Source organism: Pyrus communis, chromosome 10 (assembly GCF_963583255.1).
Source record: "Pyrus communis chromosome 10, drPyrComm1.1, whole genome shotgun sequence".
Lineage (NCBI taxonomy): Eukaryota > Viridiplantae > Streptophyta > Magnoliopsida > Rosales > Rosaceae > Pyrus > Pyrus communis.
Genome location: NC_084812.1, coordinates 11071021 through 11131939, shown reverse-complemented (window position 1 = coordinate 11131939; position 60919 = coordinate 11071021). Strand labels below are relative to the sequence as shown.

Below are 60919 nucleotides of genomic sequence, written 5' to 3'. Positions count from 1 at the left end.
CTCGGTTGGAGATGGTTTTTTATCACACGGCTATGCTTGGCCTATGGTCCTTTAGCCCATTTAGTTAGAGATGGTATGAAATATGACATGTCATTATTTATTAAAATATAATTTCTTATATAAGGCTAAAAAGAGCCATATGGTCCTCATTCGGTTGGAGATGGCTTAAATCTTTCATCTCTGCACCTGCCATTTGTCTCTGGGTATAAGTTGCTACATGGAAAGCTTGGATAGACGTGTACGAGAGGTAGACAGTGGAGGCTCTACTAGGAATACCACTCTTTATTTTTGTCTTCTCTCCTTCGCACCTCACAACTTTTTGGATCCAATTGTAGGTACATGAGGACCACAAAGATAAAATGAGGTTGTGTAATACTATTGGATCCAGATTTGAAACGTAACTTACCATTAATGCCCGATGTCATGGTAACTGAGTAGTTCGCCATTACATCATACGCCATGAGTGGTTGAAGGTATGTCTTTCTCTTTCATTTGCCATTGTTTGGCTGGCGGTCTTTATGTCTATTTCTTTGGAAAATGATCCTCTCTGGATCCCTTCTGTAGGAATTCAAGGGATTAATCAATCACGGCTATTCATCGTACATCGTGCAATCAGAAATCATTTTAAATTTAAAATTTAAAATTTAATATAAATAGTATCTAACGAAAACTGACTGCATGATATATGATGAACGACAGTGATTGATGGATTCTCCAAATCCCCACAAAGAAAATCCGGAGATGATCCTTTTCCTATTTCTTTTGCCATAAATTCCATATCTGCTAGCATCTCTAGGCTTTCCTTTGCATTTATCTCTGATGGGTGGACCACTAAGGCCATCTCCAACCGATCCGGCTAGAGGGTCATAGGGCTAAAAATAGCCTGAAATGACACAAAAACTGTCTCCAATTGAGGGCTAGGTCAAAGGACTTGTGGGCCCCATAAGGCCAAAACTAGCCAATCAAGTCAACCGGCTGGCCATCTCCAACCAGCTCGATTAGCCCAGCCCACTTTTTTTTTTTGGTGAATTTTTTTTCCTACACCATTTCTCACATACTTGTCACCATTTTATACTATCTTACCTCATTTTATTTCAATTCTTCACATTTTATTCTCTTCCAATAATCTTTCCTTTAATTTTTTCAATAATTTTCAAATGACCACTTCTTTCAATAATATTCCAATATGTCCGAAAAGCTTATTCTAATATGATAGTTTCATTTAATTAACTTTATTAATTCAATTAAAATAATCAATTATGTTTGGCATGTGGCCTTTCGGCTCCTTCGGTTGGAGACGATTTTATGTCACAGGGCTATACTTGGTCTATGGCCCTTTGGCCCATTCGGTTGGAGATGGAATGAAATATGGCATGTCACTGCTCATTAAAATATTTTTTTTTTTAGAGGGCTATAGGGCTAAAGAGAGTTATTTGGCCTTCATTTGGTTGAATATGGTCTAAATCCTCCATCTCTACACCTATCATTTGTCTCTGGGTATGATTTGCTACATGGACAGCTTGTGCAGACGTGTACGATAAGTAGATAGTGTAACGACCCGTCCCCAAAAATAACGGTTTTTATAATTTAAAATATGAAATTACGAAAATGCCCTTTTGAGGCAAATACGTTGGCTTTTGTTGACCGCCTTGTCGTGTCACATAAGATCTGTTCCCTTAGCATATTCTTGTTGTACTCATTGCTACGAACACGTGGGCGCAAACGGAACGTAATTTGGAATTGTAACGAATGAGTTATTAACGATCGAAGTTGAGGGCAAAATGGTCATTTAACCATAAATCTGGAAGGCTCCAGATTTTACTGGAGCAGTGAGATGATGCCATGTGTGTGGCTGGGATGGAAAAGAAAAAAGAGAAATAAAAGAGATGGACGGATGAGATGAAAATAATATGAAGGAAATGAGGGGGACGCCGAATCAGGAAACAGAGAAATGAGAGAAATGGGGAACAAACCAATTAGAAAAGAAAGAAAGGAGAGGAAATGAGGGAGAGGAGAAGCACCGGATCCCCTTGACTTGATTTCTCTCACGACTTGACTTGCTTTCTTCCATCTTCTCTGATGGTTTTTCGTCGGTTTTTCCGACGAATCACAGCAAACCAGCACTTGGGAACCATTTCATGACCTTCCCTATCCCATTTACACCCAAAAATCGATGGAAATTAGCCTTAAGTGTGGGTAGAAATGCATCGTACGCGTTCATGGGTGCACGACGGCAAATCCGTTGTTCCTGCAATGATTTCCTTTGATTGCCACCACCAATATTCTCCCCCTAAACTTAAGAACAAAGCCCAAGCAGTGGTTGAGGCGTCGGAGATCATTTTAAGGTTGAATCGAAAACACCCATTTCTAGGGATTCCGGCGGTTCTTGGCATTTTTAGATCACTTCTCGGCCGAATTGGACTTTAGCCCAGGTATGAAAGTTGTTCCTCATTGAGATATTCATTCTTGTAAACTTTGGGAATTTTTGGAGTTGTTCGATTTTTTGGCGAGTCGGGGTGTGCAGCAGTGCATGCGGCGGCTCATAGGGGAAAACCTGAGGTCCCTCCTTAGGTTTTTCTACGTGCCGAATCCGAATCCGCCGTCCATTTTCCCAAATTCTAACGTTGTAGTAGAGTTTTACTAAAAGGTTCCTGATTGTGTTTAGGCACGTTTGCGGCAAGCAACGTCATCCTCCTAGTTTGAGCGGTCCTTGGACAATAAAATATGTGAGTGGACCCCTTCTAAACTTATATATTTTTCATAAAATATTAGCCCCGCATGCATTGCATATTTTATGAATGGAGCATGATTTATATTACGTTTTACGGATTTTCATACTTATGATTTATTTAAATTGCTTTTACGGAATAATTTACGATTTATCAGATTTATATATTACTAAGGGTTATGAATCATTGGATTTTCGTTTATGAAAATCTATGGATTCACATATATGTTTATTATGGAATCATGAATATGATTTGCCATGGATTTATGAGACGAGGTTTGAGCTTTTAAGCTCTGATGTTTGATACGAGTTTTGAGATATGTTTTGGTACTTATCTAGTGGGTTATCATATGGCACATTCGCACATCATGGGTATAGATGTCTATAGCCATAGGACACAGATGATGAGGAAGAGTGAGATATGATATATTATATAGCCCAGCTTCACTAGCCACGGCTAGTGTCTATGTAGATGTATGCTATTTTATACAACTTCACCTTCGGGTGATAGACATGTTATTCAGCTTCACCTTCAGGTGATGGACAAGTACTGCCTTCGGACGATTATGATACCCCTAGTTAAGTACATCACGGATACGATTTACAGATGTTTTACATGGAATGATAGGGTTTTTATAAAACCTATATGTAGTATTATACATGTGTTTTCAAAACAGGGGGTTATAATGTTCCAAAATAAAATGTTTTCCTACTACTATTATTATTATTATTATTATAAACTTGGTCCATTCACCTTTCGGTTTTTGTGCCTCCTCAGGAGTTAGGATCGAGGCACATGATTCCGGCGTCAGGGCACTTCGGCTTAGTTATCCTCGAGTATTCTCTGTGTAGGTATCATTTCCTTCTTCGTACCTTTTCCTAATAATTCTTTCACATCGTTCTTTCTTAGTTGTATACTCTGAACACGTTCCTACTTTGGTATAATCGTTCTAATTGCATATATTTTAATTATATGCGTGTTTTAAATGGCTTTGTCACCCTCGGGTGTCGGTCAGCACGTGCATACCCTGGTATGTGGGGATATCGGGGTTAGGGCGTGTCAGATAGTGGAGGCTCTACCAGGAATACCGCTCTGTATTTTTGTCTTCTCTCCTTCGCACCTCACGGCTTTTTGGATGTAGTTGTAGGTACAAAAGGACCACAAAGATAAAATGAGGTTGTGTAATACTATTGGATCCAGATCTAAAACATAACTTACCATTAATGCCCGATCCCATGGTAGCTGAGTAGTTCGCCATTACATCAGATGCCATGAGTGGTTGGAGGTATTTATTTCTCATCCATTTGCCATTGTTTGGTTGGAGGTATTTATGTCTATTTCTTTGGAAAATGATCCTCTTTGGATCCTCTATGTGGGAATTTGGGGGATCAATTAACCACGATCGTTCATTGTACATCGTACGGTCATAAATTATTTTAAATTTTAAATTTAAAATTGAATATAAATTATATATAACAAAAATTGATCGCACGATATACAATGAACGATAATAATTGATAGATTTTTTGAATCCCCATAAAAAAGATCCGATGATCATTTTCCTATTTCTTTTGCCATAGATTCCAAATCTGCTAGTATCTCTAGGCTTTCCTTCACATTTATCTCTGATAGTTGGGTTTTGGACCCGTTTTCTACCTGTCATCCCTGTAGACAAGACCCTTCAGGCCCAAGATTTGAGAGAGGTCAGAGGTTTAGGAATTTTGGAAAAGGGAATCTGAAATTATGAGAGGAAAATTCTGGATGTATGAACTTGAAAACACTATCTTAAATGGAGTGACTTGAAAAGTGTAAGGGATTGGAGTAACTGTGCACACGGAGGGATCAGAGGTTTAAGACTTTTGAAAAAGGGGATCTGAAATTATGAGAGGAAAAGTCTAGTTGGATGGACTTGAGAGCGCAATCTTAAAAGCTCCTATAGATTTTGGTGACATGGGCTCCTCCCTGGCTCTCACAGAGAGATTTTTTTTCAATTTAATTGAGTTTGGTTGACAGAGGATGAGGACAAGACGAGGACGAGGAGAGATTTTTCAGTGTGACTGTTACACGAGATGGTACATCACATGTTATTATACAAATTGTGGAATATATGTGCTAAAAAGTTAATAACTTAAAAAAAAAATTATCACCACTACTATTAAAACATGTGGTGTACTACTTGTATTTCCATCACAATTAAAAATTTCTCGAAAACAAGAGGATCAGAAATTGCTTTGTGGTGGGGTTGAGTTTTGTCGAGATTTGGGTTAGGACACGTGGGATATTTGGAATCAAAATTAAACTTTTGATTTTTTTTTTATTGTCATGGCTAACCCGTGGTATTGCTATATGCAACGTACATTTTTTCCCACCAAAAAAAATTGAGTGGGGCATCCATCTCCTGGGTCTAAGATGGTTCTATCCTTCTGTTCATATTTTAGCTTAAAAATTCGTCACATGTAATGGATTATGTGAGAATGTAAATGACAAAGTTCTACATAGGTGATGCAACAAACCTTATCAGATATTATAATGAGTAAAGTTATTTTCAATATTACCAATTAATTTTATAATTAAACCTCAACTTCAAAATCCAGCCTCCCAGCAAAGCCTAGTATATAAATATATGCCTACCTCTCGAACCTGAGGATTGAGCCTGTCCCAAAAAACAAAAAGATAACGAGTTTGCAAGACATTAGGAAAAGCCATGGGAGGCGCCAAGGTCATCTCAACATGTACAGTGCAAGCCGCGAGCCATAATGTTAATGAGTATTGCTCAACTCAAAGAGTTGAGTTAACTCCATGGGACCTTCAATTCCTTCTTGTTGATCCCATCCAAAAGGGACTCCTCTTTCACAACCCGAAAACTTTATCACAACATATTCAACATCTGAAAGCCGCCCTTTCTCGAACACTTGACTTCTTTCCTCCACTTTCCGGTCGCCTTGCCACTATTCACCACGACAATAACACCACCTCCTTTTTCATCAATTGTAATAATGCAGGGGCCCTGTTTGTCCATGCCAAAGCCGACGGTGTTACCCTCTCCGACATAAATGAATCTGTCTATGTTCCTCGTGCTGTTGTCCACTCTTTTTTTCCTCTAAATGGTGCTAAAAACTACGAGGGAACCTCTAAGCCGTTGCTTGCAGTGCAAGTAACTGAGCTTATGGATGGTATTTTCATAGGCTGCACCGTCAACCACACAGTTGTTGATGGCACTTCCTTTTGGCACTTCTTTAACTCTTGGTCCGAAATTTCTCGGGGTTTTGATTTTGTCTCAAAGCCACCTGTTCTCAAGCGTTGGCTTCTCGATGGTAATATTAGTCCCATTCGAATTCCATTCTCAAAAATTGAGGTTCAAGTCTCCGATAAACACATCGGAAATATCCGAGTACCATTACTAAAAGAAAGAGTCTTTCACTTCTCAAAGGAAAAAATTGCTCAGCTGAAAGCAAAAGCCAATGCTGAGATTCAACTTGAAAATACTAAAACAAAAATCTCCTCTTTACAAGCAGTGTTAGCTCATCTTTGGCGGTCTATAATCCGTGGTAGTAATGGAGATCTTGATCCTGATAAAGAAAGTAGTTATCGATTTCTCATAGGTGCTAGGTCAAGAATGAACCCACCATTGTCACAACAATACTTTGGCAATGCAGTTCAAGCGGGAACTGTGACCGTCAAAGCAAGGGAAGTTATCGAACGCGGGCTTGGTTTTGTGGCTTGGGAAATGAACAAGATGGTGGCTTTGCACACAGAAGAGAAACTGAGAAAATTCTTGGAGTTTTGGGTACAAGAGCCTAAGTTGCTGAAAGAAGGAAACATGGCTGTTCACGCTTTGGTCACAAGCAGTTCACCACGGTTCGACGTGTATGGAAATGACTTTGGTTGGGGAAGGCCAGTTGGGGTGAGAAGTGGTGCTGGGAATAAGTCACATGGGAAAATTACAGTGTTTTCGGGGGTTGAAGAAGGTAGCATTGATATTGAAGCTTGTCTTTTGGCTGAGACTTTGGAGGCTATGGGAAATGATTCAGAATTCATGGATGCGGTCACAGTCTAGTTGTAGGACCGTTCACCTTCGGGTTTGTGGATGAACGCTCTGTATCCTCCACCCTTATACTCCAAGGAGCTAATATCGCCTAATGTTTTATTAAAATAAATGTTTTGATGCGTAATCAAATTATCATTCTCTATTGATATGTCCAATTTGCTGGTGTAATCATTTCTTCTCAATTAATATTCAATATAGAAAATGCATGTCATGCATTTCTAATTTCTAGAGTGGAATAGTAGGATAACATATGAATGCTTTTCCAAGCGATCACGCTTTGGCCGCGGGAAGCTCGCCATGTGCATGGTAACGATTTTGGTTGAGGAAGGCCTCTGGCAGTTAGAAGTGGCGCTGGGAACAAGTTCGATGTGAAGCTGACGGTGTTTGCCGCAGCTGAAGATTGAAGCATTGATTTTGAGGCTTGTCTTTCGCTGCAGACGCCGCAAGCTAACTTTCTTCATGGCGGAGGACGAAGAGTTCATGGCTAGTGTGGCATGATGAACTTTATTTTACTTTATTTTATGTTTATGTTTTTCAAAAACTTCGGCGTAGGGAGAAATTTTATCACTAGGGATCTTGACGTTGATTTCTTTGGTTTATTATTGTGCCCATGTTTTATTTTTGGGTAATTTATTCTTAAGAAAATCCACCGTCCCACTTAATTAAGGCCTGATTTGGTATTGAGGTGACTTTGAAAAAAGTTGGTATAAAAAAAAGTTAGGAGTTGTTTTTGTGTTTGGTAAACATTCAGCTTTAGCTTTTTTTTCACTGTTTTGGGTGAAAAAAAGCCAAAAACAAGAAGCTGCAAAACCAAGCTTTGAAAAACCAACTTTTTTTCATATCTACTTTACATAAAAATTTACCAAACACTATAATAGTATTTTTTTTTTTTTCAAAAGCACTTTTACAAAAAAGTTTACCAAACACTCTGCTGCTTTATTTCATAGCTGCTTATTTTCACAGTACAACAGAAACAGTTTTTTTTTAAAGTACAGCAATACCAAACCAACAAAATCCTCCAATCAATACTTGAAAAATTGGTTGGTTTTATTACTGTTATGGACAATTAAAAATGGTCGTAGACTCGTAGGCCTTCCCCTTCACCATGTCATCATGAGTCAGCTTACAGTCAGCACCGTAAATAATGGGTCAGAATTATTATAGGATAGTGTCGTTGTTGTGTTTTGTTTTGTTTTTTTTTATTTTTATAGAATAGTGTTATTATTAACATCCCCGCCCCCACCCCCCAAATTTTATTAATTTTTATTCATTAATTTTTTTCAAATAATTTGATATTAAGAAAAATGTGTGAAAAAAAAAAAAAATGTGCGGATAGAGACACCCTCATTGTATCGCATCATAATCGATGCTAGCCTTAGGCTCCAGCCGGTCAACAGCAGTTCTAATATTTTTATTTTGTTGTAATTGTTTATGGTCCAGTGCCACACAATATTGTAGCCTTAGCCTCTGTGTTTTCCAATTAAATTTTGAAACGAAAAAAATGAGTCGGATTCGGCATATCTCCACGACGATTGTCCGGCCAACAAGCTGTGATCATCTCTTAACTCGAAGATTAATCGAGTTAACTCCGTGGGATTCGAGACTAATCCAGCTTGATTACATCCAAAAGGGACTTCTCTTTCAAAAACCAGCAGAGAGCAGCTTGATACGACACCTAAAAGACGCCCTTTCCCGAACTTTGGATATCTTTTATCCACTCGCTGTGACGGAAAATAAGGATAAAACCCTTTCTTGTTTTTCTATCAACTGCAATGGCGACGGAGCACAGTTTGTCCATGCAGCTGCTGATGGTGTTGGAGTGGCTGATATTCTCGACCCTGTTTATGTTCCGGAGGATATTGTCTCCAACTTCTTCTCCATGAATGAGATTTTGAACTACGAAGGCGTGTCCAAACCCTTGCTTGCCGTGCAAGTAACCGAGCTGGTTGATGGCATTTTCATAGGTTGCACAATGAATCACTCTGTTGTTGATGGGTCATCATTCTGGCATTTCTTTAACACTTGGTCGGAAATCTCTCGTTCGGGGCAAAAATTCTCAACCCCCTCCCATTTTTGATCGCCAACTTCTTGATGGCTTGTTTCATCTCTCAATTCCAATACCCTTCTCACACAGCGGAATCTCAGATAAGGTCGCTCGACCGATCTCATTGAATTCTTTACAAAGGGTATTTCATTTTTCCAAAGAAAAGATTGCACATCTCAAATCCAAGGCCAATGCCGAGACGGGCACCAACAACATTTCATCCCTTCAAGCACTCATGGCCCATCACTGGCGAGCGATAACTCGTTGTGGACATCTCAACCCTGATCAGGTGATCAGTTATCGTGTTGCAGTAGGATTGAGGCAAAAATTGAAGGCACCATTGCCAAAGGAGTACCTCGGAAATGCACTTCAGGGAGTTTCTGTGAAGTCCACCGCATGTGAGCTTTTACAACACGGACTAGGCTGGGCGGCTTTGCATATAAACAAGACGATTGCTTCCCTGACAGCTGAGGAAGTGAAGAAGATATTGAAGGATTGGGAAAAAGCCCCAAGTGCTAGTACTGTTCCAAATATGAGGAATGCTATTCCAACAAGTACTAGTACTGTTTCATTGCTCAAAGGAAGCTCGCCGCGATTCAATGTGTATGGTAACGATTTTGGGTGGGGGAGACCTGTTGCTGTGCGAAGCGGAGCTGCTAACAAAATGAATGGGAAAATAGCAGTTTTTCCGGGGGCCGAAGATGGATTGATTTTGAAGTTTGCCTTTTGCCTGAGACTCTACATGCTATGGCAGAGGATGCAGAGTTCATGGAGGCTGTGGCCACATGAAGTAAACCCTGCATGTCTGGAAGCTGTCTTGCAGATTAAATTACCAATTTGGTTAAATATCCAAAGGTTAAGGTTGGTATTATTAGCTTTCCAGATGAATAAAGAATCTGTAATAAATAGACGGTTTGATAACCATTTTGTTTTTAAATTTTGTTTTCAAATTGAAGAATTCAAAGGGAAATCAAATAAAGGTGTGTAAGAGGAGAAAAAAGTATGAGAAAATCATTTTCCTTACTTTTTCCATCTTCTAAATTTATCCTTGTCATATTTTAATTCATAATTTCATGCTTCCTTGTACCGGCATCTCCAATTTTTCTTCTTACATCGTTTATTGGTGTAAGTTGACTCGATACAATTAAAAAAATGAGAAGTAAGTTTATTCGGTTCGAAACCACCCAGAGTATTAAGCCTAAACTGTTAAGAGGATTTCTATTTAAAATCGCTAAAATAAATCCCGGCCTAGTGCTCCATCTCATATTAAAACCCTTAAACAAGTAACGTCATTATGTTTTCTTTCCGTGTTTACTTTGTTAATTCATCTTAAAAATCAAGCTATGTACTCGGACTTTGTGTTTTGTTTTTTTTGGTTGAACTACTCAGAATCTGTGGTTTTGTACCATATTTCGTAATGACAACTTCAAATCACGGAAGACACCTGCTTGAACATTGGCAAACCCTAGATTTGAGCGAATTAATTGAGTTTTTTTAAATTGTTACCGAGTTGGGAGTTTAACACCAAATAATCATTACTTGTTGAAATAACATAAAGACATGCCAAACAATAGGTACGTCTCAAACGCACATTGTATAATGTTTCATCAGAATGATACATTTCAAAAATAAAAACTTTATGTACCAAACGTCTGGTACGTTCTAAATTCATATTATTTTTGAACTCAACAATCAATATGTCAACATAAGATTCACTTAAGTACCAAACTCCCGGTACATTACAAATTTGTTATGAAAAGAGGGCATTTAAAACTTACAGTACATTGAGTTTAGAAAAACAATTCATTCATGATTTGTAGTTTATCGTAGGGGTGTTGAGTTCAGAAGTTTATCGTTGTCGACCATCTTAATAGCCTAGGTGAACAATAGTGAATTCTAATTTTGGAAAATTGTTTTCCAAATTGACAAATTAAATGCGTAACTAGTGTACTATTGTAATTCAAATCTTTAAATTTACAAGATTAATATCTTTAAATTCAATTTCTTGTTAACTTGAACAATCAATATTATTCTTAAATTAAAACTCTGAGGCATCAATTAGCAAGAATTCAGGAACCTCCTCTCTTTTGGCGTAAAGAAACTGGATACCGAAATCAGATTTGTTAAAAGCTATGGCAGATCATGTAATTTAGTACATCAAAATGGGTGAATTAAGGTACACATGGCACAAAATTGTAAAAGAATGGTTAACCAAATTGTTAAAACAAACAAATGTTTAGTCTAAGAAGCCTAAAAATTTAAAAACGAGGGGCTATATCAAAACATCCCCTTTTGGAAATATGCATTTTTGATATAGTTGAATTATTGGGTATGTTTTAATTCGAAGTTGGTACGTTTTTATTTGATGTTGGCATGACGGATCTGGGAAATATTATTCAGAAGGTCACATGTAAAAATTCACAAACATTTCTTAGACATATAATAACCTTAAAAAAACTGTAGTTCCATCATTCATAATTTTATAAAAAAAATAACAATACAAATTACAATTGTTCACGATGTAGCGGTTTCATATTTTGAAAACACCGCATTATATCTCCATTATCAATGAAGGAAAAAACAATGATATATGTATAAACTATTATGCTATCACTCAATCATTGATATTCCCTTCGGTTACTCAGAACTTTTCACAACATTCATAGAGGAAAAGGCTCTCCACTGAAGTAGTAGCAACCGATAGAATTAAAGTTAATATAATTAGCAAATACACATAGAATTAAAGTTAATATAATTAGCAAATACACATGATTACTACGTTCCTTCCCTCTTCACCATTTTTTGGGAAGACTACCAATTTCAATTAAGAAAATTCACTACTCGAACGCAAATCAAGAATATAATGCCCAAATTGATATATTTTTTTTAAAATATCTAAGCTACCTATTAATAGAAGTCTATTTATCAACCAAAACTTTATAAAATTACTAAATAAACCCTCTCATCAAAGCTAAACAAAATTAAAAGATATGGCAATTTAGTAATTACATATCACTTAAATTTTCAATTTTTACCCGAACCTCACAGCTAGGTAAACATGACACATCCTATTTAAAAAATAAAAAATGAAGGAGGTTTTTTCTTTAAACCCACGTCTCCCACTTTAAAACCACCCCCAACCTCTTCTTCAAAGTTCCACGCCCAAAATTTTTTTTTTTTGAAATTTTTTTTTTTTTTTTTTTTTCAAGAAGAAGAAGTGATATAAATATTTTTATAACAAAAAATAACCAAATTTAATTACACACATATAACGTGTACACACATGACTAGTTGCTTATTAACTTAACCGTTGCACAGTCTTTGACCGATGTTCCACCGGCCCAAGGTTAATCGTGGGTGTTTTCGCTTTGCAAAAAAGTCAGATTTCTTCCATCAATAGCAGTGCGCAAATTTGGTTTCAACAAATAAATTGATTTCAGACAACTAATTATAACAATTGAATGAAAACAAAAATTAATTACCTTGAAAAAATACAATTTTTTATTTTAAAAATAAAAAAAGCTGAGATAAAAACCTATTAATAATAATAGATTAAGGGCACAAACTCAAGACTCAAGGGGACTTTGATAGAAAGTTGAAAAACTAGTAAACTTTCAATCAAAGAATATTAATGATTAGAGACGCATTCAAAATAGACGATGATCATTCCCCGCCGCAATTTATTACATTTTTTCCACTTTCTCACTGACCCAAAAAAACACAATTTCCTACCAATAAAAAAAAATATTTAAAAGAGCACACTCATTCATGTTTTTTTTATTTTGAGATATTTTAATACAAACGCCCGAGTTTTGAACTCATTCCACTAAACATCTATATGCCTTACAAGTTTTTTATTGAAAGTTTCTTTTACTAATCAACGTCCAATACCTTTTTTGTTGATTCAAAATTATGTAATCTATAGTTATTGGATTTATCTCCAATTAAATTAAAAGTTGTTTCAGACTTATCTACCAGAGCATTTCTTTGAATCAAACATATTTTTAAACTATTCCAAAATGATGAAATATGCATTTTTGATATAGTTTAATCATTGGGTATGTTTTAATTCGGAGTTGGTATGTTTTTATTTGATGTTGGCAATGGCAGATATAAGATAAATATTATTTAGAGGATCACATGTAAAAATTCACAAACGTTTCTTAGACATTGTAAACACAAATATTCCTGCGATGAATGAAATAAGAATACGTGTACAAAATAATATTTTGTATTAATTTTAGGGTTACAATCTCTTTTACAATTTGATCCTCTGATTTTATCTTCATAAGGTGTATATTTGTGAATGAGTTGTTGATCCAAGGGGCCGTCGGGGCTTGGTCTAGGGATGAATAATGGTACAGATTTGTTGATGTTGTTGATCCAAAGGGTCGTCGATGCTTGATCTTAGGATGAACGATGATGAACAGATCTTCAAGGGCCTTCGGGGCTTGGTCTTGATGAACAATTGTATGGATTTCTTCAAGGATTTGATAAAAAACAAAGACAACTTTCTTGATTCTTCAGGATTCTTGGGAATTTGGGAACTTGGATGCTTTAAAGCTTTTAGAGTTTCAAAGCTTCAAGGATTTGGGGAATTCTCTTCCAATTTGGGAGTAGAGAAATGTATATGTCAATTCCTCCCTTGATCCCTTGATGGAGAAACCTGTTTATAGACTTTGATAATGAACCACCACCATCCTTTTTTTTTTTTAGGTGAAGTAAGTGGATGATGTAGGTGAAATGAGTGGAGGTTGTAGGTGAAGTAAGTGTATGATGTAGGTGAAATGAGTGAAGGTCGTAGGTGAAGTGATTGTATGATGTAGGTGAAATGAATGAATGTTGTAATTTAAATGCATTGATCAACATTTATTTCCCCGAAATTTAGATGTCTATAGACATATAATAACCTTAAAAAAAAAAAAAAATCATAGTTCCATCATTCATAATTTTATAAAACAAATAACAATATAAGTTACAATTGTCCACGACGTAACATTTTCATATTTTGAAAACGCTTGCATTATATCTCCATTATCAATGAAAGAGAAAACATTGCTCTATGCATAGACTATTATGCTATTACTCAACCATTGATCTTCCTTTCGGTTATGCAATGAACTTTTCACAATATTGATAGCGGAAAAGACTCTCCACTGAAGTAGTAACAATTGATAGAATTACGGTTAATGTAATTATCAAATACAAGTGATTATATACTATGTTCCTTCCCTCTCCACCATTTTTTTGGAAGACTACCAATTCTTTTCAATAGAGAAAATTCACTACTTGAATGCATATCAAGAAAATAATGCCCAAGTTGATTTTTTTTTAAAATATAATAAGAACAGTAACTCCTTTTTGAGGCGTTTTATCAAACAGTTGAAGAGCACATATAAATGATAAATCTAAGTATGTGGGGTGTATTCAAAGTTCAAACAGTTGAAAAGTATGTGAGATGTATTAAAAAAAATTTTATTTGAAAAAACAAATGTGGGGTTTATTAATTATGTGAGGTGTATTCAATAATGTGTGAGATGTTAATATAATAAGCCATAAAATATTGAAATTGAAATGTAATTAAACTCAATTAAACTGAAAATGGCTCGAGTTAGAGCATCTTAATCAAAAAACTTAGAGCTCTTTTGGATGTGCTTTTAAAATGATTAAAAGCACTTTAGAGAAAATGTTTTTTTGTTCCAAAAACACTTAAAGTCCTTTCAGCAAGAAGCATCGGTTTTGTGCTTCTTTCAGGAAGCACTTTAAGTGATTTTTCAGAATTTACTTGCATTTTTACTAATGATTGGTTCCAAAAACATTTTCACTAAGAGTGCTTTCAGTCATTTTAAAAGCACATTCAAACGAGCTCTTAAAAGTTTAATAAAAAGGGAACTTTAACGAAAAGCTTCCGGTGCTGTTCATTTTAACAAAGAACTCTTTTGGACGTGCTTTTAAAATGATTGAAAGCACTTTAGAGAAAATGTTTTTTGATTCCAAAAACACTTAAAATACTTTCTGCAAGAAACATCAGTTATGTGCTTCTTCTAGGAAACACTTTAAGTGCTTTTCCAGAATTTACTTGTATTTTTACTAATGATTAGTTCCAAAAACATTTTCACTAAAAGTACATTCCGTCAATTTAAAAACACATCAAAATGAGCTCTTAAAAGCTTAATAAAAAGGAAACTTTAACGAAAAGCTTCCGGTATTGTTCACTTTAACGAAAAACCACATTTTTATACTAAAAAATCAATCTTAATACTATTCACTTTATCCTTTATTTTATTTTTATCGTTAAAACTCAGGTTTCAATCTTTTTCTTTAATTTTCTTTAATAAAAAACTAAAAAAGCATAAATGTTCTGTTAAAAACGTCTGGACACGATGGCATCTAATTCTAATTTCCACTTTTTGTTTTTATAAAATAAATAAATGAAATTACGTCTCCGTTAAAACGGCCAAAAATCCTCCGCCGGTCCCTCCCACATTGAGACCTGATTAGCGTTTCAAGCCCGACCCGCCAAATTCCTCTGTCCCAAACCCTACCGTACCGTACACTTCCCCAGTCTTACGCAGGAGTGCCTCTGTACGAATCGGATCCGATCCGGTCCAAAATTGCGTTCCCGGCCCGAATAACCTCCCCCAGCTTCGCCGCCAACAATGGCGTCGAAGGCTTCGCCTTCAGCTTCCGCCAATAGATCGGAGCTTCACGAGGACCCTCCGGTATAATCCTTCGGCTCTCCTGCTCGATCTCTTTCTCTCTGTAAATCAATGAAAACTCTGCTTAAATTATGCCATTAACGGAAGCTCTTGTATTGTGTTTAATCTGGTCAATGTGCGTGCCTACATATATATATATATTTGTTTTTTATATTTATATACATTCAATATGCATGTAATATAAGTGCATATATGTAGGAATTTTATCAATGTGGGTTGATTTGGAGAGATATGTAGCAGCATTGTTTATTTGGCTTCTGCTTCATTAGATTTGAAGTGCCAATTTCGATGATGCTATATATGTTTCGGTTAATTTACCGTGTAATTTCAACGAATGGCTTTCAACTTAGGAATGGTACTGCAGCATTTGCAAAAATTGTTTCGCTGTCCGACGGTTCTGGACGTAGTTTTATTTTTTCCTGCTTAGCTTGCATTTTAAAAAGTTATTGCAATAGAAAGATCGGATATAGCTTTTTGTGCTCAAATTGTTGATAGAGAGTGCTACCCGCTCTTGAAACCACTTTGTTCTGTGTTCATTCAACTCCAGCTTGACTTCTACCTGCTTATTTATTCTACTTTTTGTCTGGGTATTTTATGATGTAGGGTTATAAGTTGGATCACACTTAACATCTAGTTTGTGCAGATGACGAGATCGCAAGAAAACATGGATGTAACCGGGAAGGAGATTTCATTGCTCATAGAAAATCTAAAGAAGCAAGTTGTTTTTAACCGGGCTACTTCTATAAAGGTGCATCTTCATGGATCTTATAGCGATCCTTGTATTGATACCAGAAAGTAATAGAACTACATCAGGTTTTTGTTCTCATAATACTAAGTATTTTCTCATTGCAGAAAAGAATGGAGGTAAACAAGCAGAAGTTGGCTGGTGTCACCAACGACATGTATAAATTGTCAACGGAAAGAGGAAGTAGTAGGTTAACTGATGCTAGTAGAAGTGTAGATCTATTGACAAAGAGGCAAAAAGATGCATTTGCCTTGCAAAATGGAATTGAATTGAGCAATGGGAGCAACGATAGCTCTCAAGAAGATGGTCATGGGTCCACGGCAGTTCTACTAGAATCTAATGTAGCAGTCAAGAGTTCTGTTCGTCCTATCAAGCTTCCGGAAGTTAAAAGACTACCCCCTTATACCACATGGATATTTTTGGACAGGTTTAGCCTACACATGGTCTATTCTTTTCACGACCCATATACTTCAGCTTCAATTATATTCTTGCGTTGCATATCACCATCACATGCTCCAAGGTCCTTGTTCGCTTGTGTGAAGGGGAATATGTTTTACATTCTGGAACACCAAAAAGATTAAATTTATAAGTTGATGAATGAAATTTGAGGTCCTTCTACAGAACGTCAGCTAGTTGCAAGTATATTGTATAGTTTAATCTATGTTCATGGAAAGAAATTGAAAAGAGATTGAAATAGTACAAAGGGAATCAGTCTCATTTGTCATACTCTTTTTGTAGTTCCAAACTAATATTGTATGTACATTTTATTGAATAGCAGTGACTGGTTGAAATAGATTTAATATTCCGGACAAGAGAAAACTTTTGCTATTATGTCTTCAACCTTTTGCTATAAGCAAGATAAGATTCGTTGTATTTATTGGTTTCTTTTTCCTCTTATTCTCCCATGTTTCCAATTAGATCATGCAATTTTTAGAGATCATTTCATCATTAAAATCCATCAATTACTGTTTCAAATATATATCGTTTTTCACTTTGTTCGTTTGACTTTTGTGTCATCTTGTATTGCGCTATTAATTGGATTTGGTAACATGTAGTTACTGAGTTCTACTGTTCATTGGATTTGGCCTCTTTTAGTTGATGATTTACATTGTTTTTCAACAATGTGAAACTCATGTCATATAATCCGTCTGTCTTTTTTTTTTTTGATTTTTCCCCGTTTCTATTCATTTGTGCCTATTTGTGATATCATTGTTTTTTTTTTTTTTTTTTTTTTTTTTTTTTTTTGATATGTGGTACAGAAACCAAAGAATGACAGAAGATCAGTCAGTGGTAGGTCGAAGAAGAATTTATTATGATCAAAATGGAGGTGAAGCGCTTATATGTAGTGATAGTGAGGAGGAAGCAGTTGATGAAGAAGAGGAAAAAAGGGTTTTTGTTGAATCTGAAGACTTTATACTTCGGTTGGTATAACCATGTGTACTAATGTGATAAACTATGATTTATTTCCCTTTGTGTGCAGGCCTAATATGGTGTAGGTACATATATAAGTTATCAACATCTAATCCTAGAATATTTTGTCTTAGCCAATAATACCACTTCAAGTGGCTTTCACTGACCTAATTTATGGTTATAGTCCTTAGCTTTAGCGGAAGAGTTAAATTTGTTTAGTGCCTGTCACTCTCTCTCTGGGATGGACACAGTTTTATAATAGCTCGGTCAATTTTGAACGTACAACATTGTAAGGGAGAAAAAACCGAAGTCCATTTTGTACTGGGTACAGTTGAGTTAATTGAATTATTATTTTATTTCTTTTCATTATTCGGAAACTATATAAATGTGAACTGAACTGGCCTTTATATTCAGTCCTCTATTGCAATAATATTAGTCCAAGACCTAAGTTCTCATCTTGACATAATAATTTCAGTTTGATATATTTTCCTTAAACATATGTTGAATCTCAATTTTGAAATTGTATGTGCTTGTTTACTGTATGAAAAGTGAACTAATTGTTTTATGGACGTTTCATTGAATTTACCAGCTCGGCTATAAAAGAAGTTGGCTTCTCTGATCCAATGCTGGAGTCATTAGCACAATATTTCTCTAGAAGTCCATCTGAAGTCAAGGTATGGAAGTTTCATTTTTCTATTTTGCAGGAATGCTTGCCATTCTGCCATGCTTGTTTCCAATTTATAACATGATAAAAACCAGTCAGTGTAAGCTTTGGTCCAGCCGTTTCCCATTTGCTTTGTGCTGGCTTTACAGAGATATGAAACTCCATCAAACATCTTATACAGGCAAGATATGATACTCTCTTAAAGGAAAAGGAGGCTTTGGGGGGTTGTAAGAATAGGGATACTGAAGACATTTCACAAATTGGGAATTCTTTTCTTGATAAAGATCTGGATGCAGCTCTTGATTCATTTGACAACCTATTTTGTCGTCGCTGCCTAGTAAGTATTCTTTTTCTACTTTCAATTGCATGTTTGTTGGGTTATCATTTCTAACTCCGATCTGCGGTTGTTTCTTTTTGGCAGGTATTTGATTGCAGATTACATGGATGTTCACAGGATCTTGTCTTTCCTGTAAGTAATTTTTTAATAGCTGTCTGACCGTGACACCGGACTTTTATATCCTGTGCTGATAAAATTTATTGTCAGATTGAGAAACAACCTCTGTGGAGACCCCCAGATGACGAAAAAGTATCATGCGGTCCGAATTGCTATAGATCAGTATGTGTCGTGCACGTGATTACTGTGATGTGTAGCTGGGAATTGTGTAAAGAAATGGCAAAAAATGATTATGTGGTTTCAAATTGTCTCATTTTAGGTACTGAAGTCTGAAAGAATTGCTAGAGTGAGCAACGGTGATCCTGAAGAAAAAAATGCCACGTCAATGGATGGTGCTAGTGCTCAAATATCAACCAGAAAGAAATCTTCTAGAAAGAAGTCAAAGTCTGGACAAAGTGAAAGTGCTTCATCAAATGCAAAAAACATCTCGGAAAGCAGTGATTCAGAGAATGGATCCAGGCAGGGTAGTGATAAAAATCATCCATCGCCCAAAAAGACTAAGCTAGCTGGAAGAAGTGGAATTCGTAAGAGGAACAGCAAGAGAGTTGCAGAACGTGTTGTAGTTTGCATGCAGAAGAGGCAGAAGAAAATGGTGGTTTCTGATTCCGATTCCATTGTTAATGTTGGTCTTTGTTCAAGTGATATGAAGTTTAGATCTAATTCATCCAAAGATAATGAAGACACTAGTTCTTCTTCACAAAAGAATCTGAAATCTTCTACCAGTGGAGGGTTTAGGAGGAAGGAATCACCTGCCAAGGGCAGTAATACAGTTGTTCAGGGTGAATCTCTTGATGGTGCATTGGATGAGATGATTGCTGATCCACCTGCCACAAGTAGTGATGACAATTTGAGGAGAGAAGAATGTGTTGATGAAAACATATATAAACAAGAATTAAGTGATGATAAAACATGGAAAACCATTGAGAAGGGCCTTTTTGAGAAAGGCAGAGAGATATTTGGCAGCAACAGGTCAGTGCATGTAATGTGTTTTCTTTAGTTGATTTCTTCTCTGTTGTGTATGTAATTAGTTAATGGTACTGATGTTGGGTATTAGTTAGATACATGTAAACTTATCTGCACAAAGAGCAGCAACCTAGACACACAATGCCACCCCCTCCTCCTCAAAATAAAATAAGTAATGAAAAGAAAAGAGTTCACGAGTATGTCTTAATTTTTTGTTTTGATGTGGGTATGCCTTGACCTTGTAATGTTTAGCATCCTATAGTTTTGTAATCAATCTACTGTATCATCAAGGGAAGTTCCTAAGGTGGATACAGAAAAATTTGGTTAAGAACATCCATTCTTGAAATATAAGGTGCAACTGTGCCAGTGGTAGAGAGTTTCCTTTTGATTTTAATTGCATCTATATGTCTGGATAGCCCATTGGATTTATTAATTACTTAATGTACTTTTTCTTGTTTCCATCTTATAATGGGTTTCACAACTTTCATCGCAGCTGCTTAATAGCAAGGAACCTTTTAAATGGTATGAAAACGTGTTGGGAAGTGTTTCAGTATATGAATTACTCAGAGAGTAAGATGTCCTGCCAAGCAGGTGATGCTGCAAACTCCCTTGTTGAAGGGTATTCCAAGGTTGACTTTAATGGATTTATAGTCCCTTTTTTTTATAGGTTTGTCTACTTATGACAGAACCCTCTCTGCCCAAACAAGTGATTCTATTTTGTCTATGTTGAAACGAACTTTAGGGTAATAATGAAGCTAGAAGAAGATCAAAATTTTTACGTAGAAGGGGTAGAGTTCGTCGTTTGAAGTATACTTGGAAATCTGCTGCTTACCATTCAATCAGGAAACGAATTACTGAGAGAAAAGATCAGCCTTGCAGGCAGTATAATCCATGTACTTGCCAAACAGCTTGTGGAAAGCAGTGTTCTTGTCTACAAAATGGGACTTGTTGCGAGAAGTACTGCGGGTGAGCTTTTCTTTTTCCTGATAATGATATTTCTGAAAAAGGACAGATAACTCAATGGCTTTTGTAAAATTTTCTCTTGCTCTACAGCTGACCTCATTGATTTGGCTTCATAGATTTAATTATTTCTTTAGTTCATGTCCATCAAATTTTGGCCTTTCCAATGATAATTCCAAACTTATCTGCTCAAACTTATTTGTCTAGGTGTCCAAAGACTTGCAAGAATAGATTTAGAGGCTGTCATTGTGCTAAAAGTCAATGCCGAAGCCGTCAGTGTCCTTGTTTTGCTGCAGACAGGGAATGCGATCCGGATGTTTGTAGGAATTGCTGGGTCAGGTGCGCTTATAACTTTTCGTATTACTTAGTGATGTGTTTGGAGCCTGGACTATGACGCATGGCATTATCGATGTGCTTCAGACAGCTCATGCCTCGTTGTGATCGGATTTATAACTTTTAGTTTTGAGCACATTCAACTTTAACCGTTTTTATTTGCAATGCTGAAATTAGTAACACATTTAAATTTTCTATGCCTAATCTATGGCTCTGTATGTCTACACCATTTTCACATTTTTGAATCGGATAGGCATAATTAAGTGGTAGCAAACTCAATTAATCCCGTAAAGATTTTCCACCATTCTGGTGATTGCGTGAACAATGCTCATTTTCTACCGTATGAATTCGTTTCTGAAGTTTACAGTTTGATCAAACAGGTTGAAATTCATCTAATTAGTCAGAATGGCGTGGCATTTTATGCTATAAGTATGTGCAGGGTTTGGACAATATAACTTATCGTAGGCTTATGTATATGGAATATATGAAGGTAGGAGCAGTAGGTGCTGTGTGACTAAGAAATAAATTCATACAAATGTGGGCTGCATTTTTTTCTCTGTTAAACTTTCAACATACGGACCTGTCAAATTTCATTTTTCAGTTGCGGTGACGGTACCCTCGGGGTTCCAAGCCAAAGAGGTGACAATTATGAGTGTAGAAATATGAAGCTTCTTCTGAAACAACAGCAAAGGGTAATCACACACCTCTTTACTGTTTCATTTCTTTTTCTTTCCTTCTATAGATGCATGGTCAAAATCTAGCACATTATGTGAAAAATTTACTTCACGGGTTGTTGAAGTTGCAGAAGGAATACTCAAATGATTGAAATCCTATCGTAATGACTGCTTTTATCCTAATTTATCTTCAGGTCTTACTTGGAAGATCTGACATATCTGGCTGGGGTGCGTTCTTGAAGGTAGTGTTCCATTTTAATGATATCTTGTGTGTGCTTTTCCTTTTGCGCTGGCTTATTTTCCTTGCCACCCTTCAGAATAGTGTCCCCAAACACGAATACCTTGGTGAGTATACTGGGGAGTTGATCTCACATCGCGAAGCAGATAAACGTGGAAAAATATATGACCGTGAAAATTCATCATTTCTCTTCAATCTGAACGATCAGGCATGTATATCAACACCTTTTGATTCCACGTCATATCTAACCTCCTATTGTTCAACGGCATGAAATAAGCATTTGTCTTGTGCAGTTTGTCCTTGATGCTTATCGAAAGGGTGATAAATTGAAGTTTGCCAACCATTCTCCAGATCCAAATTGCTATGCGAAGGTACCCTTTTGACATCTTTTCTCGTTCTTTTTTCCCTCTAAAAACATTTTGGATATGACAATAAACCCGTCCATGGCAGGTCATTATGGTTGCGGGAGATCACAGGGTGGGCATATTTGCCAAGGAACGAATTGCTGCAGGAGAGGAACTTTTCTATGATTACCGTTATGAGCCTGACAGAGCTCCTGCTTGGGCGCGGAAGCCTGAGGCATCCGGGTCAAAAAAGGACGATGGAGCTCCTTCAAGTGGTCGTGCGAAGAAGCTTGCTTAATCGGAAGATTAATTTGAATCAGTTGATTTACGATTCTTTCTTTGGCCATTCTTTTAGAGGTAGAGAAGATGCATCATTTTCATTGACCACAGATGTATTCGTGATCATTTTGTTGGAGAGAGAGGCCATTGCCTTCTCAAAACAGAAAAATTGAATTACATTTTCTAACAATTCATGGTTATTCCAAAAGCTAATTTTATTTAAATGGCTTGATCTTATTATTTAAAACATAGATGTATATGTCACCGAATACATTGACTAGAATGATGAAGAACTTGTTTGGAAATGCTTCTGCTAAATTATTAGAAGCACGATAAGAACTTACTACATAAAATGGCACTTAGAAGTGGAGGTATCAGGTGCTACTTCGGGAATTACAAAAAAATGCTTATATGTTCCTTTGGGATTGGTTTGGTAATGCTTTGCTTTGAAAAAAAAACTGTTTTTGCTGTGTTGTGAGAATAAACTTATTTTTGCTGCTTCACGTTTTCAGCTTATTTTCACTCATAACTTTGAAAATAAACTATTTTTAAGTGTTTATCAAACATTTTTTTGAGCTTAATTTTTTTTTATACCTATTTTTTATAAAAGCATCTCAATACCAAACCAGTACTTAATATTGGTGACTAGGGGAGGGGAAAGTTTCAAATTTGGGATATATGGGTAGAATAAACTATGAAATAGAGAGATATTCTGAGATTCATACTCGTACTTTGAAATTTAATAAAGAATTTCGTCTTTCTATACGTTAACAAATCGCTTCCGAGAAATATAGTTTGAACACATGCCATAAGTCTCACGTTTTAAAAAATGCTATACTTATAGAATGTGGTTGATCTAGAATGGGATAATATAATCGCGTTTATATACACCCAATAATAATACTTGGGGTTCTATAGTATAGGTTCACTTCTTTCACATTGATCTCAAAAATAGAATTTGCCTCTTTTCAATTTGGCCAATACTATTACAATTTGTAGACATTAATAGGAAAATGTGGTTGAATAGTCCTTGATGATATGAGTAACTATTATAATCAATAGATAAGCTTTATTTCATTTCAATACCCATTTCTTGGTATTGTGATCACTAGAAATGTAACATCTGATTCAGTGTATTGCACTTGATATAGTAAGATGCATACTTCACTAAAATATGGTACTTCCGGACCAAGTATCGATTCACAGAATCCTATTAAAGGATAGATCATCTTTCTTAGTGTCCAAATATTGGTTAATCATTTGAGTATTTTACTCATGATTTACAATTAACATGGTTCTTTAATACCATAAGAATTTGATGGATAAGAATTACGTTGGCATATTGCTCGATCTGCTATAATCTATATAAGCTCTTCAAGATTCCAATCTAATATCAAATCTTGTAAAAGATTTAGTATGTTGCAAGAATATCATAATTAAAGCATCTCTATTTCTTTTTTTGTCAAACACGATCAAAATATTTTTTTTTAGTTGTCAGAAAACACTCTTAGCCATTTCGAAGGCAACCCCAAATAAACTCTAATATAATTAATAAGCGATTTGGCTATATGTAAAAGCTTTTAACCATTTTAAAAGCAACATCAAATAGCACACATAAATGCATTGGCTAGAGTGAATATGATTCTTCTGTACACCCAATTTTGAATTTTTCTCTATAAATTATAAAAACACCATTCTTCATAAAAGAGTTTGAATTTCCTCTCTATAGTTTAAAATATATCAAATAAATAAAGTATCCTTTTTTTTGTTTACAACAATTGGATAATTTATACTAAATTCACAGAGATGAGAACTCGAACAAGAAACCTTAAATGTATGAACAAACGCTCTTAACTAACTGACCTACAAATCACTTGCAATAAAATATCCTCCTAAAAAGTAATAGCATTGTCAAACAGGCTACATGCCCAAAACTTGTATAATACAACCACCATGCTGCATTTCTTGACAAACCATCCTAACCACATTGCATTATTGAGCTTAGAATTATGTTTCTTGTTAGTAAGTATGAACTACACACAAGCCTACAAACGAAATTGCGTGACGACATACGCAGATAATCCCACACTGAGTGTCCTGTTTTATGAGAATTTCTTTAGTGTGTCTATAACACGAAAATATATCATATATTATTATACAAGTGACTTTACGACGTACAGGCTCGTGTTGCTATTTGAGAAATCTCTCCTGCTCTGCGGTTGATGTCGCTGACCGGACGCAAAACCTACCCCCTACCCCACCATGTGAGAGGCACTAAAATGTAACTTCGCAATGTCATCATGGGGGGAGGAAAGTCCAAAAGCTTTTAAAAAGACATATGATATTCATATAATGTTTTTATACTACATTTTTATATCATCTTAGGTGGTATCTGATGTGGATAGTTACATCATTGAAAAATTTGTAAAATCTAAAGAAAGATTGGAGAAAGATTCTTCGTATACCACAATCATCATTTAATTAACTAGTTTTTTGTAATTATTAGTTTATTAAATAATAAACTAAATTTAAAAATCTGATTAATTCAAATAATGTGGTTGTTCACATCAAATGCCATCTAAAATGATATGAAAATGTGGTATAAAAATATGGTATAAATAACATTACTCTTTTAAAAGACAAACAGCCACAGACATAACTAAAGGAAAATGTAAACGCATACTTTATATACTCACTTTATAATTCATTATTTTTTAAATTTGATATCTTATCTTTTTATTCTTTTAATTTTTTATTACAATCCATTTTATTGTCCGACAGAACAAAATAAAAAATTAGTGTGTATAATATCAATTATATGACAAATTAATTTAGGCTTGTTGCAAGGCCAATATAACCATTTTGTATAAAGATCAGTTTCTAGAGTGTGTTTTTAAAGATTGCAGAAGCATAAGAAGCTTAATTATCTATATTATTCATTAATAAACTCTTTTTTGTCTAACAAAAAATCGAGAACAAATATAATGGTATTCTTTCATGCATAATTGAAAGAAAATAGGATTGAGGGACGGTCTAAGATTTGCTAGACGTAAAGGGATTCAAAACAATCTTATTATTTGTGCGGTTCAAGGAAGTTGGGAGGTCCTTGAAACCTTAAATCCATAATTGAGAATATTCGTGGCGGATGTGTTCTCACCATTGTTTAACCCCACTTTGGGAATCAATGTCTTCCCTCTCCAGCTGCCCCCAATTTTGATTGCTTGGGCCGTGGTTGGAGTAGAGGATTTTTCCTTTATTTGAAGTTTTTTTTTTTGAAAAAACAAAATTGAAAGAAAATATTTAAAAAAAACCATGAACATAAAAGTAATTTAGCCGAACAAAAGTTTTATTGTTTTTTTTCTTTCACCCACGTGTTATCAAAATAAATAAAAAAGATAAAAAAATTCCCCTCGTTCAAAAATAACTTTACCAACTTTTTTTTCCCTTCATCTTTATAACTTCTCCAACATCTCTATTACTGGTAAATAATAATAAGCACCGGTTGTTCATTGTGTGGCTTAACTAAACTCAACTTCTTAGTGTTAAAAATATCGATGTACTAAAATAATAATAATAATAAACACCGAATTTGTGAGTATGTAACAGTAGCCAACTAACTAAACCATCAACGGGAGAAAAAAAAAAAAAGACGAAAATGTTATTTTTATCATCTATTTGTATTATTATTTAATATTATTTTTCTAATAAAGATAAAACTCAAATGTGTCGATAATCCATCTGTATGAGAAAATAATATAAACAATTGTACAAATAGACAGATATAGAAACTTGGCACTACCATAAAAAAAGAAAACGAAAACTAAAGGCTTTTTTGTTAGTCAGAAAAACGCAAAGGTGAAAAAGCCCGCGTTTCACACCCAAAAACTTGTCACCCTCCCCTCTCTACAATAAAAGTTCTCTTTCTTTTGCTTTCTCTCCGAAACTTGTCACTCCCTCTCTCTCTGGGCGGTGGATTTCTGGAGCTTTCTGCAGAACCACAAGCTACCATGCCACCGTGCTCGGCGGAACGCGGCGGCGTATCCAGAGCCTCGTCAACTGTCGTCCTCTTCCTGCTACTCTTCTCAGTCCTGGCCACCAGTTCCACTGCTTGCTCCAACGGCAATTGCCAGGTTTCTGTCTTTTCTCCCCGCAAAGATCTGCACAATCTCACATTTTCTCTCGGAATTTCAGCTGAAGCGTTGATATTTTACAGGTTCTAGATGCTTGTGCGGCGGCGACGGACTGCGGGCCGGGTCTTTATTGTGGTAACTGCCCTGCTTCCGGTAAGAATCAGCCCGTTTGCACCAGAGGCCAAGCAATCGTACCCACTTCAATTGTGAGCATTTTCGACTTAAAATTTGTAAATTTTTTATGGGTTTGTATATTTTGAGCTAAATTCAAGAAATTTATGTCTGCCCATTTTTGGTTTTTGTGAATTTGATGATGGGTTTGTGCTGTTTTTTGGAATGGTGTTTTAGATTAATGGGTTGCCATTCAACAAGTACACATGGTTGGCGACTCATAATTCTTTCAGCATCGTTGATGCACCGCCCGTGGCTGGTGTTCAAAGACTCACATTATACAACCAAGAGGACACTGTTACTAACCAGTTGAGAGTATGTGCCCTTGCTTTTAAGTTTTAACTTTGCTGTTTTCGGTATATTCTTTATAACGAAAAAAATGAAAGGATCAAGTCACTAGAACATATACGTTTGGAATGTCATTCATTTCTTTAGCTTTTTTTATTCGAATTCAAAATTATAATGAAACTGTCTGCTTGTTTTATTCATTAATTATTCGTTTATGAGTATTAACTTATGCCATATTGTTTTTAGAATGGAGTGAGAGGGCTGATGTTGGATATGTACGATTTTGAGAATGATATCTGGCTTTGTCATTCCTTTAAGGGGCAATGTTTCAACTTCACTGCATTTGTAATCTCTCTTCCCTCTTATCAATATATGACTTATTATGTGAATTTTATGGTTATAGTTTTGCGAGGTTGTTTATGATGTGTCCATTGGATTTTTCTCAGCAACCTGCAATTAACACTTTGACGGAAGTGGAAACATTTTTAAGTCAGAACCCGACAGAGATTGTGACCATTATAATTGAGGACTACGTGAAAACTCCAAAAGGGTTAACGACATTGTTTACCAATGCTGGGTTAAATAAGTATTGGTTTCCTGTAGCGAAAATGCCAAGAAAGGGTGAAGATTGGCCCACTGTTACTGAAATGGTGCAAGAGAATCATCGGCTTCTTGTTTTTACGTCTGATGCTTCAAAGGAAGCACAGGAAGGAGTAGCTTACCAGTGGAAATACATGGTGGAAAACGAAGGTACTTATAAATGATATATCATTGCATCTTCAAATTATATTTGAATTTTATAGTTAATAGCCTGTTTATTGGGTTTCAGCTGGAGATCCTGGGGTAAAACCAGGCTCATGCCCGAAGAGAAAAGAATCAAAGCCTCTGAATTCAAAAAGTGCATCTCTTTTCTTTCAAAATTATTTCCCAACATATCCTGTTGAAGCTGAAGCTTGCGAAGAGCATTCAACTCCACTGGAGCAGATGGTCAGTACCTGTTATAAAGCTGCAGGGGTGATGCCAAATTTTTTGGCGGTCAACTTTTACATGGTATGAAAATTTTAGCTAGGGAGAAGCACATACTAAAACATCATCCAACTAGGAATTTTAACTAAGCATAAAATGATATCAATGCAGAGGAGTGATGGAGGAGGTGTGTTTGATGCTGTTGATAGAATGAATGGTCCAGTGCTTTGCGGGTGTAGTACTGTCAGTGCCTGCCAGGTTTGTTTGTATAACTTGTTTCCACATTCATTTTGTTATTTATGAACTTCTTTATTGCTTTTTATGATCCAAATCGGTGGTTAAAAGCTCGTGGCATGAGTCCTACTTTGTCCAACCTTAGCAATAATCCAAAAGCTCACCAAATATTCAAACATTTCCGATCTGTCTAAAACTTTAGGGTACTTCTACTGATTTACCCATACCCTTGTGATGACACGCCAATTTTCGTAGTAAGGAAAACTGTAAACCACTCTACTGTTTGATTTTCGCAGGCTGGAGCACCTTCTGGATCTTGCAAGAATATTTCTGTACCAACTAGAAGTCCATTGACCAACAATGCAGGAAGCTTTACTGGCTCTGTTCAGTTTTCAAGGTCTGCTTCAACAGTCTATTCTCCAAATCGCTTGGTTGTCTTCTTGTTTTATCTTCCGTTGATGGTATTTTGGCTATGACTGCAGCTTCTAAATACTAGGATAGGTCATTAGTGAGTTACTTCTGGCAGTTCTTCTATGTAATATACTAAAATTTAGAGTGACAACCGTTACACCCTGCCTAGTTGAGTGGAAGGTCAAGGAGTCATTCTGTGGTTCTAGAGTAATGACACGTGATTGTAAGGCAAAGTCTTTTATAATTATATTGGGACAAGGATTATGGAGTTGCAGAGGCATCGGAAGTAGATAGTTACGACGAAGGACCAAGAATGTACCACGAATCAGTTCAGGTATGTAGCACTCTTCCTTATATGGCTGGTTCTCAGCCGTTGCAATGGATGTTGACAATCCTATAGTTTCGTCTTTTAACGTAAGAGCTCAGTACATATATCACATAACAGATCTCGACTTCATTTCTCTTTGTTACATATGGTTGGTCAGTACTATGAAAGCATATGGTTTTTCAAGACGTCACTTGGGGTTGAATGACATGCCTCCTTTTGGTTGATTAAACATTTTGACAATAAATTGGGTCCATCTTTTTATGGTCTGATTTGCGTATGTTGTAAGGAAAATTGCAATACAAAATTGGTCTAAGGAGGCCTTTTGTACGGAAATGATTTAGGGTGATGATGCTATTCACACATTTTTACCGCTCATACACTTCGTTTCTGGTTGTTGGATGGAATGAATTGAAGACCAATAGATAATAATTAACAAAACTGTGTGAGAGGTAAAAGAATGTGTGAATACTGAATAGCCCTATCCTTGGTTTATACACATATTTTACTTTATACGCATTTTTTTTTAGCCATTAGATTGTGAACAAATGGAAGGAGAATCAAAGTGCTAGAATTAAAAAGGGAGCGTAGAAAGTGACAAATATGGGAGATTACCTCTTGTAATCGGAGACGCCACGGGGCAAGTATGTAACAGACAAATAGCATACTATTTAAACACATTATAATCATCTATGCCATCTGTAACGTCATTGGAACTATGCATTGGTTTCAAGAGAATCTCAAGAACAGTGCATGAATCACTCTTCTATTTTAACCACACAATAGTCAACTTAATCTGACTTGGAAATCTCTTTTGAGTTTTAAATCACTTCGACCTTTATTCACACCTTGCACAAAAGAATATAGGTGGCTGTAATTCAGTGAATTATATACGGAACAAGAGTATTGAGCTGATAATTTAACCTCAACCTCCCACGTCGAGGGCGTTGAGCTGCACAACGAAAAATACATACAGCAATGTCGAAAGAACTTGTATGAATGGTCGGCTTATACATCGGGAAACATAGAAGCATCAACATTTAATGGCAATGTAGAAAGAACTTATATTAACAGGCGGCTTATGCGATGGGCAACATCGAAGCGTCCACATTTAACGACAGTCCTCTGGGTTTTATCTTTAGTGCCGGACTGATAGTAAGCAAAGCAATGAAGCAGTCTACAGGAACTCTCGTCCCCCATACATTGATGGATTCAAGCTTGCGGCAACAGTTTACTAGAACAAAGAGGCCGTTCTCGGTTACATGACGGCAGCTCCACAGGATGATAGTCTGGAATAAACAAAGGAGAGGAACAAACAGAGGTGAAATGCACTTGAACAAAATTGGGGTAATGAAACCTTGTGTCGTAATTTCCATGAACAAGTTACCTTCAAATGCGGACAGCTATGAGCAATGGCATATAACGAGTCATCTGTGATAAATGTGCCACCGATATTCAGGTGGTGCAAGGAATTAGCTCTTGATATCTGTTGGAAAGGAACGCCAAACTGAGAAAGTTAAACAATAACTCACGTAAATGAAAGCAGTAAATCAAACATACGACATTTGCTTGTACACGTACCAGTTGAACAACACCTTTATCTGTGATCCCTGTGATGCCCCATAGCGATATGGATGTTAAGTTGCTGATACACTTTGCCATAGATATTCTGTACAATCCAGTGTCGGTTATCTGGCAACCCCAGCGACGCCTTGAACTGAGGAAACAAGAAGATAAATCAAGAACTATATCATGAAAGAACCAAAGTGTTACATCTCAAAAGAACTATATCATGAAAGAACCAAAGTGGTACATCTCAAAAGAACTAAATCATGAAATTCAAATGCTGAGACTATGACGGTATTTAGGTATCCCTCCTACGAGCTTTAACTATGCTGTTATGCATGAAACCAGACTATTCCAAATCGAATACTTACAGCAATTAGATGCACATCTAATGAAAAGACAAAGGAAAAAGCATAGACATTGGTGAATTCCAAGTTTATCTATTAATAAACCTGGATACAAACAGAACGACTTCTTCTTTTGTGTCGCTAAACCAGGTACTAAGTACAGAATCATGGGTTAGTAGTACTCAATAGTGATACCAACCCAAAAAATTTCTGCCAAATGCCAACGAAAACCAACAGATAAGAACACTTCTAACTCGGATAACTTTTCCAAAGTACAACCTAATCGTTACAGACTTACTTTGTACTGAATGCGAAAATACACTCTAACACAAAACATAACCAAGCACAAAAACTTGGAGGTAAGTTATTTGGGTAATCTTGAAAAATGACACTCAAAATTGGGCACGAAATCGTGAACTTCAACCTAAGCCTTTCGTGTTCTTGTTAGATTAGGAAGCTCTACACTTACAACCAAGTTCAGAGCCTAATATCTCTTCTTCTTATTAGATTGTATCTCAATTTCTGAGTACTTGCAGAGCTATATTTCACAACCAAAAAAATTCACCAAAAAACAGAAATTTAAAAAGAAAAACTAACGAAAAGTTCAAAAAAAATTTAGTTTTAATGAAAAATGACAATTAAAGGTATAGTGAATAGTACTAAAGAAAAGTAAAAAAATATTTTTCGTTAAAAATGATTAGTAACGGAAGTGTTTCGTTAAAACTCCCAATTTAAAACCTACAAAATAATTCAAGAAACAATGTACATAACCCTATCCATAAAACTTTAACTTGTAATTAGACTAATTAATCACTTAACTCTCTAAAAATCAACAAAATTATAGAAAATACCACCAAAGGTTAAAATTTTGAAACTTTTGCTCTGAATATTCCCTCAGACATTTAAAATTAAACAGAAATTCCTTAAAAACAAATAAATAATTTAGTAAGTAAGAGAGTAGATAATATACATGTCGAGCTCTTTGAGGCTGTAAGCAGAGCGGAGCAAACGGGCGGTGGAGTCATCGTCCATCTTCCAACCAGCAAAGCTCAAACTCTCCCTCCGCCCCAAAGACTGCTTCACCGCCTGTTTCCATTTCCGGCAAACACCGCTTGCCCTTCACAGAATTCACAACCACCACACAAATTAAAAAACAAAAAATAACAACAACCCAGAAAATATAAACCACCAAAATTACAGAAGAAAATAAAAAAGGAAAATTAAGTCGGAAAAAGAAATCAAAAACTTACTGGGCTAAATCAGTGAAGGAGGTGATGAGAACAAATATATGAGCCAAGAGGTCTATTGGCAAGCGATCAATCTCCGCCTCTCCCTCCATCCCACCAAGTTCTTCCACCCCACGAAATAGTTCTTTGGTTCGTAAAGATTTCTCAGGAACTCAAGTTTTGTGGTACCTTGAAACTTGAAAAGTCGTAGACGTAAAAATGGAGAAAATATAAAATAAATGGAAAGCCGGACAGGATGTGATCATGTTTCCGTCATTTTTGCTAAATAATCAATTAATTGAAAAAAATAAATGAGCACAGTAAGTGACATTTTATTATGGTGATGAAAATGAGTTGAGTTTTGTATGATTTTTTGGATTCGAACCCCATCGTTAATTAATCTAACATCTAATATAATAAAATCAATTGTTTGATCCCTCAAAAAAAAAAAGTACATCTTTATAATTATGGACTTGCAACGCACACGTGATTTCTATGTGAAATAATTCATCTTTATAATTAAAATGATCTGAATTTGTAAATATTTCTATTGTATAATTCAATTTTATTTTCAAATAACATATATCTTTACTAAAAGATAAATTGAACACCTTTTTCTATTTCTCAATAATTAAAAATATTAGCGTTGGTCTATTCTTGCATATTCCTTTTCCTTTTGGTGGGGCATGTTCTTTTGGAATCCGGCTTACTATTTATTTTCTCCGCTTTGCGTGTACATTTTTTCTTGATACAACCGTTTAACGTATAGATTGTATGTTTGAAAAAGTCTCTTTGCGTTTTGTTGTCTATGAATCCGATTCAATACATTAAGTGTTATAATATGAATTTTGAATATTTGAAAATAAATTCAGCCTCTTGTAATATAATACTTGGCATACCAAAGGTGTTTCAGACACATTGAAAAATTTCTCGACCATGTCCATGCATTTTGTTGTTGTACTTTTCGTGCATTCATCGTCAATTGTTGCAGATTCTTAGTGTAGCATCCTATTCAACCCACTATGTTTCATCTTGGCTTCTTATTTAGTTTTTGGAGAAATTTTTTAATGTGCCTGAATCGGTACACCATGGGTACAACTGGTTGGAATTTTTTTTGTTCAAATATTCAATTATTGGTATTATGACACTTGGTGCACCGGACCGTGTTCTGGACATACTGAAAGATCTCTCTAATTTTTTATTGGGTAAATTACACTTTACCACCTCAAGTTTGGTGTCGATTTCAATTTCTTACAACATCTTTAAAACATTTCAATTTCATACCTCAAATACTATTTTATTTCAATATAATACATCTGTTACATTTTTCATCTATTGATCCGTTAAGAGATGACGTGGATGTCACATTTGTGCCACGTGCCTGCTAAGTTTGCACCACATCGCAAAAAAAATAATTTTTTAATTAAAAAAAAAAGAAAAAAAAAAGAACAGAAAACGCAGAACGCCTCCCCCACCTCCCCCGTAACCCCTCCCCACCCCTCTTCTCCCTCCCGAGCCTCCCAACCATCTCCCTCTCCTCCACTATCTTCACCTCCCCTCCAATCCAAAAACCCACCCCATCCCACCCCACCCCACCTTCCCCAAGCCCTTCTATTTTCAACCGAGCCGCCTCAGGTGTCGGGTCACCGAGCCATCGTCAACAACCTTTGACACTTGCTTCTTCCTTGAAAACAATGGCAACGGGAGGACGATCAGCTCCGGTGGCACCACGAACGACGATCCGACGTACACGTCAGTTTTACCACCCACCGGAGACCTTAGATCCACAATCCCCACCTGCTTCTGCACCATTTCTGGGTTGGGCCGGAGCCTTTCGGTCCCAGTGGCAACCAAGCCACCCTTTTCATTCATCTTCGAGTCCAAAGACTCTCCGCACCTCAAGATTACGACTTTCTGCATCTTGAAACCTTGACGTTCATCATTGGAGCTGGATCTCTTCGCAACCACCGCTGGCAGTGGCTGCGCCTCGATTCTCCTTTATTCATATTGCACCGCCGACTTTCTAGATCTAGGGTTAGAAACATAATTCTGGTTAGCAATAGGGTTCCCATAGTAGCTCGGGGAAGGTAGGGGTGGGGTGGGTTTTTTGGATGGGAGGGGAGCTGAAGAGAGTGGAGGAGAGGGAGGTGGTTGGGAGGGAGAAGAGGGGTGGGGAGGGGTTCTGGGTTTTCAGTTTATTTTTTTTTTAAATTTATTTATTATAAATTAAAAAATTATTATTATTGCCACGTGGTACAAATTTGGCAGCCACGTGGCACAAATATAGTAGACACGTCAGCTCTTAACTGATCAATGGATGAAAAATATAACGGATGTATTATATTGAAATAAAATAGTGCTTAAGGTATGAAATTGAAATGTTTTAAAGATATCGTAAGAAATTAAAATCGACCCTAAACTTGAGGTGGTAAAGTGTAATTTATCCTTTTTTATTAGATAAACTCATGATGCCTTGAACCCCAAACTAGGTAACAAGCTTGTAAACTCTATTCCAAGCTTGATGAGCTTGTTTAAGGTCATATTGTGATTTATGAAGTTTGCAGACAAAATTGGGTGGATGGTTAGGACTTATACAACCTGGTGGTTGTTCGGTATACACTTCCTTCTTAAGAACACCATGCAAAAAAAAAATATATATATATATATATATTAAACATCTAACTGCCTAAGAGACCATTTGAATTGAGTTGCTATAGCAAGAATCAACCTAATTGTTGTTGGTTTGATCATTGCACTGAATGTTTCATCATTTTATCCCTTGTTCTTGACTGAATTCTGTGGCAACTAATCTGGCTGTATGCCTTGCTATAGATGTCACATCCCAGCCTGGGGTCCACCACATTTCGGGCCCGCTTCACCACCGTAGCACGATATTGTCCACTTTGGGTCCCGACCACACCCTCATGGTTTTGTTTCTGAGATCTCACAGGAGAACTTCCCAGTGGGTCACCCATCATGGGATTGCTCTCGCGCGCTACTTGCTTACCTTCAAAGTTCTGATGGAACCCGAAGCCAGTGAGCTCCTAAAATGCCTCGTGCTAGGTAGGGATGTGAATATACATATAACGATCACTCTCCAGAGCGATGTGGAATGTTACAATAGAGCCATCTACACTCTTCTTGATTCTACAAACCCATTTACACCTAACTAAATTCTTATTAGGTGGAAGAGTAATCTAAGACCAAGCTTCCTGAGAATGAAGGACATCAATCTCTTATTTCATAAAAGATTGCCATTCTGCCACTTTAAAGGTTGCTTTAAAGGTTTTAGGCTATGTTGTAGACAAACCGGAAGGGATTATAGTAGCAGAAAAAGCATGTCTTTCAACAATCCTACTTTTTGACCTTGTTTGCATTGGATGTAAATTCATAGGTAATTGTAAAACAACAGTTAGTTGTTGGTGTTGAAAATCATGACCCACAGTGTTAAAAGACTATGAAGTAAGAATAAAGGGTGGAATTGAAACAAAAGGCGTTGGTGTAGTTATAGACTTTGTGCACTAGATGCAGTTGTATGAGTAAACTTTGAGGCTCTAGATGAAATGTTAGTCAAAGAGTCTGAGGCTCTAGATGCATACGCATGAAAAAAAATTCTAAAACTCTAGATGAGGATGAATGTGGTTACGATGAAGGTGATAACACTTGATTATACAACAAAATTGATTATGTAATGATTGTTGTGATGATGTTTTTCAGTGATATTTTTATGTAAATTGGGAAAAATTTGTTTCGTAAAAAAGAACATGTTTAGAAATATAAAACTTATTTGCGACCTGATCTAAATAGATAAATCCTATATTGTCCTGCATATACAAGAAAGGCACAAGTTGTGGTTTTAGGTTGAAATTTGGATGTGTCAGAGGGTTTAAGTAATGGAAAACATTCACATCCAAATTTTTTAAGATGATTGATATCTGGAACTTGATCATGCAACAAAAGAAAATGAGACTTTGTTTTTAGTGTGGTAGAAGGCATTTTATTGATTAAGTATGTTGCAGCAGCACAAGCATGAAACTAGAATTTGGATGGGAGACTTGTAGTTTGAAGTAATACCATAGCAGTTTCTACAATGTGTTTATGCTTTCTTTTTACTAAACCATTTTGTTCTGGGGTATATAGACATGAATTTTTTTTTTTTTTTTTTTATGTAAAATAACATGTTTCAGCAGAAAAAGTTGAAACTTTTGACTAATGTATTCACCACCACCATCACTGGAAAAGCTACGCGAGGGTGAGGAATGGCGGCCGCCCCTCCCCTTGTTGGAAAACACGATTGGAGTGCTGGTTCAGCCCCTCCCCTCGTCGGAAAACCCAACTGGTTCAACCCTCCCTGTCTTCGGTCATCGCAGCAGTAAAACTGAAAAACCTTCTTTTTTTTAAAACATCCAAGCCAAAATGACATTGTTTTGGTACTGGTAAAAAAAATTAAAAAAATGAAACAAAACGGCGCAGTTTTGATATATGTTTGAAATATATATATATATATATATATATATAGAGGACCGCGTGTCGCCCGTTCCTTCCCTCTCAGCCTCTTTCTACTATACCAGCCAATCAGAGAGCAAAATTGCAGTGCTCTCCTCAAATTCCCAGCAACGAAAGACCAAGCTTTTTGCTGCTGCCATTTACCAGCCACTCTCCAGGCTCCAGCCGCAAGCTTCCAGGCTTCCAGCCACTCTTGACTCTCCAGCCCAGTTGCCAGCTTTTAGCCTTCAAAGCCATTCTTTAGGTAAATTTTTTAATTCCTAAATTTATAATCCCTAACCCTAATTAATTATTTAATATGAACTTTGTTTAATTGGTATAGAATCATGTAGTAATGCACTAATATGGTTATTGGTTATTGAGAGGCCCGGTCTAGGCCCAGTGCAATCAGGGCCATTTTCCAGGGCCCAAAATTGAAGGGGCACAAAAAAAATAAAAAAAAATAAAAAAAAAAATTGTCCAGAGCCTAAAATAGGGATTGGAAGGCAAGAGGCCTAAGTTTGACAATGTAAGGAACGGCCCAGGTTTTGGGCATTTAAAAAAAAAAAAAACATAATGGGACCGGCCTAAGTTTTGGGCATTAAAAAATAAAATATAACAACACAAGGAGACCACTCGTCCCCGATTTCGTGCCCAATTATATTGTGGTATTATGGTCTAATGGTATTTCTCTTCACTTGTAAGTGAGAGATCTTAAGTTTGATTCTCGCCAAAGGCAAATTTGAACCACATTCACATTATTATGACTAGCTCAGTGTGATGCTTCGTCCACTCTTTTATCCTTTAATGTAAATAATATCATTTGTTAAAAATATATATATATTTATATGGTCCTTAAATTTGTCGATTATATTACGATTTTGACAAAAGTTTATATTTCATCATTGTTATTTCATGTTGATTATTATATAATTTTATATAGGCAAAAAAAAAAAATGAACATGTATACTTTTGTGGTACTAATTTTAACTAGCCCACTGAATAAAAAATTCTAACTCCGTCCTTGCTCTTGGATATATATACATTTGCTTTATGTATCTACTGCTTGCATACCAATCAAAAGCAGATTTATTAGTACAAATTAACTATAACGTATTGAAATTACAAAACGAAGGACAAGAATCAAACTAAACCTGGTAAAGAACATCGCTAACCAAGAGATGATTGTGGCTATGTTCAAAATTAGAAGCCATGCATTCCGGTAACACCACCTTCTTTTGTAGTTTAACTATTTCTCGTTGAATCCCACATCAACTGTAGTAAAAGATAAGTAATAGTTTAAATATTACAATTCCATTCTAACTAACATCGAGACATTTTGTGATAAAATCTCACACCTGATGAATTATGCATGTGGTAATTACCAAGTTGGAAACAACATCGGTGTTGTTGGAAGTAGAGCCACTAGCCCGTCTCTTTGATAATTCTATATGGTATCACCATATCAGAGTCAGGGAGTGGGCCCGTATTGCCACGTGATGGATGGGTTCCCTTGGCCCAGCCCAATGATGGTGGGTCTCATGCCCCCGCGTGTAGGATGAGTCCCCTTGCCTCCATATGGTTGCTGACGTGTGGATATCGCACATGTGATCAACTAATTGGGTCCCACGTGAGGGGCATGTTGAATCCCACGTCGACTGTAGTAAAAGATGAATAATATCTTTTGTGATAAAACTCCACACCTAACAGATTGTGCATATGGTAATTACCAAATTAAGAACATCATTGTGTTGTTGAAAATAGGGCCCCTAGCCAATCTCTCTGATATTTCGATATTTCTGAAGAGGTAAGTTTAACAGTTTAGGTTGCTTGAATTGAGATTGAGAGATGCCCTTGGCTGATTTATACATATATATGAACATTATGCTTCGTAGCAGGCCTCATTCCATGGACCATCCTCTTCACTTTATAACTTTGAAATAGCATTCGTTGACTTTTTTATGGAGAGTGTGTTACGAGAAGTTGTTTTTTTTTTTTTTTTTTTTAAGACAAGACGTGTTGCAAGCGCCTTAACTGACTTATACAGAAGCGATTTATCCATTCCATATTAGAAAAAATAAGTCTAAGCTGTAAAAGTGAGGACAATACATAGCACACAAAGTGAAATAGAGGATGTTTATAGGCGCCCATCTGAATCTGTGGAGGGCTTTTATTTCTTTGAAACTACTAGAGGTGGTGTGAGTGCTAAAAGTTATTGTGTTCGTTAAGTTTGAGAGAGGATCTTTCATCGGATTCTCTTTGTGAGGATTTCGAAAATCTTCCAATCACATTCGTTTATCGTACATTGTACGATTAGTTTTCGTCAGATATTGTTTATATTCAATTTTAAATAAAAAAATTACAATGACTTCTAATCACATGATGTACAATAAACGGATGTGATTTGAAAATCCTCAGAATCCTCACAAAAAATATCCAACGAAGATCCTCACTCATTAAGTTTTAGTGTTTTACCCTCGACTCCAGCTAGGCTAGAGTACTCTTAAAACTCCACCACCCACAGCATTTGACCTTTTCATCCTTCTCTGTCCCATATTACCAAGGCAATGAGTGAACATTTGTTCAGATCATATTTGAAACCCAACACAGATGTATTCTCCTCGGTCGACTTGCTTTTTACTGGTTTGAGAAAGTTCTAAAAAAACAAACCAAAAAGAAAGGAATACAACAATATAATTGGGCTTTGCAAAAGTGTAAAGATGAAGAAGTTCCAAAATCTAATCAATCAGATCGGTGAACGGAATTCTTTGTGAGAAAATATTTAATCATACATCAACATGTCATGCATGAAAGACATATTCAATAAACTAACCAATATAGAAGATTACCCAAATCACAAACATTTACGCAACCCGTTTACCCAAAAAAAAAAAAAAAAAAAAAACTTTTACGCAACCCCAAATTAAGCTAACAAGCACATAAACTCCACACTATCCAAAACCCTAGTGTAATTCATGACCCTAAATCTTGACTGTCGTTGCTATGAATCGAAGCCGCGCCACAAATTTGTGGTACGATAGACAAATTTGTGGATTCAACATGGTCTCCAACGATCTCGTTACGCGTAAAAAGCGAGCATAAGTCTTGATTAGAATTAGAAAAACATATAAGCATACCACAATAAGTCCTGTAAATCGCTGATGGATCAAAATTTAGAGATAATAAACGATATTGGAGACAAGATATTAGTAGTTAACTTGGCACAAAGGAAGAGCCAAAAATCAGTGATGGGGAACTTAGATTTGAGTATGGCTCAAATCAAATCACCGCAAGGAAAAATTATCCACTTGAAGGAAGAAATGAAAAGACGAGAGACAAGGGAGACAAAGGGTTCTTTTTACCGGAGACAGAGAGATGAGAATTTGGTTCCTTTATAGTTTAGATGAGTGAAAATTTTGGAAATATCATATGAACTCACTTTTTTTTAATTTGTTATACGAACTAAAAATTTTAAGCGATTTTTCATATCAATTGTTCGAAAACTTTTGGTTGGTAAAAAGAACATGCTAGGTTCGTTCAAAAATTTATAGTCAACTAAAAAAAAAGACATTAGGCTCACTAACATGAATTTTAACTAACTGCAAACTTTGAGAATTCAACGTGGTCATTCATATCAATAAAAGAGAGTAAAATGTCATAAAAAACTTTGAAATTTCTAAAATTATTTTGAAGGAGAGTGGAGATTTGAAATGTCCAAAATAACCTTGAAAATAAGTCATGTGCAAGCCACATGGCTTATTTTGAATGAAAAACTTAACGAAGTTAATGAGATGACAAGTTAATGACTTTGAAAAATTAATATGACAAATTGCTTAAAATTTTTGTTCATATGGAAAATTGAAAAAAGTGTATAAAATCTTGTTTTTGTTGTAGCCTTATGGTTCACATAGGGGTGGAGGTTTTATGCTATATTTTGTCCTAATTTTATTAAACCTCTTGATCAAAGAAAAGCATTTTGGAGTATTCTACTGAATGGGTCAAAGCTAATGTTAGCATCTTTAGTAAACACAATCTTGTGCAGGTTCTCTTGGCTTGGGTTCCTCCTCCGTCTAGGACATTACAATTAAATGTGGATGGTGCTAAGCTTAGTTCTAATCGGGTAATTGAAAGTGGAAGATTTATTAGAGATTGGCATGGTAATTTGATCATTGGTTTTATTGATAAAAAATAAGTTGGGGAAGTTCTCCATGTTGAGCTTTGGGCTTTGTTTTATGGGTTGAAGATAGTTACAACTACAAATTTCTCTCATCTTATTGTAGAGATTGATTCTACTTTGGTAGTCTCTCTCATTCATGGTTCGCCTAGCATTAATCATCATCTCTATGCTCTTGTCTAGGAGTGCAAAAGTTTGATCATAGAGAATTGAAGTTGTAATTTGTATTATTGCCTTAATGAGTAGTCTCCATCCCGTAAAATGAATTGCCCTACCAATTAGTATTAAAATATTATTTTAGGGAATTGTTATTGACACTCCAAATTCCTCATTCTACATTCTAAACTTTCTATATTTAGAAAGAAAATACACTTGTGAGGAGTGTAGAATGAGATTTTTGGAGTGTCAATAACACTTTCCCCTTATATTAAAACAGTTAATATAAAATAGAAATATTTATTATTATCATTATTAAGGGAAGAGTTATTGGCACTCCAAAAATCTTATTCTACACTCTTCACAAGTGTATTTTTCTTTCCTAATATAGAAAATTTGGAGTGTAAAATGAGATTTTTGGAGTGCTAATAACAATTCTCATTATTATTACTAGCATTTGTCTACATATTGTATGAACACACTTTTTTAGAAAACGAGAGAGAGAGAGAGAGAGAGAGAGAGAGAGAGAGAGAGAGAGAGAGAGAGAGAGAGAGAGAGAGAGAGAGAGAGAGAGGAAGGTTTTTGTTTTTTTTTTAATTTTAAATAATAGAGATATTTTAACATCGCCTATAAATGAGGCTTCAATAAAAAAACTGTAAAATTTGGACCTATGAAATTACATTATTACCCATTATTCTTTTTTGTGTGATAGAATACTAAGTTGTTTTTTCACCCTCTTTTAGTTGACAAATATGGTTTCATTATTTAATAGAGATTATTACATTTTTTTTCTTCTAGAAACCTCTTTCTTCTCCCCTCTCCTTTTTCTCCGTTCTCTCTCCCTCTCCTCATCTCTATCTCCTCTTTTCCTCCGTGCCCTCTCCCTCTCCCTCTTCCTCGAAACCTCCCACTCACTCCCTCTTTTTCCCTATCCCTATTTTTCTTTGTCCTCTTTTTCTCACTCAGCGTAGAAAGCGGAGGCAGCGTAGACAATGCAGAGGTCGAGGCTGTTTATAAGGAACACAACTGAGCAGAAGGCGATGACATGGAAGAATTGAAGGGTTTTCTTCACATCAAACTCGACGATTTAGGGTTTCAATTTGTCATTAACTTACTCTCTCTCCGTTTGTGATTTGTGATACTATCGTACTATTGCTGGCTCATCTCTTTCTTTGTGATTTTTTATGGTCACTAACGTCAGATGGCACGGGCGCGAGGATGGATTTTTTAGTGTGATCAGCACACGAGATATTACATCACGTGTCACTATACAAATGGTGGGATAAGTGCATTAAAAAGTTAATAATTTAAAAAATAAAATTTTTCACCACTTACATAAAAACACATGATGTACCACTCGTATTCCGATCACAATAAAAAATTTCTCGGACGTAAGGTAGCGCCAGAATTGCTTGATTGGGTAGTACGGCAATGTAGGGCCTACAGATTGGATGACTCATTTTATTGGGCTATAGCAACTTTTTCATTTTTTGGGCAATAATTGCCCAAGTGACCGTCCGATGGTAATACAAATCTCAAGGGGGTCAATCATATCTTATCCTCTTGACACGTCCAGATCAAAGACCCCGAGCCCACCTGAGGATAGAAAGAGCCAATTACTTGGCGTGTTTGGCCGATGATCCTACGTGTATGACGTATGTTGATGGTGACACGGATGCTCTGGTAGACCCCCCCTAGGTGGCGAAGAGGGAAGGGCATGATATCATTTTATCCAATCCGAGGGCGCCACGTATGTCACGAAAATAAGGCAACGCGAAAGAATAAAAGATATTGATATATATTTTTGCTACATAATTTTGTGTGTGGTTAAGGTAACGTTGGATCGGACATGACAGCGACAAGGATGTGAGTGGTATGTTCCTAAAAACTACAAAACAATACCAACAAAGGTTAATGTTATGCTAGTTACTATAAAATTACAGCTATAATTAAGTTAAAACAAATCATCATTTTCCCTTGTGTTGTCATCTTTTACGCCGCCTGATTCTTATTGACTGCGAATTTACAATGTCAGTATGCAGAATCTTGTGCTTGTTTTTAAGTAGCAAGGGATAGGTGAATAGGGATTTGAATTTATGTGTTAGTGTGTTTGTATATATTTGCAGGGATTGGTGAATGAGATTTGGATTCAGTGATTATCTATCATTTCTACGTTTTCGATGATGAAATTTGGATTTGGTATGTTTTCGGTTGCGGATTTGTTACTTTTGTGCTACAAAGTGTTGGTCAAATTGACCGTCCGGTCGTTTTCTTTAGTGTTGCTGCCTTAATGGTTACTGGCAAGACTTTCATGGCGATTATGACAGCGGGCTCTGCTTTTTGCAGTTGGAGATTAGGGATTAGAGTTTTTATTTTTGTTTATTTGATTAGGCTAGGGTTTTTGTGTATTTTTTCTCCCCCAACATATTTTGGGTTATTTTGCCTTCCTTTGGATTGGGCTGTAATTGTCTTTACTTAAAGAATGTTACTTTTCAACAAAAAAAAAAAGTTTATTTTTTATAAATAACTAGTTTGAAATTTAATTACTGCTTGCTCAATGGGTGGTGCTATTGCATGAATATTTCACATTTTGTGCCTATATTGTGGAGCCAAAAATAATCACAAAAATTATAGAGACAACACGTGGACTTTTATTTAAGAAAAACAAGATTGTCCTCAATAAATGGGCAGGCTTCTCATATGCTCCCACGTGCAGCTCACATCCCTGAAGGTCCCAGCAGCTGAATACAACTGCTCACGCTTACCTGCCCTTGGCAAGGAATTAAAGATAAGGATTAATTACCCAAATCTTATCTTTAATACATTCCCATTTGAAGATTGACTCCAATCAAGTAAGTAAATAAATTAGGGATAATTACACCATTATCTCAAGATATCATTTCATATTTAATATCTTAAGAATATTTAGAGAATATCTCTCAATAAACACCATGGCCGGCCCTATCCCTATAAATACCCCATATTCTACCAAATTTTCAGAGCTTTTGCAACCCTAAAAAAGCCCTAAACACCTTACTCTCTCAGAGAAACTAACTTAGGCATCGGAGATCCGTTGACCTAACCTCCCCCACACCTCGTGGGCGCGTGAGACTTAGGTCTATGATCAAATGTGTTGATTGTTTTGTAGGTGCATTTTCGTTAAGACTGAAAACGGAAGAAATTTGCATCGACAAATTGGTGCTTTCATTGAGAGCTTATTCAAGATACTTGAATAAGCCTTTTGCATTTGTTTCTTGAATTTTCTATTACATTGAATTTCTCACATGTCGTATCAATTAATTTTTTCGAGAAAAATTTCTTGATCAATCCCTGGAGAAAGGATACAATGGTAGGAAATTCAGAAACTAAGACGAATGGAACCCCGTACATGCAAGGATTTAGACCAAAGAGTGGAGACGATGACATAGCCCCACGACGAAGATCTTCAAGGCTTAATGCAACAGTGAGAGGAGCCCCACCGTCGCGGAGCCGTGCCACTACCAACACCACCGTGACCCAGCAGCCACGGTAAGGCCACCAGGCCACGACATCACTTCCATCGTCGCTGCCCTTGCAGCGCCGCACCCAACCAAACCCTATACAGGAGGCCCAAGTTCATTTCCAAGCTTATAGGCAGGAAGCCCAAAACTTGGCAGTTGCCACAGCAGGCCCAGGGTAGGAGGCCCAACCCACTGCGACAGCAAGCCCAAACTCGAGCCCAGAACACGGCAGCTCAATGGACCCAAACCCAAGCTACCCAGCCAGCAGGCCATGATGTAGCAGCCCAACGGCCAGGATGGCCCACGGCCATGCAGGCCCAAGGCGAGCAGGCGTCAGTTCTATGGCCACCTTCAGCGATCCAGATTTCTACCACTGGACCTGCGATCGATTATGGATTATTTTCACCCCACTTTTCTACAAGAATGCCCGCTTTGGGCAAAAGTTTTATACCTGCAATCCACTATACTTCCACCACACATGGAGATGCCGATTTTCCAGGCTCTTCCAATCTCAATGGCGAGCACCACCTACCTCAACAGGTCACCAATTTGACGAATGCCTTCGCGCAATAGGTTACCTTGGTGAACCAACTCCTTGGGCTCATCGAGATGCAGCGCACCTTAAACAAGGTGTCTCGAAGCAGGATAAGGGCAGAAGAACGTGACTCATTTCAGCGACGTCCCAGCAAAGAGCCGCTCAGCCTGCCACGAACCGAGCGTTCGGGTAATGTGCACTCTCGTTTGGGCCCTTGGGGAAACGTCTTCTCCAGCCTAGATGGACAGAAAATCGTTTATTCCCGACTCAGCTCACAAGTCAGTATGCATTCGAGGTTGGGTCCACACTCCAATGAGCACTTAGGACATTCTATAAAAAATGTCCACATGAGGCTAAGCCCACAAAGAGATCTTCCTACGAGGCAACGGAGTAGGCAGCTGCATGACGCTCAAATGAGAGCACGAGAACAGTCCAGTTCAAGTTCCACTAGCAGCCCCTACCAATAGCGACGTCGAGCAGCACAAGGTGAACCACGTGCACCATAACCGTGGCATGGACGAACAGGACATGCCGAATAGCAACATAGAGCGGTAAGTCAACACCAGAGACATCTAGAGGCTTTGCTGCCCCACCAGGGGTAAATCCAAGAAGAAGTACAAAGGCTCGTAGCAGAGCAGCTGCGCAAATTACAGCGCATTGACACTATTGACGATGCCCTTCGGAGAGACGTGGCCAACTTGAGCATGTCACCTTTTACAGACGAGATCGAGCAAACGGAGCCACTATAGAAGTTCAGCTCGCCACATTTCACCTTGTTCAAATGAGATGAAGATTCGGATAGGCACCTGATGCACTACCGAAGTGTCATGACCCTCTACGTCAACAATGACACTCATATGCAAGATCTTTGACACGACGCTCCAAGGCGAGGCACAAGACTGGTTCCACACCTTGCCGCCACGTTCAAACTGAAACTTCAGCGAACTTTCATTGGTTTTCACTAAGGAATATTCGTCCTACTACTCAATCAAAAAAAAGTCTAACCACCTCTTCAACATGAAGAAAGACCCGAATAAGTCACTCCGCACTTACGTCAAGAGATTCAAGGCAGAGAAGGCGATGATCGTCGAATGCAATGACAACATCGCATGCTCAGCTTTCCGAATAGAACTCCTAGCAGATCACCCACTTTTCAGATAATTGATCATGGGCGAGAACTCAACCATGGCAAACTTTTATGCTTTGGCAGAAAAACACTACCTCTGTGATGAGGAAAAGTGCTCCTCGAAGCCGCCTAAGCAGCTGCGCAAAGACGCAGAACTGACTCAGAAAAAGGCAAGTGATAAACTGCTCAATAATAAAAGCAAGCTAAGAGACAGACGAAGGAACCGATCCCTAACAAAGGGAGGCACAACACCTAAAACGTACACCAAGTTCTCAGTCCTGATCAACCAGATCCTTCGCGACCTCAAGGATAAACCGTGGTTCAACCTGCCATCACCCATGAAGAGGGCTACCTCCAAGAAAGACCAGACAAAGTACTGTGCATTTCATAAAGGCCCCAGGCACACAACCAATGATTGCCCCATGTAGAAAAGGTACATTGAGCAGCTCGTGAAGGAAGGCAAGTGTGATCAGTATATCGATAGACCAGCTGCCCGGCCAAGACGAGAAGCAAATGTCGATGTCGAGCCCTTAACCAAGACAATCCGAATTAACGGAATCTTTGCCGAATCCGAGCATCTGGGGGCAACTAATAACTCCAAAAAGAGGAAGATCCAACAAGCAAGATCAGTCTATTAGGTTCAAGCCACAAATGTTGTACTTAAACTAATCGTTGGCTTCATCAAGCAGGACACTGAGGCAGTAGACTTTCCCCACGACGATGCCCTGGTGATTTATATACAATTGGCCCACGCCATCCTTGACAAAATTATGGTGGACAATGGCAGCTCAGTCAACATTCTACAACTGTCAGTCATCCAGAAGATGGGCCTGGAAAGCATGATCTAACGCAAAATAGAGGTCTTGACCGGATTCAATGGACTAACCTTAACAGTCATTGACATTATCACACTCGACGTAACCAGCCCTCCGATTGTCTCATCGCAGACCTTCATGATCATCGGCGACCCATCTTCCTATAATGGGATATTGGACTGACCGTGGCTATTGAAGATTGGAGCTATAACCTCGATCGAGTACCAGAAAATCTGATTTCGCATCCTAGGATGAGCAATTTGAAAGATCAAAGGCGACCAGGCCATGTTTCGAAGATGCACCATACAAGTTCTTAAGAAGTTAAAGAAGAAGTCTTTCACCCAAGCAGTAGCAGCTGAAGTGCAGAAAGACGACTCCAGCTCCGCTAAATAACAATCACAGTAGACAAGTCAAGAAGATGGCGTCAAGGTCTATAATGCTCTGGAAGTTGAATCAGGATGGAAACTTGAGGAGGACGCCAACGACATCATTCTTAACCTCCACCATTCAGAAAAGACGGCTAGAATTGGCTTACATTTGAGCTCGACGGAGAAGCAAGAACTCACGGATTTCCTTAGGGAAAATCATGACGTTTTCACATGGTCACCCTCTAACATGCCTTGTATTGATCCAGCCATAACTTGCCATAAGCTGCATGTTAATCCCGTTACCAAACCTATGATCCAGAAAATGCGATATTTCGCACCTAAGCGAGTAGCAATTATTAAGGCAGAGATCAACAAATTACTAAAGACCAGATTCATTGAGGAAGTGGCGCACTCAACATGGCTGGCCAACGCTTTCGAGAGCCATGGACGACAACTGAAATGGTTACAAAGGTCGTTTACTTCTGTAAGTAAGAAGTCCGACCGACGAGGCAACTGCTGGTGCCCCAAGGAAATCCGTAAGCTGAGACTTACATCTGCTATAACTATGTGAACTCGCCTACTTACTTAAAAGCAGCGCTTCCAACAGACAGTCTACGATTTAAGTTTTGTTGAGACAAAGTCGAGGTACGACTATAGCAGCTACGCGAACTTCCTATGTTTCCTACGAGAAGTATGAGTCCGGCCGGCAGCTCTATAAGTTAAATACTTCACAACACGCCCCGTGAAAGCCAAGGCCTAAGAAGCCACTCGAAAGCCGAAATACAACCATAGTGGTTACGCAGACTCCTCTGCTTTTTACGAGTATCACGTGTTCAGTCGCCCACCCTATAGGTTAAAAAATTTCGCAATACGCTCGGGGAGGGCTAAAGCTCATGAAGCTATCCAAAGCCAAGATTCATAACTATAGTAACTACATGAACTTGCCTGCTTTCTACAGAGGCAACGAGTTTGGTCGTTGACTTTATAAGTTAGAAATCTTGCACTTTTTCCTCTTGCAGGTAAAGCTTTAGAAACCCCAAAGACAAAGCTAAAACCGAAGTGACGACGTGGTATCAACTGCATCACTGAGGCAGCTCACCTAGCCGACCGTTGTAGGGTAAAGTTTTGCAAAAAAACAAGGCAAAACAGAAAGATGAAGCAAAACAAGGATAGCTGTTTATTAAATTTCTAACAAATTGATAAACCAGCTCGAATGCCAGCAAAGTTCAAATAAAGCAGAATGAAAAGGAAAAGAAGAAAATTCCTAAGTCTAACCAAAAAGACTACTTCTTCACAGCTTGCGTAACCACTGGTTCCTTGACTGCCACTCATTCAGCAGCCTCACAACTTCTAGCAACCAAAGCTTCCATCAGCTCATCCTCAATTGTCCCTGCCTGGATTGCCTGACCCTCTGCTGCCCCACCAAAGGTAGCCTTAAACGAGAAATCAAGTAGATCAACTGGAGAAATGGAAAAAGTCTTGAAGTCCTTCTCAAAAAATTCATAATCCGACAGTCTGCCCTAAAGATGGTCTACATATCCAAGCTTGTAGAAATCAGCTTGACAAGAAGCAAGCGCCACTTCGTGACCAGTTTTCTCATTCTTCAGCTGCACGTTCTCCTTAACAAGCCAGTGTGAGCACCCTACAACTTATCCAATTACTTTTTCAAGTTCTCGCTAGCAGACAGTGCACCTTGCAGATCCACTTCCTTGGACTCAAGCTTTCTGGCAACCTCTTTGAGATGAGACACTTCAACATGCATGAAGATAAACTTCTGGTCCTTGGCAAAACAAGCATATCGTATCTCCGAATTAACACACTCAAGGTTCTCGACCACCGGAGAAACACGACTGACTTCTTTCTCTGCAGCTTCCAACATCGTTTGAGTCACACTAAGCCTAGCCTTCAAGTCAACGACCTCTTGATGAGCGATCTCCAGCTGCACAGAAGTAGGGGCAAAAACATCAGACCCCTTTAAAACGGCAAGTTCAGATTCGAGCTTCTCGATTTTTTCAGCAACCAAGCGAAGCTGAGCCACCAATGCCACTTTGGCTTCCTTAGCGCACTTGACAGCATCCTGATTAACGCGCATAAACTCAGCTGCCAGGATCAAAGTTTTATGCATTGTGGCAATCAAAGAGGACCGACCGAACGACAACTTTCCTAACACTGTTAACAAATTTAGCGCATGCATCAACGTCTTCAAGCATGTCAGCCATCAGCAGGGCACAAACTTCAGGAAACTCTCCAGCCTCAGACTCAATGGATCTCTCATAACTGCCTATAGGGGTGGTTCGGTATGGGATCCCATACCGAAACCCTTGTCCCGATTCCCAAACCGAAATTTTTGGGAATCCCAAATTCAATACCAATCCCAAACCAAATTTTCGGGAATCCCAATTTTCGGGAATCCCGAAATAATTTCGGGATTTCGGGACAAATCGGGAATCCCAAAATGTTTTTGGGCTTTTGGACTAAAATTTGACATATTATGTTTTTGGGCTAAAATTTGACATATTATGTTTTTGGGCTAAAATTAAGTTTCAATCTACCCACTACCCATTTGTGCACAAAGTTTTTGGGCTAATGCCATCTCACCCCACATTCCAACTTTGATTCCTCCTCCACATAGTTGTAATTAAATGAAAGTTTTGGCGGCGCCCATGTCTGAAAGAACAACTATATTGTGTACTCGAAAACAAAAGAAAAAAATTTGAGCTCAACTAATTGCATGCCCTGTACCCACCTTGTCCGTGTATATATATACAATATATGTATACATAATGGTCTTTGCTCCTTTGTTTCCTTGATTTGCCTAGGTATGCAGGAAACTAATATCCACATATTAATCACACTAGTGGCTAGGTATGCAGAAAACTAATATCCAAAGATTAATCACACTAGTGGCTAGGTATGCAGGAAACTAATATCCAAAGATTAATCACATTAGTTGAGACAACTGGAATATAGAAACAAACAAATTGAACAAACAAACATTAGTTATTTAGTTGAGACAAAGATTAATCACACTAGTGGCTACCAATACCATTAATTAAAAAATAATTCTCTTATAATTAAAAAATAATATATATATAATATTTATTTCTATTCGGTATGGGAATACCGAAAAAATGGAGATGTAATCCCGAATCCCATACCGAAAATTTCGGTTTGGTTCGGGATGACATACCGAAATTTTCGGGAATTTTGGTTTGGGATTTTTTTGGTTTGGGATCGGGATTTTTTCGGTTTGGTTTGGGATTTTTGGGATTTTTTTCCAGCCCTAACTGCCTATGCAAGCATATTTTCCCTTCTCAGCAGACGAGTCAGTCACAGCAGAAGGAAGAACAGGCCCAGGCACCGCCTTAGCAACAGAATCCACCTTCCCACTATTCATAGCAACGAGCTTTTCAGAAGCCAAACCAAACTTAGCTCTCGACGAACATTTCGATACAAACTCAGACACCGGGGATAACACCAAACCCTTACGCTGGGCAAGCCTCTCAGCAATAGATGCGGTCATCTTCAAAGCAGCAAGTTTTACAGGCTCAGGCTCAACGGTCTTCTTCGCCCCTTTGGAGGAAGTTAGATCAATGACAAGTTTCTTGGTAGTAGACGAGCTCCCACGAGCAGCAGAAGAAAAAGTTATTGGCTTCTTTTCTGTCAAAGGCTCACAAGCAAGTAAGATCTCTTGTTTCCACCCTCATTGGCAGCATGCTCTACAGCAACGATCTGAATAGCCAATGCCTCATCATTTATCCGCTTTATCTCTTCATTCGGAGGCAGCCCATCTTTCTCCCGATGAAGAGGACTAAGCAACTAGTACCACTCAGCAAGAATGCCAAAGGCAATGTGCACTTTTCTTTATATCTACCAAAGTCCTTGGAGTTGAGCCAAACTCCGAATCTACACAAAGTGAGGATGACGATCAATAAATTGAAGTCACGAAGCAGCTCGACAAAAATTCAAGCAGGACAAGAATAAAGCAGTTCATTTACCACTGATAAAGGTAGTCGGGACACGCAGCTCAAGAGAATAGTCAGACTCCCACTCCTCGTTCACCTCCAAGGTGTCTCACGCCTACTCATGATCACCTTTGCAAGAAGCATCAAGCAGCCTATGGTGAGACCTCAATTACCCCACACCTTCCTTGTGGCCAATCTCGAAAAAAGTACCAAAACTCATTTATGGTCAAGCCAAGATCAAAGAACCTACTCAAGTTCAAGATACCCACCATCACACGAACTGCATTTGGGGGGCATTGAGTAGGCGTGCATTTCATGGAGCAGATCACCTCCTGGAAAAGACGCGGCATAGGAAAAGTAAATCCCAACACAATGTATTACGGATTTGATAGCCTTTTTCCTAGCAATGGCGTCATTGCCGCATAGTTCATGATCACTATCATCTTTCACCTGCTTGACGCAAACCCCCGACGGAATCGCATGCTTGTACGCCTCAAGAAAATCCCGAAATAGCTCATCGGAATTGATATTGACATATGCAGCCTTGAAGTAGCCCACATTGCTGAAAGAACCACCTTGACGATACAAAGGTGGATGATATTCGTCACTTTTGTTGTTGAAGCAAGACATCTCAAAATCTCTACAAGTACGAGGAAAAATATTTAGAAAGCAGCTCGCAAGGAAAGAATAAAAAAATTTAAAAAAAAAAAAGACCGCGAGCCCACCACCCCTACGCCAGGCCTCACGGTCCTCACATTTCCTTGCAAGCAGCTAAGCCCAACTTGGGAAAAGGCCCATGCTTCTTCTCCCCTTTTTTCCTCCTCACGCCAGGCGCTCCAAGCGGACCCGTATGGCCCTTTAACTCAAACCAACATAGAGGGGGCTAGTGCCCCGTGCCTCTCTTCCTCTACTCTACATTTTGGCAAGGCCCAAACACCTTAGCCTACCATGCCAGAGAGAAGCCCGACCTGAGCCAACCTCTTCTTCTCTCCCTCACTCTTCTCGCCTGCACGGGCTTATGCCCAGCGGCTTTAAAGACCCTGCCCAAGCCGGCCTGCTTGCACCCAAGTCCCCTTGGCCCAAGCCAACCCAAGTCCCTAGCCTAAGCTAACCGACTCTCTTGCCGCACCACCAGTAGCCCCGTGGCATCCTTGCCACACCACTTACACCTCCTCGACCCCCACTGAGCCAATTTCTCAAGTCCCAAGACTCCCAGAAAATTCAAAATTTTCTTACCTTGGTGCGGCACAGAGAAGACGAACAACAACGAGATACGACTCTTTGCAAAGGCAAGAAACGAAGAACGCTAGGGGAGGGGGATAAAAATTTCCTCTGGCTTCTCTTCCTTGTTGGAATAATGATTGTTCTCCAAATTTATTTAATCCCCTGTTTAAGGCAGAATTAAAGAGGTATTAGGGGCAATTGGTTTCCTTTAAAGTCTATCTCCAAATCAAGAAAGAAGATCAAGTTCAAATTGGGAAACAATTCTACAAACCCAAGCAGCTTGGGATTTCTACACCTACTGCCCTTTTCACGCATGCAGCACAGTAGGTATAGGGGCATTTATGGAGCCTAAAATAATCCCAAAATTTCTAGAGGTGACACGTGGACTTTTATTCAAGAAAGACAAGATTGCCCTCAATAAATGGGCAGGCTTCTCAGATGCCCTCATGTTCAGCTCACATCCCTTAAAGTCCCAGCAGCTAAATATGACTGCCCACGGCTCACCTGCCCTTAGTAAGGAATTAAAGAAAATGATTAATTACCCAAATCCAATCTTTAATACATTCCAATTTGAAGATTGATCATAATTTAAATAAATTAGGTATAATTACACCATTATCTCAAGATTTTATTTCCTATTTAATATCTTGAGAATCTTTAGATAATATCTCTCCATAAACACCATGGTCGGCCCTATCCCTATAAATACCTCATATTTTACCAAATTTTCAGAGCTTTTGCAACCTAAAAAAGCCCTAAACACTTTACTCTCTCAGAGAAACTAACTTAGGCATTGGAGATCCGTTGACCTAACCACCCCCCACCTCGTGGGCACATGAGGCTTATGACTTTGATCGAAGGTATTGATTGTTTTGCATGTGCATTTTCGTCAAGACTGAAGACGGCGAAAATTTGTATGGACATATATCACATAAATTTCATATTAACATTGCAATTTTTCGTCATGGTATATATCAATGAGTGGTTAGAAAATCAAACAGTTAAATTTTGCATAAAATTCAAATTATTGAGTGAGATGTAGACCTGGTTTGGTACTAAGGTGATTCTGAAAAAAACTGGTATAAAAAAAAGCTGGAAGCTGTTTTTGTGTTTGGTAAACATTCAGCTTCAGCTTTTTTTCACAGTTTTGGGTGAAAAAAAAGGCCAAAAACAAGAAGCTACAAAACCCAGCTTTGAAAAATCGGCTTTTTTTCACATCTGTTTTACATAAAAATTTACCAAACACTATAATACGGTTTTTTTTTTTTCAAAAGCACTTTTACAAAAAAGTTTACCAAACACTCTACTGCTTTATTTCACAGCCGTTTATTTTCACAGCACAGCAGAATCAGCTTTTTTTCAAAGCACAGCAATACCAAACCAGTCCGTACTGTTATAGCAGATCCGTAACTTACATATACTTTTAGAAGTTTTTTTATAATTTTTTTTTTAAGTAAGTTAAAGAGCATACTTGCTTTAGTTCTAATTCTACAAGTCCTAATATTGACTTTTTATTTGAAAAATAATAAATGATGATATAAAATGTAGTGGATTTTGTGAGTAGCTGGTAGCTGTATATGTAGGGAGGGTACAAAGTACTTAGATTGTCTGTCTTTCCATTTCATATCATTTTTATCCTCTTCTATATTTTATAATCATAATTAAATCGTGTTAATATTTTATACTCTCATTATTTTTTGTTTTATTATTTTTATAAAAAAAATTAATATAAAATATTAACATAACCTAACCGTGATCATAAAAATAAAAATAAATGGAAAAAGCATTGGATAGAAAGGCCAGACAATCTAAGTTCGGAAACAAAAGCACTCAAGAAATTCGCAGCGTTCTTCTTCGGTCGAAATCCAATTCAGACTTGTCAATGTACTAGCTGTCCTTTTACCTCCAAAGATCATGATAGCCTTTGATAGGTGGCGATTGCTCGACAGAACACGACACCACTGACATGGAGCATTGTGTCCTTCGGATTTTACTTCCATTTTTGCCTGACATACTTTGACATTTGACAACGAGCTCGTCCTTCCTTCTCCCTTTCTTAAAAGGCCTTTTGGGAACTTTGTCAAACCGCAAATACATTACAACATTGAGGCTTGAATCCTACGACAATTAAATTTATAAGGTTATTGTTTTGTGTTTTGGGGTTCAAGAAAATTAGTGAGTATGAGGTCATAGAATGGAAATATATGTGACAATAATGAGGCCCTAGTATTTTTTGGCTATGACATATTTTGAGACGCAAAACTCGTAAATGATAAAAGAATATGAAGAAAAAGAAAAAACAACACAACAATGTTTAGTAAAAATTGATATGATTGTAAATTTCAAGTTTTGGCTTGATTTACATTGTCTTCAAGTGAATTGTTTTTGCAAGAAAAATTTACAGTTCAAAAGTTCTTCTATACTTTAGTGTAACTTATGCAACAAAATTTTTAGCCATTAAAATTTGATGTTTTAATTCTAGATTGAGAATTTAATGGCCAGTAGTCTGGGTCAATAAAATACGCCTGGCTCCCATGTTTGCAGTTAGATTTACAAAGTTTTCAAAATATGTGGTGTCCCAATTACTGTTTTAAAAATTTCAGCCAAATGCTACCTAGGTGCTAGGTGGCTAGCCACCCCCCAATCAATTTGTAGACGTTTAAAAATTAAGAAAATGTTTCTGGACCTACCTTGGCGCTGACCTAGGCACCTACCTAGGTAGCGACTCTCATTTAAACAGAAAATAAATAACTTTCATTTTGCATTTTATTTTTCAGTCAATATAAAAGACTTGTTGAATACTTTGATGAACACTCATTATATAAGTGTTCTTTATATTTTTAATATGTTCTAACACTTTATAATTTATATGTCATTCTATTTTATAATTTATGTATCCAATACAATCATGTATTCATTCTAATTAAAACTAAAAAACCATCTAACCCCACGTATACACGTAGGTGCTAGACTTCTACCTATTACTCGATTAGCGTCTTGTGCCTTTTAGAACTTTTTATCCCAATATAAAACTTAGTTCCATTTTCCTAGTTTCCTACAAATGAAAAAGAAGAATAGGAAAGCTCAATCCGGTTACCAAAACAAAACTAAAACCCCATTCAAATTAGACAAAAATCCTTCTCCGTACGAATTCCACAAAAGACTAGCAAATTAACTTTTACTTACAAAAAAACCCTCGAGTCTACACGGATTACGGAGGGAAAGAGTCAGAAGACTCAGAAATCTCTGCAATATTAGTACTCAGTGCCCCTCACCTGCAACCATGAGTGGGACTTCACTCCTCGTCTTCCTTAATTAAATTTTAATTTAATTAACTTTAATTTAATCTGCAGACAAATGTAAACCCGCCCACTCCGCCACGCTCCCAGACGCAACAAAAGCTTAAAAATCCGAAACAACACTAAAAAGCAGAGAAATATTTGCAGCAATGGGGGACACTTACGAATGCGATCGTTATTACAAAAACGCCACTTGTTCTTCTTCTCCTCCAGCTGCTCCGCCGCATTCGCCCGCCGACGACATGTCGCTTTTTCTGCAGCAGATTTTGGTGCGCTCGTCTAGTTCTTTGGCTTCCGGGAAGGCCCCGCAGTCTTTATTGTCGTCCTCGCCGTCCGTTGGTGCTCTTCTGCCAGGTAATCTCGACCGTCCGTGCCACTCTGGTTTCTTAGGCGACGGGATCCCGGCCGTTGATTCTTTTGCCGCGTTTGTGTCCGGTCATCCCAACGGGGCGAGTGAGAACGAGGCCGACGAGTATGACTGTGAAAGCGAGGTACTTTGTTCTTCTAAGAATTGGAATTTTAGAAAGTTCTATATAAAAATGAAAAAAATTCTTAGGTAAGGTGCGTTTGGTTTCTGAGAAAATGTAGGGAAAGTGCAAGAATATTATAGTATCATGCCTTTACTTGGTTAGTTGAGGTTTTGATCCATTAAAGTTCATATTTTTTTTCTTCATGGTCCGTTTGGTTAGTGAGAAAATGAAAGAAAAGAAAACATACTTGTTTTGACTGAATAGTAAGCTGTAAGTTACAGGCTGTAACTAAGAAGTTAGAAAATAAATATAATTTTCCCATTTTTGTCTTTTGTTAATGTGAATCATTCAAGTTGAACAGGAGGGTCTTGAAGCGTTTGTGGAAGCAAGGCGAGGTGGCGGTCGGAGTTCTTCAAAGAGAAGCAGAGCTGCAGAAGTTCATAATTTGTCTGAAAAGGTTGGCCTATAATCTGAAAGCTTCTTAGTAGAATTATGTGATTTGAAAATTTCTGATTTTGCTTTTGCTTTTTCGTGACAAAATCGCGTTGTTCTGGGGGTTTTCTGATGTAATCGGTTTGTTGGGCAGAGGAGGAGGAGTAGGATCAATGAGAAAATGAAGGCATTGCAAAATCTCATCCCAAATTCTAACAAGGTAAGCCAGACACACCAACATGCCTTGATTTTTTATCTGTAGTGTATGATTCGTTTTTATTGGTGAGTTGACGGTTCATCTTGTTAATGTGGGCAGACGGACAAGGCTTCGATGCTTGATGAAGCCATTGAGTACCTCAAGCAGCTTCAGCTTCAAGTTCAGGTATTAGCTTTTGTTTTTGCATCTTAGTTTGCGATGAAGCTTCAAGTACTCTTCATAATTCGTTGTCTCGGGTCTCATGTTAATTCCAGTATCCCTTATGTTGAGTGCATTCCCCATTCAATGAAATGTCAAGGTAAGACCTTTGTTGCTGGTTTTATCATGAAATTGAGAAGAGATGGGAAAACACAAATATGATTTGCGTGGTTCGACCATGTGAATGCGCCTAGGGGGATAAATAGGATCCAATAACAGAGCAAAGAGCCAAAGAGAGTCAGGTTGTCACAGTTTTTTGCTGCTCTGCCTTTCAAGCTCTTCGAGATGGTAATTGGTAGATGCGATTCAGTGAGGTAGTCAAGACTAAAATCAAAGTTTTTAGATGATGCAGTCTCACTGTCACACGATAAGTCGGTGCTCGGATAACATTTAAGGTCTTTTATTCTTGTATGGTTAGCTTTTGTCAGCCTTGAACCCGACGAGGAGCCCTAATGTTGCATGAAATAGGTCAGCTTTTAGCTTTGCAACATTGATGACTGCGGTTTGTAGTGGTTGAAACTTGCCTATGAAATGCCAGCTGCACTGATGATTGTAGAAATAAAAATCGAGAATTTGGTTTTGATTGATTTACTTTGTGATTTGTATATTAGATGTTATCAATGAGGAATGGCATGAGTCTACATCCTTTGTGCCTACCTGGAACGCTGCAACCCGTACAGCTCTCCCAGATGAGAATGGAGCTTGGTGAGGAAAATAGGCCTCTGCATTTGGACATGACAGGCACACTGCATATGAACCAGGAATCCTCAACACACAATTTGTTCAATTTATCCAACCAGTGCACTGCTGCAAACGAGTCATACGTACCAGACATGTCAAATGTAGTTAATTTAGAAACATCGTTTGGGTTGGAACCGTCAATTCAGTCTCATTTGGGACCCTTTCAACTGCCAGCCTCATCTCAGGTAAAATTATCGCCCTGTGAACAATGCATACGGAACTAAGCAAACGATATTTAACCTTTTTACATTATTTCCATACGAAGGAAATCTGCAGGGACAACCTTTTGCAGCACCAAAAAATTGATGCAAAACATTCGGAGATGAATCTTTCAGGTGGGTCGATGATCCTACAGTTGTCCTTTCAAATAACTCTTAACAGTATGTGCACAGGATCCTAGTGTTGATCTAACATGTATTTCACTATTTTGTTTGTTGGAAAATTTTGAATTGGGAATCACAGCTACTGTTTCACTTCCCTTTATCGCACAAGTATCAGATCGGAAGAGTACTTTTGATACATGCATCATAGGAAGGGACGGGCAGGGAGGCGGGCTCCTAAAGTCTATAGAACAAAACTTTCACATTGATAGGTAAGTACATTTGATCAATAAGATGTTTTATCCTTTCTTTGCATGGTTGCCTATGTTCGCTGTGTAATTTACATTTAGTATGTGCACAGGAAAAAGGCTCTCGAACGATACCATCAAGACTGAAAGAAGGAACAAATGATGCATGTTAAGCCCGGCTACTCTAGCACATTTTGGATTTGGTGTAGCCACTTGTAACAGCTTTTGTATTTCTCCAAACTTTCCTAGACCCTCAGTTGCGCGCTCGAATTATACATATACCTCATAGCAGACCTGCAATTCGTAAGAGTTTTCTCTTCAATGCTTTTGGCAAGGCTTTTCGTAACTGGTAGAAATAGTAAGGTTGGGGGATGAGACACATGTAAACTCCATCTATCCCTATTTTCTATGGTTCCTTTTATTTGGAATTAAGCTCCTCGTCACATTATAAATCATCTGTCATGTCTGAGAGAACACACGCCCGCCGTTCGTTATGTATAAACTATATGAAAATCTTGTTCATAACATCAAGCTTTGTATTGTATTGTTTCATTGCTCTGGTATTACTTTATAATTCTGATTTAGCTTCGTCGAAGCTGCATTTAGATTTTGTAATACTTGATTTCTGCAGATGTCTCAGGATCTTTGAGCTTTCGTAAAACGTATTGATCACTGAAACTTAAGAGGTTGAGCTTGAAATGAGCAATTCTTTCCATATTTCTTATGTTTTCTTTCGTGGTCTGTTCATCGAACAATTGGGATAAACGTTGAACAGGAAAACTGGAATTTCCAACGGTTGAAATTTGACTTGGATTTCTCCACAGGTGACTTAGAAATTCATACTACTCGAGGGTCAAGAAAGTTTTAAGAGATGGGTTTCGGGTAAAATACGTTAACAAGACTCAAAGTCAACACGAACGACTAAACTGTCCACCTGACATTAGACTAACAAATTGATAGCTTTTATCCTCTTTTTTATGATGCGTAAGTTATCGTGTTATCATGTTGTTCTTTTGTACCAACTTGTGTGTCACGGATGAAGAATTGACACAAACACAATAAAGATATAAATAGATAACACTATAGATTGATACACTTTGTATGCTGGTTCAGTATTATGTTTGTCATCAACTTTCAAAGAAAGTTCAATGCAGAAAGGGAAGTCAAAACGTGTTACTTCCACCAAGTTCATCTTCTTTTTCTTTCTCTTTTTATTTTTTCTGGTCTAAAGATTCGACACTACTGGACTAGGGGAATTATTCCCTAGAGTTGGAAAAGAAAAAGGAAGAAAGGAAACTACTTAAGGGTTGTGAACTAGGTTCTTATCTTGACTTGTTCATTTGGAGCACATTCATTGAACCAACCAATCTATTATATGGGTAAATTATATTTTAAGACTTCAATTTTGGATCACAACATTATTTTTTAACAATGTAGATTCATGAATTAATTCGTTAATTTGACCGTTAAATAATGATGTGTCAATGGTGAGTTTTACATTTGTACTCACGTGATGTTAAATTTGTGCCATGTAAACAAACAACCAGTTAAAATTATATCATTATAAAATAAAGTAGAGCAAATTTTGAGTTTTTGAAAAAACAAATAACTGACTTTAAGTTCACGTTTAAAGTAAAATTAAAATCAAATAAAGACGTGAATTACAACAGAAAACAAAATGGACTTGGATCTTTTGACACATGACAAACATATAAAGACATGAATTACAACAGAAAACAAATGTAAAAAATGATAAATATAGAAAATAAACCGGAATATATTCAAATATATATGGTTGGTATACGAAGCTGCCTGCGTAACACCATCAGCGACACGTCAGCCGCACACCCCTTCTCTCTCTCCTGCGCTTGGATTCTTTCTTCTTCCTCGTTTCTGACGGTCTCTCTCTCTCTCCTCTCTTTCTCTCTCTACCCTTTCGGTCATCGTAACTGTTTTTATCTCTCTTTCTATAAATACACACGCACACACACATAGAGAACACACATATCTACCAGAAGCAGAAGAAGCAAAAGAAAACTAAGCAATACAAAAATGGCGGCGAAATCGAACGGCCCGATTGATACGGGGCGGGTCATTCCGGGCCCCACCAATCCAATGGTCACGCCCTTGCTCACGGATCTCTACCAGTTCACCATGGCCTACGCTTACTGGAAAGCCGGCAAGCACAACGAACGAGCCGTGTCAGTCTTCTCTCTCTGCTTTCTCACTGCGTTTGTTTCCCGGGAAAATTCTACACTTTCCCGGCAACCAAACAGAAGCTTTACATTTTATGGTTGCATAATAATCTAAATATGTTTGTATATGAATTTTTTACAGGTTTGATTTGTATTTCCGGAAGAACCCCTTCGGCGGCGAAT

The 60919-nt window shown here is 37.5% G+C and overlaps 7 protein-coding genes across 8 annotated transcripts in view; 6 read left to right on the top strand and 1 right to left on the bottom strand.

Annotated features, from left to right (window-relative positions):
* Positions 1–5384: 5384 nt before the first annotated feature.
* Positions 5385–6999, top strand: LOC137748934 (uncharacterized acetyltransferase At3g50280-like). Its single transcript, XM_068489123.1, has one exon. The coding sequence runs from the start codon at positions 5434–5436 to the stop codon at positions 6784–6786; it is 1353 nt and encodes a 450-aa protein (XP_068345224.1). The 5' UTR covers positions 5385–5433; the 3' UTR covers positions 6787–6999.
* A 1279-nt stretch (positions 7000–8278) lies between these two features.
* LOC137747849 (uncharacterized acetyltransferase At3g50280-like) lies at positions 8279–9799 on the top strand. Its single transcript, XM_068487989.1, has 3 exons — positions 8279–8681; positions 8983–9682; positions 9778–9799. Exons 1-3 carry the CDS (start codon positions 8279–8281, stop codon positions 9797–9799), a joined length of 1125 nt encoding a protein of 374 aa, XP_068344090.1.
* Positions 9800–15274: 5475 nt separating this feature from the next.
* Positions 15275–22848, top strand: LOC137747252 (histone-lysine N-methyltransferase CLF-like). Its single transcript, XM_068487326.1, has 17 exons — positions 15275–15543; positions 16184–16288; positions 16393–16712; positions 17545–17706; positions 18285–18369; positions 18541–18696; positions 18781–18828; positions 18904–18975; positions 19073–19782; positions 20270–20405; positions 20519–20742; positions 20944–21075; positions 21671–21761; positions 21938–21985; positions 22061–22189; positions 22275–22352; positions 22432–22848. The coding sequence occupies exons 1-17, from the start codon at positions 15481–15483 to the stop codon at positions 22621–22623; spliced, it is 2751 nt and encodes a 916-aa protein (XP_068343427.1). The 5' UTR covers positions 15275–15480; the 3' UTR covers positions 22624–22848.
* A 3617-nt stretch (positions 22849–26465) lies between these two features.
* Positions 26466–29405, top strand: LOC137746985 (PI-PLC X domain-containing protein At5g67130-like). Of its 2 annotated transcripts, XM_068486987.1 has the most exons (9): positions 26466–26734; positions 26818–26940; positions 27083–27220; positions 27440–27538; positions 27640–27943; positions 28023–28243; positions 28331–28417; positions 28690–28790; positions 28876–29405. In XM_068486987.1, exons 1-9 carry the CDS (start codon positions 26612–26614, stop codon positions 28880–28882), a joined length of 1203 nt encoding a protein of 400 aa, XP_068343088.1. In that variant the 5' UTR covers positions 26466–26611; the 3' UTR covers positions 28883–29405. The 2 variants fall into 2 exon arrangements, with proteins under 2 accessions (XP_068343088.1, XP_068343087.1); XM_068486986.1 differs by having other exon boundaries at positions 28690–29405.
* A 580-nt stretch (positions 29406–29985) lies between these two features.
* On the bottom strand, positions 29986–32513 carry LOC137748338 (F-box protein At5g67140-like). Its single transcript, XM_068488480.1, has 5 exons — positions 32293–32513; positions 32013–32159; positions 30711–30846; positions 30517–30615; positions 29986–30418 (listed from the first exon to the last, which is right to left on the bottom strand). The coding sequence occupies exons 1-5, from the start codon at positions 32379–32381 to the stop codon at positions 30209–30211; spliced, it is 681 nt and encodes a 226-aa protein (XP_068344581.1). The 5' UTR covers positions 32382–32513; the 3' UTR covers positions 29986–30208.
* Positions 32514–55842: 23329 nt separating this feature from the next.
* Positions 55843–59060, top strand: LOC137746619 (transcription factor SPATULA-like). Its single transcript, XM_068486626.1, has 8 exons — positions 55843–56406; positions 56747–56842; positions 56972–57037; positions 57134–57199; positions 57844–58158; positions 58239–58308; positions 58436–58565; positions 58655–59060. The coding sequence occupies exons 1-8, from the start codon at positions 56065–56067 to the stop codon at positions 58686–58688; spliced, it is 1119 nt and encodes a 372-aa protein (XP_068342727.1). The 5' UTR covers positions 55843–56064; the 3' UTR covers positions 58689–59060.
* A 1307-nt stretch (positions 59061–60367) lies between these two features.
* LOC137746616 (nicotinate phosphoribosyltransferase 2-like) overlaps positions 60368–60919 on the top strand; it is a 5585-nt gene continuing 5033 nt past the window's right edge. The window contains exons 1-2 of the mRNA XM_068486624.1: positions 60368–60742; positions 60879–60919. The exon at positions 60879–60919 is cut by the window's right edge and continues 107 nt beyond it. Coding sequence (XP_068342725.1) covers positions 60594–60742; positions 60879–60919 — 190 coding nt within the window. The 5' untranslated portion in view covers positions 60368–60593. The remainder of the gene's footprint in view (positions 60743–60878) is intronic.

What these genes read in the sequence shown, in the direction of transcription:
- LOC137748934 (XM_068489123.1), top strand. Translation starts at nt 5,434, where the DNA reads ATGGGAGGCGCCAAGGTCATCTCAACATGTACAGTGCAAGCCGCGAGC.
- LOC137747849 (XM_068487989.1), top strand. Translation starts at nt 8,279, where the DNA reads ATGAGTCGGATTCGGCATATCTCCACGACGATTGTCCGGCCAACAAGC. An exon ending in TGAGATTTTGAACTACGAAG is followed by an intron (nt 8,682 to 8,982) that starts GCGTGTCCAAAC and finishes ATTTTTCCAAAG; the next exon opens with AAAAGATTGCACATCTCAAA. An exon ending in TTAAATATCCAAAGGTTAAG is followed by an intron (nt 9,683 to 9,777) that starts GTTGGTATTATT and finishes TTCAAATTGAAG; the next exon opens with AATTCAAAGGGAAATCAAAT.
- LOC137747252 (XM_068487326.1), top strand. Translation starts at nt 15,481, where the DNA reads ATGGCGTCGAAGGCTTCGCCTTCAGCTTCCGCCAATAGATCGGAGCTT. An exon ending in ACCGGGCTACTTCTATAAAG is followed by an intron (nt 16,289 to 16,392) that starts GTGCATCTTCAT and finishes TTCTCATTGCAG; the next exon opens with AAAAGAATGGAGGTAAACAA. An exon ending in GTCCGAATTGCTATAGATCA is followed by an intron (nt 18,976 to 19,072) that starts GTATGTGTCGTG and finishes GTCTCATTTTAG; the next exon opens with GTACTGAAGTCTGAAAGAAT.
- LOC137746985 (XM_068486986.1), top strand. Translation starts at nt 26,612, where the DNA reads ATGCCACCGTGCTCGGCGGAACGCGGCGGCGTATCCAGAGCCTCGTCA. An exon ending in GTTTCAACTTCACTGCATTT is followed by an intron (nt 27,539 to 27,639) that starts GTAATCTCTCTT and finishes GATTTTTCTCAG; the next exon opens with CAACCTGCAATTAACACTTT. An exon ending in TGGCGGTCAACTTTTACATG is followed by an intron (nt 28,244 to 28,330) that starts GTATGAAAATTT and finishes ATATCAATGCAG; the next exon opens with AGGAGTGATGGAGGAGGTGT.
- LOC137748338 (XM_068488480.1), bottom strand. Translation starts at nt 32,381, where the DNA reads ATGGAGGGAGAGGCGGAGATTGATCGCTTGCCAATAGACCTCTTGGCT. An exon ending in AGCCTCAAAGAGCTCGACAT is followed by an intron (nt 30,847 to 32,012) that starts GTATATTATCTA and finishes TTGTTTCCTCAG; the next exon opens with TTCAAGGCGTCGCTGGGGTT. An exon ending in ATAGCTGTCCGCATTTGAAG is followed by an intron (nt 30,419 to 30,516) that starts GTAACTTGTTCA and finishes TGTTTATTCCAG; the next exon opens with ACTATCATCCTGTGGAGCTG.
- LOC137746619 (XM_068486626.1), top strand. Translation starts at nt 56,065, where the DNA reads ATGGGGGACACTTACGAATGCGATCGTTATTACAAAAACGCCACTTGT. An exon ending in TTCGGAGATGAATCTTTCAG is followed by an intron (nt 58,309 to 58,435) that starts GTGGGTCGATGA and finishes TGGGAATCACAG; the next exon opens with CTACTGTTTCACTTCCCTTT. An exon ending in CAAAACTTTCACATTGATAG is followed by an intron (nt 58,566 to 58,654) that starts GTAAGTACATTT and finishes GTATGTGCACAG; the next exon opens with GAAAAAGGCTCTCGAACGAT.